The following is a 72,089-nucleotide window of genomic DNA, read 5'->3' as shown; positions in this document are numbered from 1 at the left end:
GCCTTCTCTTTTGTAATTCAGGCAATCTCCAGGTACCTCTCTTACCAAAGAAGTGTAAACAGTCATTTCAACTAAATTGTTGCCTCTTGCCTCTTCCCACAGTGAACATATTCTTTGGAAATGCAATCTTACTCCATGACAAGATGAACCTATTTGATGTCCTGAAAAGATTCAGCTTTAGCCTTCACCATCAGGAGGCATCTGTGGAATCAGCTGGATACTATTTTGCTTCCTGTGGATTACAGAGCTTCTTCTCTAGGAAATATTACTGGGAGATGGATTTAATGGACTCTCCTGACTGGGCTGTAGGAGTCTGTGAGGATGACTTTTTAACAAATACAAGGCAGCAGACTGAACCTGAGGGTGTATTCCTCCTTGTGTGTGTGAAGCAGGGTAATCAGTACAGTCTCTTCACCACCTGTCCAGTAATTAATCACTATATAGAGAAGCCAGTGGGCCAGGTTGGTGTGTTCCTTGATTGTGAGGGTGGATATGTGAGTTTCATGGATGTTGCCAAGAGTTCCCTCATATACAGTTACCCTCCTGGCACTTTCAATTACCCTGTCAGACCTTTCTTCTCTTTTGCGGCATTTTGATAGAAAGCTGTAATCCAGTACTTTAGTGCTGTTTAAGTATTTCCTAATATAATGTTACTTTTTTGTCATTAAACATTAAAATACTCTCAAATATAAAACATGTCTGACTATGTCTTCTTTTCTTTGTGTTCCTCATAGTCTACCCAGGACACTTTTTTTTTTTTAAAAAAAAAAGCAGGTTTCTCTTATTTCATTGTTTGTTTATTAGTTTTTGCATACATGTCAAGAGTATTAATTAGGAGTGAAGCTCAAGTTCAGAACTAAAGCCCTTTTAAAATATGCTCAGGACTCTCACTTGGATTTAGAATCATAAAAATATTATTTAGATGTAGGATTCTATCTTAATGGTTTCAAGCACTGATGTGTATTGTGCTGGCCAATTTTATTTTAAATTGACACAAGATAGAGTTTATGTGGGGGGAGGGATAGTTGGGTGTGGGTGGGTTGGTGTGTGTGTATGTAGCCTTGCCTGCCAGGGAACTAGCTCTGTAGACCAGGCTGTCCTCAAACTCACTGAAATCTGACTACACATCTTCACTTTTACATGTTCATTGCAACGAATCATTGGTCTGGTTCAAGATCACTGTCTTTCTGATTCATCAATATGGGATCCTCATTAGGACTCCTTTCAGTCATCCTATTGTTGCCCTGTGTTATAGAACTCCTACAGCTTTGGATCAGCAGGACTGGACAGCCTCTTCATATGTCCCAGTCCTTCACAGATGATACAGATGTTGTTATGGACCAGCTCTGAACCCTGGATCTGAGCCTGGGTCATAGCAGAGCTGGTTGGCCCACTGACTCTTCCTTATCACCACCACCAGGGTGAGCTCTCCAGCACTTCTCTGGATAGGTCTCCCAGTGCTGCCATGGGCAGATGGCAAGGTCAGCTTTCCTGATCTCATGCCCTAATCCTGGGCAGCTCATCCACACCCATGCCCCCAAAGCCAGCTCCACTATGCTGCCCAGTAGAGGCACTGGACCCACTCTCTCAAGTGCTGCAGCCTGTGAGGTGCTGGGATAGCTCTCTTGCTCTCAAACCCTGGGACTGGCTCACCAGTGCCTTCCCCATCAGGGCCAGCCCTACTGTGTTGCCCAGGAGAGGTACAGGATTTACTCTTCCAAGGGCTTTAACCAGTAGGGGGCAGAGCTAACTCTTACTGTTAGAGATAGTTTTTTGTGCACTGTGTATTCAAAAGTTGATTTCTGTACCCAGAGATCTGGTTTCAGTCCAGGCTTTGGCACTGTAGTTTCTTTTTTCTTTTATTTTTTTATATTAATCACAGGTTATTTACTTTGTATCCCAGCTGTAGTCCCCTCCCATATTCCCTTCCAGTCCCACCCTCACTACCTCATCCTCTCCCTGCCCCTTTCCAAGTCCACTAACAGGCGAGGACCTCCTCCCCTTCCATCTGACCCTAGCTTATCAAGTCTCTTCAGGACTGGCTGCAATGTCCTCTTCTGTGGCCTAGCAAGGCTGATCTTCCTTCATGAGGTGCGGGGGTGAAAGAGCTTGGTGTTGAGTTCATGTCAGAGTTCATGTTTCCCTTATTAGAAAACCCATTTGGACACTGAGCTACCATGGTCTATATTCAAGCAGGGTTCTAGATTATATCCATACAAGGTCCTTGGTTGGAGAAACAGTCTCATGAAAGACCCCTGTGCCCTGATATATTTGGTCCTTGTGGAGCTACTGTATTCTCCAGGTCTTACTAATTCCCCCTTCTTTCATATGATTCTCTGCCTGGTTTGGTTATGAGTCTTAGTATCTGCTTTGATACACTGCTAGGTAGAATCTTTGAGGGGCCCTCTGCTGTAGGCTTCTATCCTGTTACTTGTTTTCTCCTATATCGAATGTCCATCCCATTAGTCTTTCTAAGTGAGGATTGGTCATCTCACCCGGAGTCCTCTTTCTTGTTTATCTTCTTTAGGTGCATAGATTTCAATATATTTATCCTATCTTATAGGTCTATATAAGTTAGTATATACCATGTATGTCTTTCTGCTTTTGGGATACCTCACTCAGGATGATGGTTTCTAGGTCCCACCATTTGCCTGCAAATTTCATGATTTCCTCATTTTTAATTGCTGAGTATTATTCCATTGTGTAAATGTATCACAATTTCTGCATACATTCCTCATCTGAGGGACATCTGGGTTGTTTCCAGGTTCTGGCTATTACGAATAAGGCTGCTATCAACACGGTTGAGCAAATGTCATTGCTGTGCATGGACACTTGAGCATGTTTTGGATATATGCCTAGGAGTGGTATAGCTGGACCTTGAGAAATCACTATTCCTATTTGTCTGAGAAAGAGCCAGATTGATTTCCAAAGTGGTTGTACAAGTTTGCATTCCCACCAGCAATGGAGGAGGGTTCCCATTCTCCACAACCTCCCTAGCATGTGTTGTCACTTGAGTTTTTGATCTTAGCCATTTTGATGGGTTTTACGTGAAATCTCAAGGCCGTTTTGATTTGCATCTCCCTGATGCAGACCATTGAGCATTTCTTTAAGTGTTTCTCTGCCATTCTACAGTCCTCTACAGAGAGTTCTCTGTTTAACCCTGTGCCCCATTTTTTAATTTGATTACTTGATTTGTTGCTTTTTAACTTCTTGAGTTCTTTATATATACTAGATACTAGCCCTCTGTCAGATGTATGGTTGGTGAAGATCCTTTCCCAGTCTGTAGGATGTTGTTTTGTTTTGATGACAGTGTCTTTTCCTTTACAGAAGTTTTTCAGTTTCATGAGGTCCCATTTATTTATTGTTGATCTTAGAGCCTGGCACTGTAGCTTGCCTCAATGTTGTGTAAACATTGTTTTTACTAACCTTCTGATTGGTTAAAAAAGAGCTGAATAGCCAATAGTGGGGAAGGAAAGGATAAGGAGTGACTTCTGATCCCAGTGATGGGGTTCTGGGTTGGGGGGAGAGGCATCCTCAAAAGAGAGTTGCCATGAAGACACAGATGAGCAAGAAGGTGCAAGAGAGAGACTAAGATGGCAGGCAATGAGCCACACAGCTGGAAAGTAGGCCAGTGTTAGAATAGCTCAGTATATGCTCAGCTATAGTCTCTGAAGCTTATAATAAGAAATAAAAGTTTGCATGTCATTATTCAGGAGCTAGGGTGGGCATATCAACCACTTTGGAAATCAATCTGGTGCTTTCTCAGACAATTAGGAATAGTGCTTCCTCAAAATCCAGCTATACCACTCCTAGGCATATATCTAAAATATGCTCTAATACACAACAAGGACATTTGCTCAACCATGTTCATAGCAACTTTATCCATAAGATTCTGAATCTGGAAACCACCCAGATGTCCCTCAGTTGAGGAATGTATACAGAAATTGTGGTACGTTTACACAGTGGAATAATACTCAGCAATTGAGAACAAGAAAATGATGAAATTTGCAGGCAAATGGATGAAAAAAAGAAAAGATCATCCTGAGTGAGGTATCCCAGAAGCAGAAAGACACATATGGTATATACTCACTTATAAGTGGATATTAGACATATAATATAGGATAATCATACCAAAATCTGTTCACCTAAACAAGCTAAGCAAGAAGGAGGACCCTGGGTAAGATGCTCAATCCTTATTCAGAAAGGCAAACTGGTTAGACTTTGGAAGATGGAGAAAACAGGGATCAGGACAGAAGCCTACCACAGAGGGCCTCTGAAAAACTCTCCCTATCAGGGTATTAAAGCAGATGCTGAGACTTATAACCAAATTTTTGTCAGAGTACAGGGGATCTTGTAAAACAAGGGGGAGATAGAAAGACCTGGGTCGGGGGGAGGGGGGGAACTGGAGCTCCATAAGGAGAGCAACAGAACCAAAAAAAAAAAAAAATCTGGGCCCAGGGGTCTTTTTTGAGACTGATAGATACTCCAACCAAGGACCATTCATGGGAATAGCCTAGAACCCCCTGCATAGATATAGACCCTGGCAGCTCAGTGTCCAAGTGTGTTCTCTAGTAAGGGGAACAGGAGCTGTTTCTGACATGAACTCAGTGGCTGGCTCTTTGATCAATTCTCCCTGAGGGGGGTGGGCAGCTTTACCAGGCCACAGAGGAAGACAATGCAGACAGTCCTGATGAGACCTGATAGACTAGGGTCAGATGGAAGGGGATGAGGTCCTCCCCTATCAGTGGACTGGGGGAGGGACATGGGAGGAGAAAAGGGAGGGAGGGAGAGACTGGGAGGGGACTACAGTTGAGATACAAAGTGAATAAACTGTATTAAATTTTTTTAAAAAAAATAAACAAAAGAAAATTAAAATAACCCACTGCATCCTATCAGATCATCAGATGAAAGTTGGATTTTGGGAAACCCGGAAAAAAAAAAGCCTATCGATTCATGAAAACTAACCAACTCTCTATTTAATAACTACTGGGTCAAGGAAACAATAAAGAAAGAAACTGAAGGCATCCTAGAATTCAATGGAAACCAATGCAAAGCTTACTTAAAATTCTGGGACACAATGAAAGTGGCACCAAGAGAGATATTCATAGCAATAAATGCTAATGTACTCATACTATCAACTTAACAGTACACCTGAAACCTCTAGAAAAACAAAACAAAACAAAACACAAAACCCCCACACAACCAAGAGGTGTAGACAGCAAGAAATAACCAAACTAAGGCCTGAAATTAATAAAATAGAAACAAAGAGAACAACACAAAGAATCAATGAAACAAAGATTTGTCCTTTGAGAAAATCGCTAAGATTGCCAAACCTTTATACAAACTGAATTAAAAAAAAGAACAGAGAATATGTAAATTAAAAACTCAGACACAAAAAGGGGGACATAACAGCAGATGTTGAGGATATCCAAAGATTCTTTAAGTCCTACTTTAAAAACCTTTCCTTCACAGAATTCAAAAATTGAAAAGAAGTGAATAATTTTCTTGATAGGGGCCTCTTACCAAAGAGGAATGATTTAAATAGAACTTTAATACCTAAGGAAAAAAAAAACAGTGAGTAAAAGTCTTCTAACAAAAAAAATAAAAAGAAAGAAAGAAAAAGAAAGAAGGAAGGAAGGAAGAAAAAAGAAGGAAGGAAAGAAAGAAAGAAAGAAGTACAAGGCTGTATGTCTTCAGGAGAGAATTCTACCAAGCTTTCAAAGAAGAGTTAACACTAATACTTCTGAAATTATTACAGAAAGTATAAAGAAAAGGAACATTTACAATTTTATTTTATGTGGCCACAGTCACTCTGATATCTAAACCACTCAAAATTTCAACAAAGAAAGAAAAGTAAAGATCCAGCTATGCCACTAAGCATATATCCAAAAGAGGCTCAAATATACAATAAGGACATTTGCTCAACCATGTTTGTAGCAGTTTTGTTTGTAATAGCAAGAACCTGGAAACAACCCAGATGCTCCTCAGTTGAGGAATGGATACAGAAATTGTGGTACATCTACACAATGGAATATTACTCAGCAATAAAAGCAAGGAAATCATGAAATTTGCAGGTAAATGGTGGGAATAGGAAAATATCATCCTGTGTGAGGTGTCCCAGAAGTAGAAAGACACACAGTATATACTCACTCATATAGACATATAATATAGGATAAACCTACTAAAATCTGCACACCTAAAGAAACTAATCAACAGGGAGGACTCTGGCTAACATGCTCAATCACCATGCAGAAAGGCAAAGAGGATGGACATCAGAAGAAGGAGAAAAGAGGGAACAAGATAGGAGTCTGCCACAATTGGCCTCTGAAAGGCTCTGCCTTGCAGACTATAAAAGCAGAAGCTGAGACTTATGGCCAAACTTTGTATAGAATGCAGGGAATCTTGTAAAAGAAGTGGGAAATAGTAAGACCTGGAGAGGACAGGAGCTCCACAAGGAGAGCAAGAGAAGGAAATTATCTGAGTATAGGGGTCTTTCCTGAGACTGATACTCCAACCAAGTACCGTGCATGGAGATAACGTAGAACCCCTGCATAGATGTAGCCCATGGCAGTTCAGTGTCAGAGTGGGTTCCATAGTAATGGGGACAGGGACTGTCTCTGACATGAACTGATTGGCCTGCTCTTTGATCACCTCCCCCTGATGGGGGAGCAGCCTTACCAGGCCACAGAGGAAGACAATGCAGCCACTCTTGATGAGACCTAATGGACTAGGATCAGAAGAAAGGAAAAGAAGACCTACCCTTTTAGTGGACTTGGGGAGGGGCATGTGTGAAGAAGGGGAACAAAGAGAGGGATTATGGGGGGTAGAAGGGAGGGAACTCCAGGAGGGGATACAGAGTGAATAAAGTGTAATTAATAAAAATTTTAAAAAATTTGAAATAAAGAGACTAATTTCTCTTATGAACATAGAAGCAAAAATACTCAATAAAAATACTTGCAAACCAAATCCAAGAACACTTCAAATAGATCACCCACCATGATCAAGTAGACCTCATCCTGACATTCAGGGAGGGTACAACCTATGAAAATCAATCCATGTCATCCACCATATTAAACTGAAAGTAAAAAAACCCCACATGATCATCTCATTAGATGCTGAAAAAGCCTTTGACAAAAATCCAACACTACTTTGTGAGGAAAGTTTTGGAGAGTTTAATAAAAGGGACATACATAAATATAATAAGGACAATTACAGCACACTAATAACCAACAGTAAATTAAATGGAAAGAAACTCAAAGAAGTTCCACTAAAATTGGGAACAAGGCAAGGCTGTCCACTCTCTCTTTGTCTATTTAATATAGTTCTTGAAGTTCTAACTGAAGTTATAAGACAGCGGGAGTATGAGGGGATACAAATTGGAATGGAAGAAATCAGTGTGTCATAGCAAATGTTATAGTATACATGAATGACCCCAAAATTTCTACAGAGAACCCCAGCTGATAAAAACACCTTTAGTGAAGTAACTAGATACAAAGTTAACTAACATAAATCAGTAACCCTACTATACACAAGGAACAAACAAGCAGAGAAAGAAATCAGGGTACAACACTCTTCACAATAGCCATAAATAAGATGACATGTCTTGGAGTAACTCTAACCAAGCAAGTGAAAGGACTTGTATGACAAGAACTTCAAGTCTTTGGGAAGAAAGAAATTGAAGATGATATCAGAAGATTCAGAGCTCCACCATGGTCACAAATCACTAGAATCGATGCAGTTAAAATGACCATCCTACTAAAAGCAATCTATAGATTCAATACAATCTCTATCAAAATTCCAACACAATTCCTTACAGACCTTGAAAGGACAATACTCAATTTCATATGGAAAAAGAAAAAATCCAGGATAGCTAAATCAAACCAGAAAAATAAAAGAACTTCCAGAGGTATCACCATCCCTAGTTTTAGACTGTACTAAGAGCTATAGTAATAAAAACTGCATGGTATTGGCATAAAAAGTGACAGGTTGATCAATGAAATTGAATCAAAGACACAGGCATAAATCCACACACCAATGGACACCTGATTTTTGATAAAGATACCAGAAAGACACAATGGAAAAAGAAAATATCTTCAACAAATGATGCTGGTCCAAGCAGATCTAAGCATGTGGAATAATGCACATTTATGTACATCTATTGTCCTACACAAAACTCAAGTCCAAGTGGATCAAAGACTTCAAAACAAAACCTGATCCACTGAACCTGATAGAAAAGAAAGTGGGAGATAGCCTTGAACGAATTGGCAGAGGAGAGAACTCCCTGAACAGAAAGAACATCTATAGAATTGAAGACTGGTTAAAGAAAATGTGGTACATTTACACAATGGAGTTTTACTCAGCTATTTAAAAATATGACATCATGAAACCTGCAGGCAAATAGATGGAACTAGAAAAAAATTATCCTGAGTGAAGTAACCAAGACCCCAGAAAGACAAGCATGGTGTGTACTCACTTATACATGGATATTAACTGTTAAGTAAATGATAATCATGCTACAGTTCACTGACCCAGAGAGGCTAAGTAACAAGGAGGCCTCTATGGGGGATGAATGGGTCTCACTAGGAAGGGAAAATAGGATAGATTTTCAGGGTGGACTATGGTGGGTGAAGATGGTAACAGGAGGGATCAAGTTGAGTGGGAGAAGTGGAGGGAGAGATGACTGGAATTGGAGGACTTTTGGGTGATGTAGTATGATGCTAGGTTCATGGGACCCTCCTAGACCACCAGGAGACAACTCGATGCAAGAGCAAGAAAGCTCTATTACAAGAGTGATCGAACTCAGGACCCAAGTCTCACCAATGCAGCAATAGAGAAGTGGGACGTCGAGCCCTGAGTGAGCAGGGTTTCTAAAGGGAAAGACCATGAGCAGCGGGTTTCCATGACAGCAAACAGGGGGTCACAAGTTTTCATGACAGCAAGCAGGGGGGTTCATGCCTTGATGTTAGGGATCAAGTAAAAGTTAGAGGGGCAAGGTGACCTTTTCTGAGGCACAATTGCTTAAGACATATGATCACAATGGCTATTCTTTTAAAGTATATCTGAAATATTGGGGAGAATTTTCCCACCCGATTCTCAACCGATTCTCATTGATTATTGCCAGGGAGATTGTCTCTGTTTTCTATAAAGTATTTATTCTATGATATTTCCTGGAGGCTGTTCTTAGGAGAGTTAACTTTGTCCTCTGCCAAGTGTACAATCTGTGATATTTCCTGGTACCTGAATTCAGCTCCCAGTCAAGATGGCTCTTTATTTAAAAATGGAGTTATATCCAAGCTAACTATACCCAAGCTAACTTAAACTCTTCCAGTAGAAATCTCGTGCAGTGGAAAAGTGCCTGGAATTTACAAGGGTGACTCCTAGTAATGGAGAATACAAAGCCTGATCCAGCCATCTCTGTACCCAGGCAACTTCCAGTGTTGTACTGGAATGCAGTGGTACACCAATCCAGCTATCAAACCTTGAACCTACAATTCATCCTGCCTGCAATGTGTGCTGGCAGGACACACAGTAATGACACAGAACCTGAAGGAGAGGCCAACTGATGATGGCTCTAACTTGAGACCCTCTCCAGGAGAGGAATCCCATGCCTGACGCTGCAAGGATGACCAGGAACTGGAGGCTGGATAGCCCAGAGACCTAGGGCAAGGGAAAAAACCTGAATGAAATGACTCCTAATATTCTCCTATATTCATATATCAGGGCCTAGTCTAATCTGTCTCTGAGAAGGTTACTCCAGCTGCTGATCGGAGCAAACGCAGAGATTCACAGCCAAACATTTGGCAGAGAAATTGTTCAAGCCAGAGATCTCCATCTTGAGCTCCCCTCAAACTCAAGAAACCCCGTGGAAGAATAAAGAACTGCAGAGACCAGGAAGTTTGTGGATACCAGGGGAGCACAGCTCACACAATCAACAAAGCAGGGCTAGAGGGTCACAGAGTCTGAAGCAACAATCACAGAACATGCCTGGGTCTGTGCTTAGGTCTTCTGCATATATGTTAAGGTAGTCAGCTTGATGTTCTCTCTCTCTCTCTCTCTCTCTCTCTCTCTCTCTCTCTCTCTCTCTGTGTGTGTGTGTGTGTGTGTGTTGGGGGCCAGATTCCTAACACTGTGAGTGGGGTGTCTCTGACTCTTTTACTGCCTCTTAGGATCCATTCCCACTGTCTGGGTTGCCTTGCCCAGCCTTTTCTGTCTAGTCTTTCTTATTTTTTTAAAATATTTAATTTTTAAGTTTTTTATTTATTACAATTTATTCACTTTGTTTCCCAGCTGTAGCCCCCTCCCTCATCCCTTCCCAATCCTGCCCTCTCTCCCACTTCTCCTCCCATGTGCTCCTTCCCCAGTCAACTGATTGGTGAGGTCCTCCTCCCATTTCATCTGACCCTAGCCTATCAGGTCTCCTCAGGACTGCCCACACTGTCTTCCTCTTTGGGGTGGTAAAGCTGCTCACCTCTCAGGGGGAGGTGATCAAAGAGCCAGTCCAATGCGTTCATGTCAGAGAGAGAGACCCTGTTCCCAGTACTAGGGAATCCACTTGGAGACTGAGCTGCCATGGGCTACATCTAGGGGTTCTATGTTATCACCATGCATGCTCCTTGGTCAGAGTATCAGTCTCAGAAAAGACCCCAGTCTAGTCTTACTGTATCCTTTTCATGGTATTCGGTTGATATCCTTGGGAGGCGTGCTCTCTTCTGAGGAGAAAAGAAAATGTGGATGCTGGACACAACAGAAGCTGAGATGGGGACTGGGAGGATTGAATGAAGAGGGGGTTGTGGTAAGGATGGATTGCATAAGAGAATAAATTTTAAAATGTATGCGTACAGGTATTTATCAGATACAAACTCAGCAGACTGAAACAACGGTAAAATCAGAAAGGACTTGTAATCCATCATGCTCTAAATGTGGCCAAATGTAGACAGTTTGCCCACCACAATAGTGCATTTGAGAAACTTTGAACAAGAGGTAAGCCACTGAGCTCCCATGACTGTTCTTCTGTGATTTCTGTTTTAAAAACAATTTATTAACTTAAGAAAATTTCAGATCTCATATAGTGATAATGTTCACCCATGAACCCTCCTCCAATTCCCTTCCTCTTTCTCTGTGTGTCTATTCTGAAGCAGGTGTCCTTGTGCTCTGTCTCTTACAATCTTTCTGCCTCTTCTGCAAGGTTCCCTGAGTCATAGTTATGAGGGGTTATATTGAAGATGCATCAAATATGATGTTTTATAGCTGGCATGTTGCTTTTGAGGAAATGAGGGATTTGGAGATTATCTGGGATACTGGCCACAATACAAAGGCAACCCCATGAAGTTTTCTGTCTCTATTTCTAGCAGAAATGATTGCATAAGAAATACAAGACACTCTACCCCATTTGAGCTTACTATTCCTGTTTTCAGATCAAGTGAATTGCTTCTTTATATTCTCCTCAAATACCTGGTGTTAAGCAGGTAGTAATCAAATGGCATATCTGATGTCTACTGTGTTAAGCATTATAGTCTTTTCTAATACAATATCTGCAGTATGTTTTCTAAAGGGACACCCTAAGTTCTCAGGACTCTGTCTGTAGTGTCCGTGCTGTAATATTCTGTTCAGAGCCTAGGCTTCACACAAGTCAAGCTATACATAAACAGCCAAGTGGTAAATACAGTCAAATCTTGGGTATATGTTGGGACATTAAAATGTGTAACTTTGACTATGCCTTTAGGAATAAGGTGCATAAAACAGAGATAGCAGACTGGAGGGCCAAAGGGAAAGTGAAATTTTGGGAATCAGTTCCTGAAAATCTGGGATGATCAAAGAAATTTGCCTCAGCTAGACATTCCAACTCATTTCTTCCAGGGTTTTCAAATGCACATGACACTCTGGGTATTTTTCTAGTAACAGAACAAGTAGTGGTTGTCAGAAGAAGAGAGAATTTGTTTAGTGTGAGAAGGGGTTTGTGTGCTCTCAGAGACTGGAAAACTACAAAATTATGGAGAATTAATTAACATTTAATTCGAGTGTGTTGAAAATAAAATAGCTTAAGAATAAAGCAAGTGAAAGAATAGGAGAAAGTCACTTTTCTTTTTTTTTTTTTTTCAGAAAAAAATAAACCCTTGTTTTAGGATGATGAGAACCTGCTTTTTTTTCTATCTCAGATGATGAATAATTAGATTTGATTACATAAAATACGGATTCAAAGATTTCAAGGATCAATAAATCTGCCTACAGTGCATCCCTGTGCTCCGGCTTGACACCACTAATTTAAACTCACATAGATTCATAATATTTTTAGGATGCTGGAATCCAGCTCAGTGTACTGAACATACCCATGGCTCTATCATTACACTAAATCCTAATTAGTAATTCTCACCAGCATGCAAAAACAAACAAACAACAAACAAGAACCACCATGAAAGGTAGTGTTCTGGGTGGAATATATGAAGCACAGATACTCACCCATTTTTTTTTTTTAAATTTTATTTTTTCTTATCAGCTACATTTTATTAACTCTGTATCCCAGCCGTGTCCTGATCCCTCATTCCCTTTCAGCCCCTCCCTCCCTCCCTCATCTCCTCCCTGCCCCTTTCCAAGTCCACTGATAGGGGTGGACCTCCTCCCCTTTCATCTGATCCTATTTTATCAGGTATCTTCAGGACTGGCTGCAAAGCCCTCCTCTGTGGCCTAACAGGACTGCTCCTCCCTTGGGGGGGTGGGGAGGCCAAAGAGCCAGTCATTGAGTTCCTGTTAGAAATAGTCCTTGTTCCCCTCACTTTGGGAAACCAATTGGTTACTGAGCTACCACAGGCTACATCTGAGCAGAGGTTCTAGGTTATATCCATACATGGTCCTTGGTTGACAACTCAGCCATTTTTTATCCTTAATAGCATTATATTATTTAATGGCTGTAAAACATTATAGTAGGAAATACTTAAACACTAAAGTACTGGATTACAGCTTCCGAAGCTCTTGAGTAGCCAGTGGAGAAGAAATGCCTGACAGAGTAAGGGCCAAAGATTGGCACAACTTGAGACACACCCCATGGGAGAGAGCCAACCCCTGACATTATTGGTGATGCTCTGCTTTGCTTGTACACAGGGGCCCATCATAACTGTCTTGGAAGAAGTTTCATCCAGTCACTGATAGAAACAGATGGAGAGATCCACAACCAAACAATTGGCAAGACTCTGGAAGAGTCTTGTGGAAGAGTGGGAGGAAGAGTTGAGTGAGCTGGAGGGGTCAAGGACACCACAGAAAGATGTGCAAAGTCAACTAACCTTGGCCCATAGGGTCTCACAGATACTGAACCACCAATCAAAGAGCATGCATAGGATGGACGTAGGCTCCATATATATATCTCACATGTGCACCTTGTTCTTCAGGTAGGTTCCCTAATAACTAGAGTAGGAGCTATCTCTGACTCTCTTGCCTGCCTTTGGATTCCTTTCACATAAATGGGTGCCTTGTCTGGCCTCAGTAGGAGAGGATGCAGCTAGTCCTGCTGTGACTTGATGTACCAGGGTGTGATGGTGCCCATGATGGCCCTCCACCTCTCGGAAGATAATGGGATTGGGGAATGGATGTGGGTTGGACTGAGAGGAGACTGAGATGGGCTTCAACCAGGCCATAAAGTGAATAAAATAAATAAACAGGAAAATAATTAAAAAGAGCGCCTTACTTAATTTTTGGTCAATATATTTTTTACTGTTATTAAATTTAATACAATTCATTCAGTTTGTATCTCAGATATAGCCCCCTCTCTCATCCCCTCCCAGTCTCACCGTCTCTCCCTCATCTCTTCCCATGCCCCTCCCCAAGTCCACTGATAGGGGAGGTCCTCTTCCCCTTCCACCTGACCCTAGCCTATCAGGTCTCATCAGGACTGGCTGTATTTGTCTTCCTCTGAAGTCTGGTAAGGCTGCCCCCACCTCAGCGGGAAAGTGATCAAAGAGCTAGCCATTGAGTTCATATCAGAGACAGCCCCTATTCCCCTTACTAGGGTACCCACTTTGAGACTGAGCTGCCATGGGCTACATTAGAGCAGGTGTTCCAGGATATATCCATGAATGGTCCTTGGTTGGACCATTCGAAAAAGACCCCAGGGCCCAGATTTTATAGTTTTGTTTCTCTCCTTGTGGATTCCTGTGCCCACCAGGTCATTCTATCTCCCTCTTCTTTCTTAAGATTACCTGCACTCTGTCCAAAGTTTGGCTATGTGTCTCAGCAGCTGCTTCAATACCCTACTGGGTAGATTCTTTCAGAGGCCCTCTCTGGTAGGCCTGGAAAAGTTGTTCTTTAAAGGAAAAAATGAAGGAAGAAAGGAAAACAGGAAGGAAAAAAGAAAGGAGAGTATAGCTTTAATCCCAGCATTGGGAGGCAGATACAGGAAGATCTCTGTGAATTCCAGGCCACCCTTGTCTACAGAGTGAGTTCCAGGAAAGTCAGAGCTATATAAAGAAACCTTGTGTTAGCCAAAAAATATGACAAACTAAGGGAGACTTGTGGAAAAGTGGGAGGAAGGACTGAGGGAGCTAGTGGGGTCAAGCACACCACAATACCTATAGTATAAAGTAACCTGGGCACAGAGACTGAACCATCAACCAGAGGACAGGCATGGGCTGGACCTAGACCCCCTAAACATATGTAGCAGATGTTCATCTTAGTCACTATATGGGTTCCCCAACAATATGAGTAGGGTTTGTCTCTGACTTTGCTGCCTATGTCTGGATCCCTTTCTCCTAGCTGGGCTACCTTGTAAAGCCTCAGTGGGAGAGAATGTGCTTAGTCCTGCTGTGACTTGAGGTGCCAGGGTGGGTTGGTACCCATGACATATATATCCTTCTTTGAGAAGGAAAAAGGTGGAAGGATTAATGGAGAGATCGGAAAGAAAGGAGAAAGAAGGCTAAGATAAGGCTGTAAAGTGGTTAAATAAATAAATAAATAGATAAATGGAAGAAGAAAAAAAAAAAAGAAAAGAAACCCTGTCTTAAAAAGAGATGGGGGAAAAAAAAAGTCAACCATCTTTTATATTTAATAGTATGTTAATGTTTCATAGCAATAAAAGCAATAACATTACAGAGGGAAATACTTAAACAGCGCTAAAATACTGGATTACAGCTTCCTATGGTCATGTGTGTCCAGAGGTGAAGAAAGGCCTGACAGGGTAATTGAAGGTGCCAGGAGGGTAACTGAATATGAGGGAACTCTTGGCGACATTCAGTAAACTCACACATCCACCCTCACAATCAAGGAGCACACCAACCTGGCCCACTGGCTTCTCTATACAGTGATGAAATTGTGGAAAAGTGGTGAGGAGACTGTACTGATTACCCTGCTTCACACACACAAGGAGAAATACACCCTCAGTTCAGTCTGCTGGTTTCTCTTTCTCAACCAAGCATCCTGACACATCCCTACAGCCCAGTCCCAAGAATCCTTCGAATCCAGTTCCCAGGAATAGTTTCCAAAGGTGAAGCTCCATGACTCCCAGGCAGCAAAACAGTGTCCAGCAGATTCCACAGATGACTTCTGATGGCGAGGTCTAAAGCTGAATCTCCTCATGACATTAAATAGGTTTGTCTTCTCATGGAGTAAGATTGTCCTTTCAAAGGAAATGTTCACTGTGGGAAGAGCCAACAAGTCAGTTAAAACAACTGTTTACATTTCTCTGGTTGGAGAGGTAGTTAGAAACTTCCTAGATGTAAAAAGAAGGCTATGACTAGAGGGTTAAATGAGGCTCAAACACATCAACTCAAGAAATTTCACAAGTAACAGAGTTGGATCATGATGAAAATATTTCTGAAAAGTTGTTGATGCTGTAGTGGAAGGACCCTCAGGCTACTTCTGTCAAGTGACTTTGAATTACACCTAGCAAATAGAAGTTGTGTGTGTTGCAATAAGATCCACAGCAAAGGCTGTCCTCATGGGCCCCCTATTCCTAACACATAAGTGGTGACTACTTTCATATTGGTGGTTTGTTTGCATGTACTTAATCATATTTATACTCAGGAAAATCCAAACATGCATTAGAAGTGGTTTTCTGGTTGTAATTGTCTGCCTTTAAGCCCTGGCTCCTCTGTGTGTTTACAATTCACCTTTAGATCTAACAGGGGAATTTAGACACTGCCTCGTGTCCTATCTATTTGTTTTATCCTTATTGCGCATGATATGCAGTTTTGGTATACAGTAGTTTCCTGATTATTTATTTACATACTTCTTCCCAGTTTTTAATAAGCCAAGAAGGGTTAATAAGCCTTGATCACAAAGATCTTTTTTTAAATTACACTTTATTCACTTTTTATCCCCCCATAAGCCCCTCCATCCTCCTCTCCCAGCCTCACCCTCCCTCCCCCTTCTTCACACATGGTCCTCCCCAAGTCCACTGATAGGGGAGGTCCCCCTCTCCTTCCTTCTTATCTTATTCTATCAAATTTCATCAGAAGTGTGTGCTTTGTCATCTTCTGTGCCCTGGTAAGGCTGCTCCCCCCTCAGGGGGAGGTGATTAAAGAGCAGGCCAATCAGTTTATATCAGAGGTAGTCCCTCTTCCCATTACTATGTAACCCACTTGGACACTAAATTGCCATGGGCTACATCTGTGCAGGGGTTCTAGGTTATCTCCATGAATGGTATTTGGTTGGAGTATGAGTCTCTGGGAAGACCCCTGTGTTCAAATTTTCTGGTTCTGTTGCTCTCCTTGTGGAGCTCCTGTCCTGTCCAGATCTTACTCTTTCCCACTTCTTACATAAGATTCCATGCACTATGCTCAACAGTTGGCCTAAGTCTCAGCATCTGCTTTGATAGTCTGCAGGGCAGAGTCTTTCACAGGCCCTCTGTGGCGTGTTTCTAACTTTTTCCTGTTTTCTTCTTCTGGTGTCCATCCTCTTTGCCTTTCGGGATGGGGATTGGGCATTTTAGTCAGGGTCCTCTCTCTTGATTAGTTTCTTTAGATGTACAGATTTTAGTAGGTTTATCCTATATTATATGTCCATGTGAGTGAATCACTCTGGAAATCAATCTGGTGCTTTCTCAGACACCTAGGAACAGCACTTCCTCAAGAACCAGTCATACCACTCCTAGGCATATATCCTTTTCTCTGGTACTTCTTTTTTGCATAGTTTCAATTGCCTCTTACACTAGATTCTCTTGGGAATTTTTTTTTGACATTTTTCTTGTCTGTATTTTTGTTTTAGTACATTCTAATGAGACTGATTTCAAGTGCTGGTTATTGTATATTTCTACAAGAGGGAAGACTGGGGGTACTGTTAGGAGAGAAGGAAGGGGACTATTGTAAATTAAATAAATTTTTAAAAAATCAAAGAGAGAGAGAGAGAGAATTGGTACTTTATGGAAGTCTAGGGGTTAATGATTGCTGTAACCCTATGGTGTTTCCTTAATCATCTTTACAGCTCTTTTCTCTGATAGAGAAATTGGCCTAATGGCTGGTTGCATGTCCAGGTTGTATCTCTTAATATGGAATGTAGTCTGGTGCTGGTCAATGCTGGTGGATGAACATTTACAGAGTCGTTATCCTAGCAATGTCTAAGAAGCCTGGTTGTGGTATGGCTTTTCTTTAAGTTATTTTGATGTCAGTCCTCCCTCCTTGATTTATATGACATAATGACCCTGTACTGGTTGATTTTGTGTGTCAACTTGACATAAGCTAGAGTCATGAGAGTGAAAGGAGGCTTAGCTGAGAAAAGGCCTCCATGAGATCCAGCTGTAAGGCAGTTATTCAATTTGTGATCAGTGGTGGAAGGCCCAGCCCATTGTTAGTGGTGCTGTTCCTGGTCAGGTGGTCCTGGGTTCTATTTGGCTGGAAGGATCTGTTTGGAGTCTTCTACATGCAGCCATGATGTTTAAACAGCACCATTTGTTGAAGATGTCTTTTTTTTTTTCTTTTTAGTTTGTATTTTTGGCTTTTTAAAATAAAAAATCAATTGTCCATACTGTGAATTTTAAATTTGATTATCTTGATCAAAATGTCTCCTTTCATGCACATACCATTCAGTCTTTTTTTTTTTATTATTATTACTGTAACCCTGTAGTACAATTTGTCTCAAAACCAACCTGTGGAGAACCCTGGGACGCAGCTACAGACAAAGCCGGCCTGAGAGACAGTCCCAATGCTCCAGGTAACCCAGAAACCTCCTGCATGGATGCAAATGGCCTCCTGCTGAAGCAACACACCTGTGGCCAAGCTTGACCAGCTGAGTTGGATCACTAGGACTCACTGTGGTGTGGAGAGTTGCTTGTTAAGCTGCTTTGTTATGTTTTCACCTGGGGAAGTAGATTTTGAAAGAAGTTAGGCAGTTCCACACCTTTTTCTTTTTGTATTGATGTGACTTGCTTGCTTTGCCTGTAAATAATGATCCCTGGAATAAACCCTTGCTGCAGCAGCCAGACTGTGAGCCCTCTTCAGTGGATCCAGAGTGAAGTGTAATTTGTCCTCACTCCCCCCTCAGGTACTGTCTGACCCTGCAGGCAGGCTCTAGCAGATTGGTGCCTGAACAGGGACTTGGGATACAGGGAAGCAGTGAAGGACACAGCGGTGTTGACAAGCTGGATCATAAAGAGGCATGGTGAGAAAAATTGAAGAGTAAAAATGGCACAAGGCAGTAGTGTCATGTTTTTTGCATGGTCTTTAATTGGAGACAGTCTGTTTCTTTGGTTTGTGACAAAGAATGTGAAACTTTCAGTCAGAGAGAAAGAGGTAATACAAACAGGAGTCTTCCAAACAAAATAAGTTTAAACCATCGGCTCCTCCTGAAGAGTTCTATGTCCAGCTATGGCTTTCCTCACATGATCAGATAGTAGACCAGCATTTGTGTCAAAGGTAAGTCAGAATGTAGCTACATTTATTGGGGCAGATTGGAGATTGCATTGTGCATATAGGCCCCAAAGTTTAGTACAGGTAGAGAGGATGACTAGAACATTAAAAGAGACCTTGAGTAAATTGACCTTGGAGACTGGCACTGACTGGGTGATGCTCCTCCCCTTTGCCCTTTTTAGGGTTAGGAATTCCCCTTACCAGCTAGGGTTAACTGCCTTTAAGATTATATATGTGATGCCTGCCCCTATAAGACCCAATCTTAAGACTGATGCTACTGCTGAATTGGATAAAACAGGTTTTGAGAAATGTTTAAGGCTTCTGTGCAAGCAGAAAACAGCAGCTTCTCAGGGAAGAAAGCTGCAAGCCTCTATGGTCATAAAAATTGGGATTCAACAGGTAGCAAGTTGTTCTTCCCTTGAAATTACAGCTAAAGGGAATAAAAATAAGTTTTATAGTTTTGTTTGTTTGTTTTGAATATGAAGTTTACTATAGTCTATATATCTTGATGTCTGATTATTGATTACTAAATATGTTAAGAGTTTACATAATTTCTATCCTGTCTTAAAAACGAGGTTTTTAAGAATAATAAGGTTTAAAATTTTTTTTATATAAAATATTAAAACTTCCCTATTATATGTTTTTATATAAGAGCTGTTCTTGCTGGGAGCCAAAGTTTATAACATCAAAATAATACACTTGATTTTAAAAGTACTGAATTGTTTACATTGATAAAATTTGGTTTTGACTTTTAAAACTATAGTTATACTTTATGACTTCATTCCTTAAAAGGGTACTTTGAAAAACGCATTTTTTTTTATCTCGCAAAAACAGGTTCTAAAAATATGTTTAAAGCTATGAAACATTTTAAAGTTTATCAGGTATTTTAGACAATGACCTTGGCATTTTTTTCCCTTGGCATTTCAGTCTTTTATTAAGCACATAAAACTGCACTACTTAACATATTTCTCCATGAACTTTTTGCAAAATTCAGATCGCAGTGTATTATTTACAGATCTTTTGTCTTTCTTCTGATCACCTACACCTTTTGCACAGTTCTTAAAAACAGCGTCGTTGTACCACCTTCTTTTAACCTTGAAGTTGGCCTGAGGCTGGGATGGGCCAGTGAGATTAAGGAGAGGGTTTCCACTCAGAATGTTTTCCATGCGAATTCTCTCTTCCTCTGCTTTTTGTTCTTGTTCCTTCCTGGCCTGCTCTTCAGCTCTTTCCTTCTTGATTTTTTCCAGCTCTGCAAGAAGAGCGGCAGCATCATTGTCATCACTCTCCTCTTCGAAATGCTCATCTTCCTCATCCATGAGAGGATCATTGGCATTAAGGTTGGCAGCAGGAATCTGGTCTAAGCAGGGCTTCTTTGACACTGAAGAGGAAGTCGCATGTTCTCGGGTTGGATGGTCCCAATTCTTTCCCCTTGCAGCAGCTCTCTCTCTCTCTTCCAAGTCTCTCCTGAAGTCATGGTTTCGAACCTCTTCGGGGGCATCCTGTGTAGTTTGTCTGTATTTTATCTTTGTATGGGAGGGAAGGTCTCTGCTTGAATACTGCTTTGACAGCTGGCTCAAATCCCCTTCTCCTTTTCCTCTTCCACCTCTTGCAGGTTCAAAAGTTGGTCTCGCTGCTGTTGTCATCTTTTATTCTTCTGGGGTTCCGACCCAGCAACTTTGGAAGCTCACTCACGAACCATTGAGACCCTCAGCTCCCAGTGACCTTGGACATTCTGACAGGGAGCTTGGAAGAGTTTCTCAATCCTTTGGGGGAAAACAAAAGACTGTTATTTCTTTTGTTAAACCAAGCTATATTATTTGAGCCAATTATGAAAATTGCAGTTTTTACAAAGTAATGAAAAGGGTTCTGATGAAAACTTTTATATGGTCTGAAAATCAAGAAAAATGTTTGGTTAAATCAACAGATCGGAGCTGGTAAAGCCTAACCTGAAGGTATATGGAATATTATGAAAGATATAAACTGTACTTGCTTTGCTTTCTTTTTTTATATTTATGGAACAAAATTCATTTTCAAAGAACTGGGCAGTTGAAACAGGATTCAGTAATGTCTCCCGTCACTGGCATGGAAGGACTCCCACTCCCAAGAGTGTCTATGCTTTATATATCAAGTGATAGCCCATGCTGGTGAGGATGTGTGGAGAAAGGGGATCACTCCTCCATTGCTGGTAGGAATGCAAATTTTTTGACTGTAGAAATCAATCTGGATGTTTCTCAGAAAACTGGGAATAGACTTTCCTCAAGACCCAGCTATACCACTCGTGGGCACATACCCAATACATGCTCGACCATTCCACAAGGAGACTTTCTCAACTATATTCGTAGCACATTTATTCATAATTGTCAACAAATGGAAACAACATACTGTACCTCTATGCTGTTCTTAAATATCTCTAATTTCGGGTATGTTTTTAAACAGTTTAGAGCATTATTTGTTACATATTTTACATATATCCATTATTTAGAGGTGATAGTACATACAAAACAGAATGTTCCTAAAATATTTTAGAACTTAGACAAGGCAAAAAATTGAAAAGCATGTTGTGACTCTCTCTCAGTATAACAACACATTAGGTCAAATAAAGTGTAGAGAAAGATAAATGTAAAATTATCCATAACTTTAACACATATTATATCAGATAACTAAATGGGGACAGAGTCATTTTTTTTTTTTGTTAAATACAAAAATATCTCTTATAAGCAGAAATTTCAGTTCCACAATAAATTGAAATTAAGAAAACATCAAGGATTTTTCTCTTGTAAATTGTTCACTCACCCAATGAATTTTCTCTGGCTTCAGCAATGTTTGGTAGAGATGCAATAATATTCCAAAGAATTTTCTCTGGCCTCAGCAAAGTTTGGTAGTAGTGTTAGCTCAGCTCTAGGGTCAGATCCTCAATGTGTGGAGGGTAATGATCTAGGAGGGTCTGGAGCCAGAAGGTTTGGAAATACACTCTATCCAGTCTAGAGAAGAATGAACCTGGTTAAGCTCTGGAATCTCCTTTTATAGAGGCTCTGAAGACCACGCCCACTTCCTCCCCTGGTTGGTTTTACTAATGCATCCAATAGGTGAGCTCCAGTAGATTGAATCAACCCTGTTTCCAAACTCCACAAGCAAATCCCCACAACAATGTGTCCTGAGTTACTGTTTAGCTGGATGGCAGCTCACACCTTTAATCCCAGAGTCGTAGGAACTGTACTACTGAAACACAAAGATTTTTTATTTCAAGGCAGCCTAAAATATAGATTAAGAACTTTTTGTTTTTGTTTTTGTTTTTTTTTATTTAGTTTTTTAAAATTCTTTGTTAATTACACTTTATTCACTTTGTATTCCCCTTGTGGTTAGAACTTTGTTTTTTTTTTTTAAAAAGGAATTTTACAATATTTTGCTGTACCTAAATATTTCACAGTGTGCTCGTATTTTGCTTTTGATCATGTAACTGATGATGATGTCATCAACTTCTGATTTTAGCAAATACCAAAGACTTCTTTCTTCAGCTATCTTCATTCCCCCAAAAAAAAAAAAAAAAAAAGAAATCCATAAATCTCATTCTGTTTACTTTTGACTCTGTAGAGTTAGAGTGACATTGGAGTTCAAGGTTTTCTAGCTCCCCAGCTGTCTAGAGTTCATGTTAAACAGACAGAGAATTCTGTGTTAATGTTGTAGATGTGCAATAGTTAAGAACCTTCCGCATCTCAACTAGGTACTTTTGCCCATGAAAGCTGAGTTTGTATTTTTCGTGTTTTTAGGTGAAATAAAATTGCATCACTTTCCCCTTCTCTTCCCTTCTTACAGATCCTTTAAATCATCAGCCACAGAAGGTTTGGCTAGGGTTTTAGGTGGATCCTCAGCTCAACGTGGAAAACTGCCATGACATGTAAGTAATCATAAATGCTCTTTTCCCGCCAATCCTCCTATGCTTCCTTGATCTCATACTTGCAGAGACATTAACTTATCATTGATTTGGTTTACTATCAAAGTAAACAAAACAATAGGTTGCAAATCCAGTTTTAAAAATCCTAGTGAAGCTTATTTACAAATAATATAGAAAAGAAGCAATGAGCCACACAGGCAGACATTCATGGAATACCACAGCTGGACAGACTGCAAAAACCAACAGATCATGGGGATCCCAGCCCCAAGAGATACACCTATATCCTAACCCCTGCATCATTCGCTCCAGAAACATTTTGGAAGAGGGTGAAAAAGCTAGGAAGAGCCAGAATACCAGGAAGTCTTTTGTGAAACTGCCTCTTCTAGAAATGCCTGCATAAACAAGACCAGAACAATGGACATATTGATGTGGTAGTGGAAAATTTTGAAAAAGTCCCACCCCTAGACAAAGAATTAGCCTTTATCAGGGATGAGCTCCCTAACTGATCATCTAGTACAAAGTGGTCAGTTCTTGTGATGTTATTCTTGCTTGTCAACTTGACTGCATCTGGAGTTAACTAAAACCCATGAGGCTGGAATCTCTCTCTTTCTCTCTCTCTCTTTCTTTCTTTCCTTCTATCTTTCTTTCTTTTCTTTCCTTTTTTTTTGACAGGGTTTTTCAATGTAATCTTGGTTGTCCTGGACTCACTTTGGACACCAGGCTAGGCTTGAACTCACAGAGATCCACCTGCCTCTGCCTCCCTGAGTGCTAGGATTTGTAAGCATGTACCATCACACCCACCCAGCTGGAATTTTTCTTTCAAGGGTTTTTTCTTGATTGAATTATTTGAAGTAGAAAGCCCCACCCAAACCCAGATCTTTCCAGGTGTGAGGATCCACCTAAGACCCTAGCCAAACTTTCTGTGGCTGATGATTTAAAGGATCTGTAAGAAGAGAAGAGAATGGGAAAGTTTTTAGCTAAGAACACGAAAAATACAAACTCAGCCTGTGTAAAAGTACCTGGTTGAGATGCAGAAGGTTCTTAACTATTGCACATCTACAGCATTAACACAGAATTCTCTGTCTGGTCAACATGAACTAAAGACAGCTGGGAGCTAGAAAACCTTGAACTCCAGTGTCACTCTACAGAGTCAATAGTAAATAGAATGAGATTTATGGATTTCTCTTTTTCTTTTTTTAGAAAATAAAGTTGAGTGAGTAGGGAATGAAGATGCCTGGAGAAAGTAGTCTTTGGTATTTGCTAGAATTAGAAGTTAATGACATCATCATCATCTGTTACATGATCAAAAGCAAAATATAAGCACACTGTGAAATATTTAGGTACAGCAAAATATTGTAAAATTACTTTTTTAAAAAAAGCAAAGTTCTTACTCTATATTTTAGGCTGGCCTTGAACAAAAAAATCTTTTTGCTTCAGTAGCACAGTCCCTAGGACTCTGGGATTAAAGGTGTGAGCTGCCACCAGCTAAACAGTAACTCAGGAAACCTTGTTGTGGGGATTTGCTTGTGGAGACTGGAAAGAGGGTTGATTCAATCTACTGGAGCTCACCCATTGGAAGCATTAGTAAAACCAAGCAGGGGAGGAAGTGGGCGTGGTCTTCAGAGTCTCCATAAAAGGAGATTCCAGGGCCTAACCAGGTTCATTCTCCAGACTAGACAGAATGTGTTTCCAAACCTTCTGGCTCCAGACCCTGCTAGATCTATCACCTCTACACATGGAGGATCTGACCCCAGAGCTGCGCTAACATTACTGCATCTCTACCAAACATTGCTGAGGCCCAAGAAAATTCATTGTGTGAGTGAACAATTTACAAAAGAAAAATCCATGATATTTTCTTATTTTCAATTATTTACGTAACTGAAATTTCTGCTTAGAAAAGCTATTTTACTATTTAACAAAAAAAGGTGAAGGGGGCGCTCTTTGAGGCCAGGCCAGTGAGTTTGCACGGCAGACTGCAGAGGAGTCTAGAATCACAAATTCTGCTTCCAGCACTCTCCTGTCTAAGTACAATGTCACAAACAACAGCATCGCTCTGAGAACACCACGGACACCGGCCTCCCAAGATAGGATTCTGCAGGGAGCTCAGAACCTCATGGTCTTGACCAATGTGGACACTCCACTGAAAGGTGGGCTTAATACTCCACTGCACAAGAGTGACTTCTCTGGTGTGACCCCGCAGCATCAGGTTGTGCAGATTCCAAATGCGGTTCTGTCTACTCCTTTCAGGATTCCTTCTAATGGAGCTGAAGGGCTGACTTTCTGGAGTGGAACAACCCCCAAACCAGTCACTAATGCCACCCCAGACAGAACACCACTGAGAGACAAATTAAACATTAATCCAGAGGATGGAATGGCAGACTATAGTGACCCCTCTTTTGTGAAGCAGATGGAAGGAGAATCTCGTGAACATCTCCATCTAGGGTTGTTGGGCCTCCCTGTGCCTAAGAATGATTTTGAAATTGTTCTACCAGAAAATGCTGAGAAGGAGCTGGAAGAACATGAAATAGACGACACCTACATCGAAGATGCTGCTGATGTGGATGCTCAAGAGCAGGTAATACGAGATGCTGAGCATGTAAAGGAAATGAAACGAATGCACAAACCTGCTCAGAAGGATCTACCAAGACCGTCTGAAGTAAATGAAACTATTTTAAGACCTTTAAGTGTAGAAGCACCTCTAACAGATTTACAGAAAAGCGAAGAACTGATCAAAAAAGAAATGATTACGATGCTTCATTATGACCTTCTACATCACCCCTATGAGCCATCTGGAAATAAAAAGGGAAAACATGTTAGATTTGCTACCAACTATGCAGAGCACATTACCTATCTGGAGCATAGCCCTTATGAGAAATTTTCCAAAGAAGAACTGAAAAAGGCCCAGGATGTTCTGGTACAAGAGATGGAAGTGGTAAAACAAGGAATGAGTCATGGAGAACTCTCCAGTGAAGCTTACAACCAGTTGTGGGAAGAATGCTACAGTCAAGTCCTATATCTTCCTGATCAGAGCCGCTACACAAGGGCTAATCTTGCTAGCAAAAAGGACAGAATTGAATCACTTGAAAAGAGACTTGAGATAAACCGGGGTCACATGACAACAGAAGCCAAGAGAGCTGCAAAGATGGAAAAGAAGTTGAAAATTTTGCTTGGAGGTTACCAGTCTCGTGCTATGGGGCTCATGAACCAGTTGAATGACTTATGGGACCAAATTGAGCAGGCTCACTTGGAGCTACGCACTTTTGAAGAACTCAAGAAACGTGAAGACTCTGCTATTCCCCACAGGCTGGAGTGTCTAAAAGAAGATGTGCAGCGACAACAGGAACGACAGAAGGAGCTTGAGCAGAGATATGCTGATTTACTGGTGGAGAAAGACTTTACAGGCAAAGTTCTGAAGCACAATTGATGCTCTGCCACAGAAGAACTTGTTGCTGGTTTCACACTCTGCAAGGCTGAAACTGATGTTTCTCTTCATTGACAGATTTACCCAGCACCTGTGGTTTCTCAATTGTTTTCAGTGATACCGACCTTGTATGTTCTATGTTACAGACGTGGACTCCAGGATAAGTAGCGTTTATGTCATCCAGACGCTCATTCTTTGCCAGGGTCATATTTGCAAAATTACATAGTTTAAGCCTTTAATTTAACAGCCTGACTTTAAATACTACCTGTGCGCAAACCCTTGAATAAAAAGAACATGTGAAAAAAAATTGTGGGGCGCTTTCTGGCACCTTGCTGCCCCCTGAATTTTTGGCATCTGGCCTGACCTGGCTTAATGGCCTACTGCTTGGGTACAATAGTGCATTTCTGGCTGACCTGGGGCTTTCAATAAGATCATCCTCCTGAAATACCTTAAACCTTCCTCTCCTTCAGGGATTCCCAAGTAACACTTCTGAAGAACTTTCCAAACAACCATTATTATCAAATCTTGTGACACCTCTGGTGGGCCATCCTTTGATTCCTAGTTACTTATTAACCCTGCCAAAGGCAATTATATTTCTTTTACCCTGCCTATAAAATTGTATGAAAAATTTGAATAAACTGAGACCTTGATCAGAGAAACTGCCTTGGTCTTCATTTCTCACATCTCTTGTCCCTTTCCATTCCCACTCCCCCATTCAGGGTTTCTGTTGACTGACCTGTGGGATGGGTCAAAAAAAAAAAAAAAAAAAAAAGGAAAAGGGGGTTTGAGCCAGCTCTCAAATCAGTATTCAAACAGAGACCTTCCTTCCCATACAAAGATAAAATACAGACAAACTATACAGGATGTCCCCGAAGAGGTTCGAAACCATGACTTCAGGAGAGAGTTGGAAGAGAGAGAGAGAGCTGCTGCAAGAGAAAAAATAGGGATTGTCCAACCTGAGAACATATGACTTCCTCTTCAGTGTCAAAGAAGCCCTGCTTAGACCAGATTCCTGCTGCCAACCTTAATGCCAATGATCCTCTCATGGATGAGGAAGATGAGCATTTCGAAGAGGAGAGTGATGACAATGATGCTGCTGCTCTTCTTGCAGAGCTGGAAAAAATCAAGAAGGAAAGAGCTGAAGAGCAGGCCAGGAAGGAACAAGAACAAAAAGCAGAGGAAGAGAGAATTCGCATGGAAAACAGTCTGAGTGGAAACCCTCTCCTTAATCTCACTGGCCCATCCCAGCCTCAGGCCAACTTCAAGATTAAAAAAAGATGGGGCTATGAAGTCATTTTTAAGAACTGTGTAAAAGGTATAAATGATCAAAAGAAAGATAAAAGATTTGTAAATGAGGAGCCAAGATGGCGATGCCGGGGGAGCACCACGACTGAGAAGCAGGACAGCACTCTCCGTGCAGCGACCAGGAGACTGAACTCTTGGCCCTGAAACCACAGTGGTCCTGTTTCCCAGGTGAGAGGAGGCTCCCACGGCGTGGGAATCGGTCGGGTCCACTCTCCGCTGCCCAGCCAGAACCCGGAAGAGATCCCGGGTGATGCGGGCTTTGGGTCTCCGGGCTGGTGCCTTAAACCTGTGTGTCCCCATCACTTTCCCAGGCTGATCCATGGGCACAAGGGTGTCTGAGGCTGGGAGTCCCAGTCGCAGGGGGACCCCATTGGGAAGCAAGGTTGTGGGTCTGTTCCCGGGTCACCCAGTCTTTCCCCGGAAGGTCTCTGCCACCATTACAGCTGCGCTCCTGCCATGCACGGAGAGCTGTGTGCTCAGCTCAGTGGTACAGACAAGCTGCGTGCCCCAGTACAACAGGGACTGGGAACCCCTGTCCAGAGAGGACCCCACAGGGAAGGAAGAAACCATGCTGCTGGGGTCACCTAGGGAAAGTCTAGCAGCCTGCAGATCGCAAACAGGTGAGTACACCCAGCCATCACAGATCTGGGCCCAAACAGGAGCACAGAGTGATTGGAAACTCAGCTCCCACAGACTAGCGGGTGGGCGCACACTCCGCCAGCCCAGAGGCCTGCTTGGTACCAACTACACCTTACAGGCAGAACTGTGTGCCCCAAGACACCAGAGCAGTACTCACCTGCCACAGATTACCTCTTGGGTTCTGGGGCAGAGAGCTCCAACCTCAGACCTACAAAAGACTGGGAACCCTGATATCAACCCCCAGATACTGCTCCAAGGGGCAACCAGTTATCCCTAACAAAACCGACCAAACCACAGGACACACAGGTTACAGCAGCTGACCACTAAATTTATAGCAAGAAACCCAGAAGGAGGGCAGCTGTCTACAGGATGTCTCCAAGTGAGAGGAGAGCCATCTTGACTAATCAGGACCACAGTTACTACCCAGGTCTCTATGCCTGAGGTGAGCTGTAGCAACTCCTGAAAAACACCGGACATCCAGTGACTATACCCAAAAAGCTGGGAAGGCTTCCTTCAGGAAAAACCATCTTCCTGCCAAAGGGATTCTCTCCACTACAACAGTCCAGGAACAACCAGAAACTAAATTCAAACAACTAAGATAGCCCAATGGGTAGAGGACAGCGTAAAAGTTCAACCAACAAAAGCCAGAGCAATATGGCATCTCCAGAACCCAGTTATAAAGGGGCAAATAGCCCTAGACACCCCAACATAAATGAAATTCAAGGAGATGACCTAACATCTATGCTCATGAAGAAGATAACAGAGGAAACAAATAAAATACGAAAAGAATTAGAGGAAGATAAAAACAAACAGATCATGGCTATCCGTAAAGAAATGGAGGAAATTAAAGACAAGGAGATTATGGCCATCCATGAAGAAATACGGGAAGCTGCAGCCAAACAGTCTGTGGCCCTTAGAGAGGAAATGCTTAAATCACTGAATGAAATAAAAGAAACAGTGGATTGTTCAAACAAACAGCTGAAGGAATTGACGGAAAAACATGAAAATACAGTCAGACAGGGGAAAAAAAACAACAAAATAGCTCAAGACCTGAAGATAGAATTGGAAAAATTAAAAAAAAAATACAAATGGAAGAAATTGTGGAGAGAAAGAACTTAGGGAAGAAAGCAGGAACTACAGAGGTTAGCATAACCAATAGGCTACAAGAAATGGAAGAAAGAATCTCAGGTATGGAAGATACAATGGAAGAAATAGATGTATCTGTCAAACAAAATGTTAAAGCTAAAAAATTCCTGACACAGACCGTCCAAGAAATTCAAGACAACATAAAAAGACAAAACCTAAGAATAATAGGAATAGAGGAAAAAGAAGATTCCCTGCACCAAGGCCCAGAAAATATTTTCAACAAAATCATTGAAGAAAAGTTCCCCAACTTAAAGGAGAGGCCAAGAAGAATACAAGAGGCATATAGAACACCCAATAAATTAGACCAGAAAAGAAAATCCTCCCGCCACATAATAATCAAAACTGTAAGTATACAGAACAAAGAAAAAATACCAAAAGCTGCAAGAGAAAAAGGCCAAGTAACATATAATGGCGAACCCATTAGAATCACACCTGACTTTTCAACAGAGAGTATGAAAGCCAGAAGGGCCTGGACATATATCGTGCAGACCCTAAGAGAACACAGATGTCAGCCCAGGCTACTATACCTTGCAAAACTCGCAGTTCTCATAGACGGAGAAAACAAGATATTCAATGAAAAAACAAATTTCAACAATACCTACACACAAATCCAGCATTACAGAAGACACTGGAAGGGAAAATACAACCCAAGAAAACTAACTACATTCAAGAAAACACAGGAAATAAATAACCCCACTACAGTAAAACAAAAAGCAACCAAGCATACAACCTTATGACCACAGGCAACATCAAATTCAAAGGATCAAACAGGCACTGGTCATTAATCTCTCTCAATATCAATGGACTTAATTCTCCAATAAAAAGACACAGACTAACAGAATGGATGCATAAACAAAACCCAGCAATCTGTTGTATACAAGAAACACACCTAAGTCACAAAGATAGACATTACCTGAGGGTAAAGGGTTGGAAGACGGCTTTTCAAGCAAATGGATGCAAGAAGCAAGCAGGAGTAGCCATTCTAATATCTGATAAAATAAACTTTCAACCAAAATTAATCAAAAGAGACGGGGAAGTACACTTCATACTCATCAAGGGAAAATTCCACCAGGAAGACATCACAATCCTGAACATCTATGCCCCAAATTCAAGGGCACCCACATTTGTGAAAGAAACATTGATAAAACTTAAACCACACATAGACCCACACACACTAATAGTGGGAGATTTCAACACCCCACTCTCAACAAAGGAGAGATCAACAAAACAGAAATTAAACAAAGAAACAATATCTCTAATAGAGGTCATGAATCAAAAGGAACTAACAGACATTTATAGAACCTTACACCCAAACACAAAAGAATTTACGTTCTTCTCAGCACCTCATGGAACGTTCTCCAAAATAGACCACATAGTTGGTCACAAAGCAAGCCTCAACAGATACAAGAAGATTTAAATAATCCCTTGTATCCTGTCTGATCACCATGGAATAAAGCTGGACCTCAGTAACAACAGAAATAACAAAAAGCCTCCACGCACATGGAAACTGAACAACTAGCTACTAAATGACAGCTGAGTCAGGGAAGAAATAAAGAAAGAAATTAAAATCTTCCTAGAACTCAATGAAAATGAAGACACAACATACCCAAACTGGTGGGACACAATGAAGGCAGTGCTAAGAGGAAAGTTCATAGCACTAAATGCCTTCAAGAAGAAATCTGAGACAGCACATTCAAGCAACTTAATGGCTCAGTTAAAAACCCTAGAAAAAGAAGAAGCAGACACACCAAGAAGGAGCAGACGGCTGGAAACAATCAAACTCAGGGCTGAAATCAATCAATTAGATTGATTGGTACTGGCATAATAACAGAATAGTGGATCAATGGAACCGAACAGAGGACCCAGAAATAAACCCACACACTTATAGACACCTGATCTTTGACAAAGACGCCAAAACCATACAATGGAAAAAAGATAGCATCTTCAACAAATGGTGCTGGTCCAACTGGATGTGTACATGTAGAAAAATGAAAATAGATCATACTTATCACCCTGCACAAAACTGAAGTCCAAGTGGATCAAAGACCTCAACATAAAACCCGACACATTAAATCGGCTAGAAAAAAAAAGTGGGGAATACCCTAGAACTCATTGGTACAGGAGAAAACTTCCTGAACAGAACACCAACAGCACAGGCTCTAAGAGCAACAATCAATAAATGGGACCTCATGAAACTGAAAAGCTTCTGCTAAGCAAAGGAGACCATCACCAAAACAAAGTGACTGCCTACAGATTGGGAAAGAATCTTCACCAACCCTTTATCTGACAGAGGACTCATATCCAGTATATATAAAGAACTAAAGAAGCTTAAAAGCAGCAAACCAAGTAATCCAATTAAAAAATGGGGAACAGAGCTAAACAGAGAATTCTCTGTAGAGGAATACTGAATGGCAGAGAAGCACTTAAAGTAATGCTCAACCTCACTAGCTATTAGGGAAATGCAAATCAAAACAACCCTGAGATTTCACCTTACACCCATCAGAATGGCCAAGATCAAAAACTCAAGTGACAACACATGCTGGAGAGGTTGTGGAGAAAGGGGAACCCTTCTCCACTGCTGGTGGGAATGTAAACTTGTACAACTACTCTGGAAATCAATCTGGCGCTTTCTCAGACAACTAGGAAGAGCACTTCCTCAAGATCCAGCCATACCACTCCTGGGCATATATCCAAAAATGGCTCAAGTACACAAAAAGGACATTTGCTCAACCATGTTTGTAGCAGCTTTATTTGTAATAGCCAGAAGCTGGAAACAACCCAGATGCCCCTCAACTGAAGAATGGATGCAGAAATTGTGGTACATCTACACAATGGAATATTACTCAGCAGTGAAAAATAAGGAAATCATGCAATTTGCAGGTAAATTGTGGGACCTGGAAAGGATCATCCTGTGTGTGTCGTCCGAGAAGCAAAAAGACACACACGGTATATACTCACTCATATAGACATACAACATAGAATAAACCCACTAAAATCTGTGCATCTAAAGAAACTAAGCAAGAGAGAGGACCCTAACTAAAATGTCCAATCCCCATCTGGAAAGGCAAAGAGGATGGACATCAGAAGAAGAAGAAAACAGGAAACAACCTAGGAACCTACCACAGATGGCCTCTGAAAGCCTCTGCCCTACAGACTATCAAAGCAGATGCTGAGCCTGATGGGCAACTGTTGGTCAGAGTGAATGGAATTTTATGTAAGAACGGGGAAATAGTAAGAACTGGAGAGGACAGGGCCCCCACAAAGAGAGCAACAGAACAAGAAAATTTGAACACAGGGAACTTCCCAGAGACTCATACTTGGACTTCCCAGAGTCCAACCAAGGACTATTCATGGAGATAACCTAGAACCCCTGCACAGATGTAGACCATGGCAGCTCAGTCTCCTAGTGGGCTACATAGTAATGTGAAGAGGGACTGCCTCTGACATAATCTGATTGGCCTGCTCTTTGATCACTTCCCCGTGTGTGTGGGGGAGCAGCCTTATCAGGCCATAGTAGAGGACAGTGCAGACACTTTTGATGTGAACTGATGGACTAAGATCAGAAAGGAGAGGAGAACCTCCCCTATCAGTGGACTTGGAGAGTGGCATGCATGCAGAAAGGGAAGGGAGGGTGGAATCGGGAGGGGAGGAGGGAGGGGCTTATGGGTGGATGCAGAACGAATAAAGTGTAATTGAGGAAAAATTAAAGATAAATTAAGATAAATTAAAGATAAATTAAGAAAAGATAATTTAAGACTCTTAAATGACTTTCAAAAGTGGAGGAAAACATGGAGTTAGTCAATTTACATGGAGCACATTTCGCCCCTGGGGGCAATGGTCTCCTGAACCTACTCAGACCTCGGACACCACCACTGCTAGTTCTAGAACTGATGCAGGATGTTCCAAAGAGGGGGTTAAGGCTTCTCATAATATTTCGTATAAGTCCACACCTGTTTGTTTATATCCCCCATTTTTATTCATTGATAGCCAGATAGAGCCAAGTAATTGTGGTAATGATACTTGCTTTTTTGCCCAGTGCTGGAATTCTAGTAAATTTACTAGCTGGTTACTCTCATGCCTCGCTGGGTGCCTGTGCCCATTGATTCCCCTCATGCTATGACTCTCTTCAGACAGAAAAGGGATCTTGGAATTACAGCCGCCATTGTTACTGCCATCTCATTGGTGGCTGTTGGAGCTACCACCGCGGCATTAGCCAGGAGTCATACTATGCAGACTGCTCAGACCCTAAATAATCTTTTAGCCAATGTAGCTCATGCTCTAGATGTACACAAAGGAATTAATGCTCAACTAAAAGGAGACTTGATGGTGTTCAATCAGAGGATTGACCTCGTGCAGGAGCAAATTGATACCCTATGGCAAATCGCTCAACTTGGCTGTCAATGGAACTATGCTGGACTTTGTGTCACTAGCATACAATATCAGAATTTTTTCCTGTGTGGCAAATCTGTCTAAACAATTGTCTAGCTATATTTTAGGTAATTGGACCGAAGAATTCGATACTATGATGGAGCAACTGAGAGTGGCCATTGTTACGGCAAATTCTACCAGAGTGGATGCAGGACTAGCCACAGGATTATCATCATGGATTGCTACAGCCATGAATCATCTGAAGGAATGGGTGGGCATGGGAGTGTTAGCAGGCCTTCTGGTGTTGGTCTCCTTGGTTTGCCTGTGGTATATATGCAAGATTAGAGTCTCACAACAGCATAATGCAGCCATGACCATTCAGGCCTTTACAGCCATTGAAGCAGGACAGTCTCCCCAAGCATGGTTGGCTACCATAAAAAGCTAAAATGTTACGCTCAGGATGCGAGGCTAAGCACTGCACTCAGGGTCAGCTGCTTTCGACCCAGAGAAGAGCATGTCAGATTGCATGCGGGTTGATGCCCCAGGTCCTGCCTCTGAGAAAAAGGTATCGGATGGGTCTGATGCTCTTTGGGTAGATGACACCTAAATGAACATTGGTACAAAGTCCCAATTTATTTCTAATATCAGAGATCAGACCTCTACTCTTGCCTGATGCATCTAAAAAAAAGGGGGAACTGTAGAGAGCTGCGGAATGCCGCGCCTTAAAGATGGAGCTGGTTTCTGCCTTCCACCTTCCCAATGGTGAGTGCTCTCTGTCACAAACAACTCCATACTTGGCTAAGGCTGAGGATCTGGCTTGCTTCCGTGTATGTGGACCTATCTGCATTGCCCAGGAGGCACGCTGGGGTTCGCTACCCAGAGGTTATTTAAGTTGTGGGCTGGCTTTCCTCAGGGTTAGAAGATTGTTCAAGGTTCCTGAATAAACTGCATTGAGAAAAAAAAAAAAAGATTTGTAAATGATACACTGCGATTTGAATTTCAAAAAAAGTACGGAGAAACATGTTAAGTAGTGCAGTTTTATGTGCTTAATAAAAGACTGAAATGCCAAGGGAAAAAATGCCAATTTCATCATCTAAAATACCTGATAAACTTTAAAATATTTCATAGCCTTAAACATATTTTAGAACCTATTTTTGCAATACAAAAAAACCACATTTTTCAAAGTACCCTTTTAAGAAATGAAGTCATAAAGTATAACCATAATTTTAAAAGTCAAAACCAAATTTTATAAGTGCAAACATTTCAGTACTTTAAAATACAATCCCAAGTATATTATTTTGATATTATAGACTTTGGCTGCCCACAAGCAAAACTCTTAAATACAAACATATAATAGTGCAGTTTTAATATTTTATATAAACAGGATTTTAAACATTATTTTTATAAGCCTGGTTTTTAAGAAAGGACAGAAAATATGTAAAGTCTTAACATATTTAATAATCAATAATCAGACATTAAGATATATAGAACATAGTAAACTTACATATTCAAAACAAACAAAAGTATAAAACTTATTTTTATTCCCTTTAGCTGTAATTTCAAGGGAGGAACATCTTGCTACCTGTTGAATCCAATTTTAATGACCATAGAAGTTTGCAGCTTTCTTGCCTGAGAAGCTGCTGTTGTCTGCTTGCTCAGAAGCCTAAAACATTTCTTAAAACCTGTTTTATCCACTTCAGTGGTAGCATCAGTCTTAAGGTTGGGTATTATAGGGGCAGGCATCACATAGATAATCTTAAAGGGAGTTAACCCTAGCTGGTAAGGAGAATTCCTAACCCTATAAAGGACAAAGGGGAGGAGCCTCACCCAGTCAGTGCCAGTCTCCAAGGTCAATTTAGTTATGGTCTCTTTTAATGTTCTAGTTATCCTCTCTACCTGTCCTAAACTTTGGGGCCTATATGCACAATGCAACCTCCAATCTGCCCCAATAAACTTAGCTACATTTTCTCTTACCTTTGACAAAAATGCTGGTCCATTATCTGATCATGAGAGGAAAGCTATACCTGGGCAAAATGTTGCCACAACCTGGGCTGTCTCATAACAGTTTTTCCTCAGAACTGTCCCTATTATTGTACATTCTCTCAGTTACCTCAATTAAATCTTACAGCTTCATCTGTTCTATTCTTTCCTGCTTCTGTAATTTCCTTCTTATGTCTGGAGTGGAGAGGTTAATGCACGCCATAGCAACCATACCTGTATGTTCAGGTTTTTGTGGATCTACATGTGTATGTCTGTGTAAGCCTTCATTAATTCTTTCCAGAAAGGCAGCTGAAATTTTATCTGTTCTCTGTCTGACATCATATACTTTGGCCAAATTAGTGAGCCATCTTGAGGCAGCCTTGATATCTGCCAACAAAGCCTGGGGGTAAACTAGGAGACAGCTCCTTACCTGCAGCTGTGTTGTAACCCCAAATGTGCCTCTTGTAGGGAAAGCAGTTGGGACTCCTGCAATGTCTGGGACATTTTTGCACCTTTCTGAATAATATGTCTGCATTCCCCTATGGCAGACAACACTTTTAAAAGCTGCTGACAATCGTCCCCGGAAGGCTGGTGTGTCAATCAAATTACTAGAATTGTCAGAGAACTTGGCATTCTGACTTTCTTTCCATGGGAGTCCCATCCTGCAAAACAGAGTAAAAGGTGGCAAGGGAGCCAGGGCAGTGGCTCCCTCTCTGGTCTCAGAGAGCCTGTGGAAGGAGGATTGTTAGTAGGTTTCAGAAAGGATTTGACCCATGGAGGTGGATGACTCACTAGACCCTTCCAAACTACAATATATGTCACTTGGTCTGGGTGCCAATTTCCTCACATCAACTGAAAGACCATGACCTCTAGACTTTACTTCTCCAAAATGGGTCAGAACCAAATCAAAGGGGTTTGGAAGTATTCTGTCTCATATCATCAGTCAGTCAATTCATCAAAAGAATTCAGGAAAATGCAAGGAAATAAAAAGAACAATTTCTCAAACAGTAAGTCACACAGAAATGGAGCTGTCAGTCTCAGGGAACAGTGAAACTAAAAACAAGAAATCACAGCCTGTACCTGGGCTAATATCCTGGGACAAAACTGAAATCACAGAAGCAGGCAAACAGGAGACCACAAACAATTAATCACAGCAATGAAACAGAAACTCCTGGCACAATACCAAGCAAGAGACAGTTCATCACATACAGAGAACAAAAAACTGGCTTTTCCCAGACTTCTCTGCCATAGAAGTTCCAGAAGGGCTAAAACTGATCTCCACTCTAGCTTGCCTGCCACAGAAGTGCTGGAGAGACAAAAACTGAACCCAACTCTGGCTTCCCTGCCACAGAAATTCCGAAAGGGTAAAAACCTGATCCTGAATTTGGCTTCCCTGCCACAGAAGTTCTGGATGGGCAAACTGATTACTGATGAGAGGACCAGATGTCTCTGACACCCCCTTAGGCAGATGGCTGTCTGGACGTCTCACACAAGCTGTGTTCTGCCCCCTGACTGAAGGTTCACCAAGACCATGTAAGAAAAAACTTAAGACAGATAGACAGATAACACAAAACACATACCTGTGGGACTAAGCTCTCCGGGTCGGGAGTCCTACAGGTCTTGAGGCATCCGGGAAGGACAAGCCTCCAAATGTAATTCCAGGTTCACTGGACCCTCAGAGACCATCAGAAGATGACTGGATGCAATACCAAGAGAGCTTTATTATGAGAGTGGTCAAACTTGGGACCCAAGTCTCACTGATGCAGCAGTAGGGAAGTGGAACCCCAAGCTCTGAGTGAGCAGGATTTTAAAGGGAAAGTCTGTGAGCAGGGTGTTTCCATGGCAGCAAGCAGGGGGGCAGCACATGTTTCCATCACAGCAAGCAGGTGGGTACAAGTCTTGGCATAACAGAATTGGGTGAAGTTTAGCAGGGTGGGGTGACCTTCTCTAAAGTACATAATCACAGTGGGTAAAGCATATAATCATAATGGCTATTCTTCTAAACTATACCTGAAACACTGGGGAGAATTTTCCCACTCAATTCCTAACTGATTCTCATTGATTATTGCCAGGAAGTTTGTCTATATTTTCTATAAAGTATTTATTCTGTGATATTTCCTGGAGGCTGTTGTTAGAAGAGATAACTCCATTGTTTTCCAAGTGTACATTCTGTGATATTTCCTGGTACCTGAATTTTGCTCCTAGTCAAGATGGCTCTTTATTTCAAAGATGGAGTTTTACCCAGACTCAGGCTAACTCAAATTCTTCAACAGGCCTTCCAGGAAGCATTCACCTGCTCCATCTGCTTGGGCTGCCTTTCAGACCCAGACACCATAAGCTGTGGCCACAGCTTCTGTCAGGCCTGCTTCTGCCTTTCCTGGGAAGACCTGCAAGTTCCTGTCCATTGGCCCACATGTACGCATCCATCCCAGCAGAAGGACTTCAGAACCAAAGTTGTTCTGAACAAGTTGGTGTCCACACCAGACAAAACAGTCTCTTGAAGTACCTGAGCTCTGAGGAGCACAAGTGTGTGACCCACAAGGAGGCAAAGAGGATCTTCTGTGAGGAGGACAGGGTCAATTGTGTTCTGACTCCCAGGAGCACAAGGGTCATAGACACTGTCCCACTGAAGCAGCTGCTGAAGGTCAGATTGTAAGTGATGTTTCTGAGAGAACATGACAGCTGGAGAGAGGGAGCATAGCAGATTGGTGGCAACTTTTGAAGAGCTAAAGGAGAAACATTGACTATAAAATGTAAACCTCCCTTGGGAAACATAAGTGTAAAATCAATTTTAGTCTTATGATTCATTATGTTCATATTACTGAAAAGTAAAATAGTAAGCTCACATCTTAAAAAGTATTCATGACTGGAAATTGAATTAGCAAATATACATTAGAATTAGCTACAGAGAAGCATCTAGGAACCCCAATGGAATCTAAATCACCCAGATATTAGTCAAGCCTATTACTCAGTTACTTGAGTAAAGGGTCATATTGTACCGTTTATTTCTATAACCTGAAATATAAAATTTGTAGTTACCAAAGTAAAAATAAAAGAACATTGTGAGCATTCCACTCTCCCTAAACTAATTGATTTTTTTTTGCCCAAGAGTCAGTATATCATCAGTATTTACATTTTATTGTTTTTTTTTTTTTTTTTTTTTTACAGGAGAAACTTCTGAAGCAAATGGCATCTCTATGGGAATAGGTCAAGGAAAGTCAGGATCACCTCCCCCTGAGGTGGGAGCAGCCTTACCAGACCACAGAGAAAGAAAATGCAGCCACTACTGATGAGACCTGATAGACTAGGATCAGAGGGAAGGGGAGGAGAACCTCCCTTATCAGTGGACTGATGAAGGGTCTCAGGTGGAGAAGAAGGAGAACAGTGGGATTAGGAGAGGAAGAGGGAGGGAGCTATGGGGGGATACAAAGTGAATAAACTATAATTAATAAAAATAATTATAAAAAATAAAAAAATATGATCAAAAAAGAAAACAAAATCAAAATATGATCCCCCCGCCAAAAGAAAAAAAAACTACCCTTGGATCACTGTGCTATATCTTCACTATCAAAAGGTTAAAATATGCTTGGTCTTCTTTTCTAAAAGTGATCATATTGTTAATCTATAGTATAGCCTTATACTTTTATAAGCCATTAACTTTTTACATACTAAATCATACAGGTAACTGTCATGCTCTTACTTTAGTGGACTACTTTTAAGGCTCCAACTTAACAAGGATGAAACCTAAAGTCTTAATATTTAATGGTTAACAAATGCAAATCAATAGTTCAGTCATCTCATAGATGATCAAGTCCTTTAACATGTTCAAAAATACATTTACAGTCCTACAGATGCAAACATGGCCTCACTGACATCTTTAATTAACAGCTGAGGATGTTAACTGAGTCACCATACAGGAGTTGGTAAAAATAGTAAGAGAGGAGTCTTTTTGACAGGCTCATCAACAGCAAAAACTATGCTCCAGAGCATGGCTACTGCTGAGGCTGTTGGCATTCCTGCACAGAAAACAAGAGGTCTGCAATGCCCTGTCCCACTGGGGTATATCCAGAAGTCAACCCCGCCAGGCAACTGTTTCAATTGCAGCCAGGAGGGACACTAGTCCTGAGGTTGCCTCAACAAGCCACACACTGCCTGTTGGAAGACTGGCTTCTGGAAGTCAAAATGCTCCCATGCAGGCTTGTCCTCTGGGCCCAGCCGTGGAGGCTCAACCAGCATAGGAGCCACAGACACTTCCAGCCTCCAAGTTCCTTGGCCTGGCATAGGACAAATGGGTCCATGATTCATCAACCTACACCACCCTCAGCCAGCCTGGGGTAACACTGCAGGTCTGTTTGGACCACACACTGGGGTTCCATGGACATATTGCCAACTCCTGTCTTGGGAGATGTCAGATGCCTTCTCAGTTTTTTTCATATTCAGGAGACTAGGCCTTAAACCTGAGTCCTAGAGTTGCTATTATCAGGCCTAGACACAATATGCCTTGTTGCCAAACAAAAGAAACAGGCCTCAGATATAAACTTTTACCATCCCTTTAGCTAAAGGACAATAAATGTTCATAGCAGTCTCACTTAAGTCTCATGGTAAATAACTAGATAAAAAGGCCTAAGGGAAATATTGGTTGAGGGTCTAAGAAAGTGTTTTAAGGTTGGTAAATGCAATTTACAGATGTTTGAGGGTCTAAGAAAGTGTTTTGAGGTTGGTAAAAAGGTTGCAAGGTCTAAGGTGATTTAAAGTATCCTAAATGGGTAAAAACATTTCCTCCTATTGCTACACTACTGTTATGTTGACTTTCCAGGGCTTTGACTTTTATCAATAGAGCTCTGATTTTTTTTTTTTGTATGTTTTAACTGAGTCTGTATTTTTATTACAGGGCTAGATGCCCACTTTTTTTTTTTCAATGCAGTTTATTCAGAACCTTGAACAATCATCAGATCCTGGGGAAAGCCAGCCCACAGCTTAAATAGCCTCTGGGTAGCCAACCCCAGCGTGCCACGTGGGCAATGCAGATAGGTCCACATACATGGAAGAGCTCTGATTTATTAATCTAACTCTAACACAAAAACATTCCACTATACCACCTAAGATTTTAAACCTCCACAATGTGTAATCTCACTAAAGGTTAAGATCAAGTGAGGTTTTGTCCCTTCTACCTCACAAAAGGCTTCTGCCTTTTCAGAGCCCACCTTAAAGAATGCTTATGCTGTTAACACACATGTGTATGTCTACTGTCTTTTCTACAATGTGTATTTCAGTGCACATTACAGTTGTGATGCTAATATATCTAAAGCTTTATCTCCTTTGTAAAACTTTTTTTTTCAATAGTCAGTATCAATTTATTATTATTATTATTTTTTGTTTTCCTAGTTCTCTGTAGTTGGAACTAGAACTTTCATTTTTTTATTTTTTATTAATTACAGTTTATTCACTTTGTATCCCTCCATAAGCCCCTTCCTCCTCCCCTCCCAGTCCTACCCTCCCTCCCCCTTCTTAGCAAATGCCCCTCCCCAAGTCCACTGATAGGGGAGGTCCTCCTCTCCTTCCTTCTGATCTTAGTCTATCAGATCACATCAGGAATAGCTGCATTGTCATCTTCTGTGGCCTGGTAAGGCTGCTCTTCCCTCAGGGGGAGGTGATCAAAGGACAGGACTATCAGATTATGTCAGAAGCAGTCCCTCTTCCCATTACTATGTAACCCACTTGGACACTACACTGCCATGGACTACATCTGTGCAGGGGTTCTAGGTTATCTCCATGCATGGTACTTGGTTGGAGTATGAGTCTCTGGGAAGACCCCTGTGTTCAAATTTTCTGGTTCTGTTGCTCTCCTTGTGGGGTTCCTATCCTCTCCAGATCTTACTATTTCCCACTTCTTTTTTTTTTTTTCAATGCAGTTTATTCAGGAACCTTGAACAATCATCTGACCCTGGGTAAAGCCAGCCCACTTTAAATAGCCTCTGGGTAGCCAACCTCAGCATGCCACGTGGGCAATGCAGATATGTCCACATACATGGAAGCAAGCCAGATCCTCGGCCTTAGCCAAATGTGGAGTTGTTCGTGACAGAGAGCACTCACCATCGGGAAGGTGGAAGGCGGAAACCAGCTCCATCTTTCAGGCGCGGCATTACGCAGCTCTCTACAGTTCCCCCTTTTTGTTTTAGACACATCAGGCAAGAGTAGAGGTCTGATCTCTGATATTAGAAATAAATTGGGACTTTGTACTGATGTTCATTTAGGTGTCATCCACCCAAAGATCATCAGACCCGTCTGATACCTTTTTCTCAGAGGCGGGACCTGGGGCATCAACCCGCATGCAATCAGACATGCTCTTCTCTGGGTCCAAAGCGGCTGACCCTGAGTGCACTTAAGAGTAATTCTTGTAAGCTGCAGGAAATCCACCTCTCAGGTCAATTGTGCTCCAGATCAGTACTATTGCCTATCTCAGAGGGTGGGATTCCTCCCCTTTCCCTGGTTTCGGGACTTCCCTTTCCTGGCTACTTGATTGGTACATTCCTCCATACATCAGCTGATAGGTAAGTCTTCCCTTCTGGTTGGTATCAATTCCTGGCTACCGATTGCTACATTTGTACACCCAACACTAGCTTATTTTTGGATCTTCATTTCTGGCTAGCGCAAACACTTCCTACTGCTCTCACCAACCTACATCCAAACCCTTCATCTAGGGCCTTTTTCTCCCTTAATAAGATTTTCCCACTACTGGCATCATTTCTGTCTGTCTCCCTCTCACTTGTCTACAAAAATTCTAGCACTAGGGAAACTGTCTGCTACAGGCAACTGTGCCTTTGGTCTCTGGCCAATGCTGATGAGTTGTTGGAACAGATTGTACCAATCTACTGAGTCAAATCTTGCTCTTGGGACACTTGATGGGTCACTGACTCCCACCTGCCCAATGGAAATAGTTCATTTGTTCGTTCCTCCAGATTCTCCTCTGGCATCTCTTCTGGAGAATTTCAGATTTCTACACCTAGTACCTGCTTTAAGGGCCTCTAATCTTATAAACCTCTGTAACCAAACTTGACTCCAATTTCCTCAGATGACAGATCCAAGGCAAGGCCTTTTAAATTATTGCCAGTGATTGGTTGAATGGAGGTCCCCTCAGGTAAATGGAGGTTCCATGTTCAAGTCTTTTTTTTTTTTTTCAATGCAGTTTATTCAGGAACCTTGAACAATCCTCGGACCCTGGGGAAAGCCAGCCCACAGCTTAAATAGCCTCTGGGTAGCCAACCGAGGTGTGCCACGTGGGCAATGCAGATAGGTCCACATACATGGAAGCAAGCCAGATCCTCAGCCTTAGCCAAATGTGGAATTGTTCGTGACAGAGAGCACTCACCATCGGGAAGGTGGAAGGCGGAAACCAGCTCCATCTTTAAGGCATAGCATTCCGCAGCTCTCTACAGTTCCCCCCTTTTGTTTTAGACGCATCGGAGAATTCTGTTCAAGTCTTTTTGATCCAAACCTTTTGCCTCTGTTTGCTCTCCCAAATATTTTAACTGTACACCTAAAGAAAATTTCTCCATAACCTACTTAACTTTGTCTTCTGCATATATATGTGTTTCAGTATCCTACCAGACCCAGGTGTTTCCTACATTCACAACAGCACTAAAGCAGCTGCCATTGCTGTCTCAGTCTGACCTCAGAGACTTCCATCAACCTGGGCTTGCACTTCCCCCCCATCTATGGATGTTCTCATAGACCCATTGAAAATGAGACTTGTTGTTTTTAGTCTAAAAGGAGATAAAATAAGCAGAACTAGTTATTACTAAGAAAGTCTTATAAATGTAAACCCAATGAGCAAATTATAGAAATCATTAGATAAGAATTTACAGCATTAATTTTTTTTTTCTTAGAGCAGCATGTACAGAAATCAGGAAGAATAGAATTTTAAAAGCTGGGCGGGAGGGGCTAACAGGTCATGTATATTTTGAGAGGCAATGTTTATATTGTGCTGCTTGGAGTTTTGCAGGAGTTGGGGAGGAGCAAGTGCATGGCACAGCTTCTCTGTTCTAAAACCAACAAGGCAGCTTGCCATTTGCGGTGCACGGCCATAGCAGCATAGCGAGACCAGGTGCTTGCTGGTGGGATGGCTGTCCCATTCTCTGTGGACATGCATGGAATGGCTGATTGGAAGCCTGCACAACTGAAAACCGTCCTCTGCAAACCAGCCTCTTGTGGCAGGTATTCAGCTGAGAGATTTAAAATCTCACCCACAGTGCCTGAGGCAGCAGAGCAATCTAAAGCCATCTGTGAGTGCGCAGGATCCCCAGCAACTGTTTACCTAACAGCAATTGTTTAGAAGCAGGCTGTGTCTGTGTCTGAAGTGGCATTTTCAGCATCTGACATTTAGTTCTAGTTTCCCCAAGCTGATTTTGGCTCACCATGAGTGTCTGCCTTGTCTCGGATGCTCAGAGCATATGGCAGGATGCCAAGTCTGAGCAGCCAAGAGCAGAAAGACAGGTGTGCAAGGTAAGGTCAGGGCATTTGAGAGAAAGTGTAGGTTTTAAGGCATATATGATTCAGTGGGGGTTAGGGAAAGGTGGATCAGAAAAAAAATATGTTACAGGCATCATGGCCTAGAAAAGGTTCCTGGTGTGACCAGACGTAGTGATACCAGGAGAGCACTTACTGGCCCAACATTAAGACCAATGAAATGACAATGAAAGAGGTTTATTGGGTGGAGAGGAAGAGAGAGAGAGAGAGAGAGAGAGAGAGAGAGAGAGAGAGAGAGAGAGAGAGAGAGAGAGGGAAACATGATAGGGGAAAGAGGGGGGCACACTGACATAGAAAGGGGAAAGAGCAGGAGAGTGAGAGAGTAAGAGGGCAACAAAGTGACAGGTTGATGCTGTTATGCTTATATCACGAGACCCCTTCCCTCCAAAGAGACATCAGGAACACTAGTCTGATGCAAACACACAAGGGTCTTTATTGAAGCTCCAGCTTGGGCCGTCAATTGTCCCTGACACAGGAGTTCAGAAAGAGCATCCCCAAGCCTAGGAAGGGTAGAGTATTTAAAGGGAAAAACCACAAGCAGGGAATTCCAAGCCTATATGTCCCGCCTCTTTCCTAAGTTTACCTGCACTCTGGCTATGAGTCTCAGCATCTGCTTCAATACCCTACTGGGTAGAGTATTTCAGAGGCCCTCTCTGGTAGGCTAATATCTGGTTCCCTGGAAAAACTTTTTTTTTTTTTTTTTTTTTTTAAGGAAGGAACAAAGGAAGCAAGGATAACAGGAAGGAAAAAAAAAAAGGAAGAAATACCTTTAATCCCAGCATTGGGAGACAGAGATAGGAAAATCTCTGTGAATTCCAGGCCAGCCTGTCTACAGAGTGAGTTCCAGGAAAGTCAGAGCTACATAAAGAAAACCTGTCTTAGCCAAACAATATTGACACACTAGGGGAGATTTGTGGAAAAGTGGGAGGAAGAACTGAGGGTGTTAGAGGGGAAAGCACACCACAAGACTTATAGAATAAAGTAACCTGGGTACATGGGTGCTCACATAGACTGAACCACCAACCAGAGGGCATGCATGGGCCAGACGTAGACCCCCTACACATATGTAGCAGATGTTCATCTTAGTCACCATATGGGTCCCCCAACAACGTGAGTAGAGTTTGTCTCTTACTTTGATGTCTGCATCTGGATCCCTTTCTTCTAGCTAGACTACCTTGTAAGGCCTCAGTGGGAGAAGATGTGCTTAGTCCTGCTGTGACATGAGATGCCAGGGTAGGTTGGTACCCATGGGGTGTATATTCTTCTATGAGAAGGAAAATGGTGGAGGGATTAATGGAGAAATTGGGAGGAAAGGAAAAAGAAGGCTAAGATAAGGCTGTAAAGTGGTTAAATAAATAAATAGGTGAATGGAAGAAAAAATAAAAGAAACCCTGTCTTAAAAACAGATGGGGAAAAATAAACAGTCAACCATCTTTGATATTTAATAGTATTTTAATGGTTCATAGCAATAAAAGACATAACATTACAGAAGGAAATACTTAAACAGTACTAAAATACTGGATTATAGCATCCTATGAACATGTGCAGCCAAAGGAGAAAAAAAAGGCCTGACAGGGTAATTGAAGGTGCCAAGAGGGTAACTGAATATGAGGGAACTCTTGGCTACATCCAGGAAACTTACACATCTACCCTCACAATCAAGGAGCACACCAAACCGGCCCACTGGCTTCTCTATTATAGAGTGATGAAATCATGGGCAGGTGGTGAGGAGACTGTACTGATTACCCTGCTTCACACACACTAGGAGAAATTCACCCTCAGGTTCAGTCTGCTGGTTTCTCTTCCTCAACCAAGAATCCTTCGAATCCAGTTCCCAGGAATAGTTTCCAAAGGTGAAGCTCTATGATCCGTAGGCAGCAAAATAGTGTCCAGCAGATTCCACAGATGTCTTCTGATTTCAAGGTCTAAAGCTGAATCTTCTCATGACATTAAATAGGTTTGTCTTCTCATGGAGTAAGATTGTATTTTCAAAGAAAATGTTCACTGTGGGAAGAGCCAACAATTTAGTTAAAACAACTGTTTACATTTCCTGATTGGAGAGGTAGTTAGAAACTTCCTAGATGTAAAAAGAAGGCTACGACTACAGGGTTAAATGTGGCACAAACACATAAAACTCAAGAAATTCCACAAGCAACAGAGTTGGATCATGATGAAAATATTTCGGAAAAGTTGTAGATGCTGTAGTGGGAGGAACCTCAGGCTACTTCTGTCAAGTGACTTTGAATTACACCTGGCAAATAGAAGTTGTGTGTGTTGCAGAAAGTTCCAGGACAAAGGCTGTCCTCATGGGCACCCTATTCCTAACACATGAGTAGTGACTACTTTCTTATTGGTGGTTTGCTTTACATGTTCCTAATCATATTTATACTCAGGAAAAGCTAAGCATGCATTAGAAGTGGTTCCCTGGTTGTTTTTGTCTGTCCTTAAGCCCTGGCTCCTCTGATACCCTTGCCCTGTGTGGTAACAGTTCACCTTTAGATCTAACAGGGGAATTTAGACACTACCTCATGTCCTATCTATTTGTTTTATCTTTATTGCTCATGATATGGACTTATGTGTGTACAATAGTTTCCTGATTATTTACTTACATCTTTTGAAGCAGAGTCTTGGTATTTATTCTTGACTGGTATGGAACTCACTGTGTTACATGCTGGCTTCAAACTTATGAGCAATCCTCTTAGATCCATACTTTAAATTTCATTTTAATTAATTACAGTTTATTCACTTTGTATCCCAGTTGTAGCCACCTTCCCAATCCTCTCCCAATCCCACCTTCTTTCCCTCTTCTTCTCCTATGCTCCTCTCCTAGTCCAATGATAGAGGTGGTTCCTCCTCCCCTTCCACCTGACCCTAGTCTATCAGGTCTCATCAGGATTGGCTGCATTGTCTTTCTCTGAGGTCTGGTAAGGCTGCTCCCTGCTCAGGGGAGGTGCTCAAAGAGCCAACCCATGAGTTCATGTCAGAGACAGTCCCTGTTCCTATTATTGGAGAACCCTCTTGGACACTGAGCTGCCATGGACTACATCTGTGCAGGAGTTCTGTGCAAGGACCATGCATGGTCCTTGTGTGGAGTATCAGTCTCAGAATAAAACCTATGGGCACAGATTTCTTGGTTCTGTAGCTCTCCGTATAGAGCTCCCTATATCCTGTGTATGTTAATCTATGGATTTAAAAATTCAACTGCTTAAATATTCCATGAAAATCAATTATATATTTTCATTACTGTGTACACTTAATATGACTTAGATTGTCCTGATTCAATTTAACAATCCTTATCTCTCAAGGAACAAATGATACTATATTTTCACACCTGGATCACATAGAACACTATATTCATATTCATTTATGTTCGTTTTAAAATGATGATGTGATAAAATATGATTACAAATGTGGTTCTTTCTAGGAAGGTAAAATAATCATGTATGTTAAGGTTATTTCTTCGTTGAAGAGCACCTCTGGTCATTTCAGCAGTGCTGACACTCACCGTGGTAGCAGTTGGACCTCTCAGTCAGTCCAGTCATGGGCAGGGCACCGAGATCTGGTTTCAAAGGCTAGGGTGTTCAGAGCTGCACTGACTCATTCCTGCAAGGAGAAGAAGATCTTGATCTGCTAAAGACACCATCACAGTGATTAGGAGAAATGCTCACTCCAAGTTCAGACAATGACCCAGGAGTTAAATCCCTTCCCACACAAGCCTGACAACTTGAGTCCAATCCCTGGAACCCATGGTGAAAGGAAAGGACTGACTCCTGAAAGTTGTTCTCTGACCTCCACACGTGTACGATGGCACATATACATGCATGCACAAATGTAAAACAAACCAAATTAGTACAAGTAAACAGTTGACTGAAAATATTTCATATAAGAATTTTCTGATATCATAGTGACCCCAAGATCAGGAGACAGTTTAGTTTCCTCCTAGATACTTTTTGGAGCCCTTCTGCTACCAATTCTTGATGAAATCAGACAGTGAGCGCAATATTGGAGAAGAACATGCATAGGGATTGTACATTGTTTTACAACCCACAGCTGTCTACAAACAATACTTTCCTTGAGCCTGTCCACAAAGCACAGGCATGATTTTACTAAGAATAGTTTAAAACTGTGACCTCACCCCTGAATGACACCTCATGCCTATAATTCCAGAATTTGGGGTTTTGAGACTTCAGGGTTACTGTGAGTTTCAGGCCATCATTTACCTCCAAAGAAATCCATACATCAAAGCTTCATCTTCCAAAGAACACACAAAAATACATTTTCTAAAGAGAAGATATTAACTATAAATTTTTTTAAAACTGTACATAATTTTCAAGTAGAGGAAAGAAATAATGAATGTTTGGTAACAGGAATACCTGAATTTGGGATTTTAGAGAAGCAAGCTACAAAAGCAAAAAATGAGGAGATATTCAATGGGGAATCCACTGACACAGTGTCAAAAGCTTGCTCTTTTAAGGTTATAACAGAACATAGTGTCTCCAGATTATCCCTAATATCCGCTGACAATAAGTGCATGGACTGTGGACAGCTATCTTAGATGTAACAGTCAGAGTGGGGGCCTCAGATAACAAAGCCCTTTCATGTAGTCCTCCATGCTCACCTGGAGCAGCACCGCATATGCCTCCTGGGACATTGTCTTCAGCTCCCAATACATTTCTATTAGTTGACTCCTCTTTTGGGCCATCAAGGCATCACCTTTCCAGAGTTTCTCTAAAAGAGCTTGGCCTTCATTTTCCATACACTCTATATGTTGTTCTTCTTCTCCACATAGAACTGTATGGAATTTCCCATACTCTGTCTTGATCATTTCTTTCCAAAGAATCACATAGTCCTGAAGAAAAAGGGTCATTCTAGATCACATTTACAGAGTATTTTATCCTCTCCACTGAGTCCTTCTATGTTGAAAGTTGACTAGAGGATCCTGTCAGTGTGCTCCACACACTGATTTACTGTCCCCACTCTTCAGAAATAGAAATTCTTTGACTTTGTCCATTTATTATTCATTAATAGCACAAGCTAAAAAGTTTATCCTTTTTTCTATTCATATTCATCTACTAAAAGATATCCTGACCTACCCGAAGAAAAAATTTTAATTGATAATTAGTATGTTAATGTAAATATGAAAGTCAGCACACAGTAATTAGAATTCATGCTACACTCACTGTGGTGAACTATCAGCCAATTGCCAATCAGCCATAAATTTTCTGCCATACAACCAGGCCATTTGTTTTCTATAAAAAGTTGTATTTTTGAGGCCAGCAGAAATAGATTTCCTAGCGTCATATCCCATGCCTCATTTTACAATTCTGAACGACAAGGTTGCAGTTTATCTGCCTCTGGCTAATTTAAGCATCAGTCCCAGACCCACCATCCACTGAGTTGTCATTCTTTTTTCTGCTTCTAGATTCTTCTGATTTTCTTTCACCTTTTTCCATAGAGATGCAATTTGCATCAGAAGTTTGAACTGTAAAAAACAATAAATATAAATACTGATGATGTACTGAGTTTTCGGCAAAAATACAATTAGTTTAGGAAGAGTAGAGCTTACAATGTCCTTTTGTTGTTACTCTCACAGCTACAAATTTTATATTTCAGATCATAGAAATAAAGAATACAATATGACCCTTTATTCAAGTAACTGAGTAATAGGTTTGACAAATGTCTGGGTGATTTGGATTCTATTGGGATTCCCAGATGCTTTTCTCTAGCTAATTCCAAAGTACTTTTGCTAATTCATTTTCCAGTCCTGCATACTTTATTTTATTATTTTTTTTTTACACTTTATTCACTTTGTATCCCCCCATAAGGCCCTCCCTCCTCCCCTCCTAACCCCTACCTCCCTCCCCCTTCTTCATGCATGCCCCTCCCCAAGTCCACTGATAGGGGAGGTCCTCTTCTCCTTCCATCTGATCTTAGTCTATCAGATCGCATCAGGAGTGGCTGCATTGTCATCTTCTGTGGCCTGGTAAGACTGCTCTCCCCTCAGGGAGAGGTGATCAAAGAGCAGGCCTATCAGATTGTGTCGGAGGCAGTCCTTCTCCCCATTACTATGTAACCCACGTACACACTAAACTGCCGTGGATTACATCTGCGCAGGGGTTCTAGGTTATCCCCATGCCTGGTACTTGGTTGGAGTATGGGTCTCTGGGAAGACCCCTGTGTTCAAATATTCTAGTTCTGTTGCTCTCCTTGTGGGGTTCCTGTCCTTTCCATAACCTACTATTTCCCACTTCTTAAATAGGATTCCATGCACTCTGCCCAACATTTGGCCATAAAGTCACAGTGTCTGCTTTGATAGTCTGCAGGGCAGAGTCTTTCAGAGGCCCTCTGTGGCAGGTTCCTAGGTTGTTTCCTGCTTTCTTCTTCTTCTGATGTCCATCCTCTTTGCCTTTTGGGATGGGGATTGAACGTTATAGTCAGGGTCCTCTCTCTTGCTTAGTTTCTTTAGATGCACAGATTTTAGGTTTATCCTATAAGTCTATATGAGTGAGTATATTCCTTGTGTATCTTTCTGCTTCTGGGACAGCTCATTCAGGATGATCCTTTCCAGGTCCCACCATTTACCTGCAAATTGCATGATTTCCTTATTTTTCATTGCAGAGTAATACTCCATTGTGTAGATGTACCACAATTTCTGCATCCACTCTTCAGTTGAGGGGCATCTTGGCTGTTTCCAGCTTCTGGCTATTATAAATAAGGCTGATACAAACATGGTTGAGCAAATGTCCTTATTGTGTACTTGAGCCTCTTTTGGACATATGCCTAGGAGTGGTATGGCAGGATCTTGAGGAAGCACTATTCCTAGTTGTCTGAGATAGCGCCAAATTGATTTCCAGAGTGGTTGTACAAGTTTACATTCCAACCAGCACTGGAGGAGGGTTCCCCTTACTCCATAACCTCTCCAACATGTATTGTCACTTGAGTTTTTGATCTTGGCCATTCTGATGGGTATAAGGTGAAATCTCAGGGTTGTTTTGATTTGCATTTCCCTAGTGGATAATGAGGTTGAGCATTTCTTTAAGTGCTTCTCTGCCATTCGATATTCCTCTACAGAGAATTCTCTGTTTAGCTCTGTTCCCCATTTTTTAATTGGATTACTTGGTTTGCTGCTTTTCAGCTTCTTTAGTTCTTTATATATACTGGATATTAGCCCTCTGTCAGATAAAGGTTAAGTGAAGATTCTTTCCCAATCTGTAGGCAGTCGTTTTGATGACAGTGTCCTTTGCTTTACAGAAGCTTTTCAGTTTCATGAGGTCCCATTCATTGATTGTTGCTCTTAGAGCCTGTGCTGTTGGTGTTCTGTTCAGGAAGTTGTTCCCTGTGCCAAAGAGTTCTAGGTTATTCCCCACTTATTTTTCTAGCCGATTTAATGTGTCGGGTTTTATGTTGAGGTCTTTGATCCACTTGGACTTCAGTTTTGTGCAGGGTGATAAGTGTGGATCTATTTTCAGTTTTCTACATGTACACATCCAGTTGGACCAGCACCATTTGTTGAAGATGCTATCTTTTTTCCACTGTATAATTTTGGCATCTTTGTCAAAGATCAGGTGTCCATAAGTGTGTGGGTTTATTTCTGGGACTTCTGTTTGGTTCCATTGATCCACCAATCTGTTTCTATGCCAGTACCATGCAGTTTTAAAAACTGTTGCTCTATAGTACAGCTTAAGACCAGGGATAGAGATACCTCCAGAAGATCTTTTATTGTAGAGGATTGTTTTAGCAATTCTGGGTTTCTTGTTATTCCATATGAAGTTAAGAATTTTTCTTTCCAGGTCTGTAAAGAATTGTGTTGGCAATTTGATGGGAATTGCATTAAATCTGTAGATTGCTTTTGGTAAGATGGCCATTTTTACTATGTTAATCCTGCCAAGCCACGAGCATGGGAGATCTTTCCATCTTCTCATATCTTCTTCTCATTCTTTATTCAGAGACTTGAAATTTTTTTCATACAATCTTTGACTTGCTTGTTTAGGGTTACACCAAGGTACTTTATGTCATTTGTGGCTATTGTGAAGATTGTTGTTTCCCTAATTTCTTTCTCAGCCCTTTTGTCTTTTGTATACAGGAGGGCTACTCATTTTTTTTTTGAGTTAATTTTGTATCTGGCCACTTTGCAGATGGTATTTATCAGCTGTAGGAGTTCCCTGGTAGAATTTTTGGGGTCACTCATGTATAGTATCATATCATCTGCAAATAGTGATAATTTGACTTCTTCCTTTCCAATCTGTATCCCCTTGATCTCCTTCAACTGTCTTACTGCTCTAGCAAGGACTTCCAGAACTATTTTGAAGAGATATGGAGAGAGTGGGTAGCCTTGTCTTGTCCCTGATTTCAGTGGGATTGCTTTAAGTTTCTCTCTGTTCAGTTTGATGTTGGCTATAGGCTTGCTGTATATCGCCTTTACTATGTTTAGATATGTGCCTTGTATCCCTGATCACTCCAATACTTTAAACATGAATGGATGTTGGATTTTGTTAAATGCTTTTTCAGCATCTAGGGAGATTATCATGTGTTTTTTTTTTTCTTTCAGTTTGTTAATATGATAGATCACATTGATGGATTTCCGTATATTGAACCACCCCTGCATACCTGGGATGAAGACTACTTGGTCATAGTGGATAATATCTTTGATGTGTTCCTGTATTCAGTTTGCAAATATTTTGTTGAGTATTTTTGCATCAATGTTCATAAGGGAGATTGGCCTGAAATTCTCTTTCTTTGTTGAGTCTTTGTGAGGTTTAGGTACCAAGGTGACTGTGGCTTCATAGAATGAGTTTGGTAATATTCCTTCTGTTTCGATTTTGTGGAATAGTTTGAAGAGAATTGGTGTTAGCTCTTCTTTGAAAGTCTGGTAGAATACTGTGCTAAAGCCATCTGGTCCTGGGCTCTTTTTGGATGGGAGTCTTCTGATGACCGCTTCTATTTCCTTGGGGGATATAGGACTATTTAATTGATTTACCTGGTCCCGATTCAGCTTTGGTAAGTCAAATCGATCAAGAAAATTTTTCCATTTCATTTAGATTTTCAAATTTTGTGACATATAGACTTTTGAAGTAAGTCCTAATGATTGTTTGGATTTCCTCAGTGTCTGTGGTTATGTCCCCCTTTTCATTTCTATTTTGCTGATTTGGGAGGTGTCTCTCTGCCTTTTAGTTAGCTTGGCTAAGGGTTTGTTGATCTTGTTGATTTTCTCAAAGAACCAGCTCTTGGTTTCATTGATTCTTTGAATTCTTTTATTTGTTTCTAATTGATTGATTTCAGCCCTGGGTTTGAATATTTCTAGCCATCTACTCCTTTATTGTGTGCCTGCTTCTTCTTTTTCTAGGGTTTTTAAGTGTGCCATTAAGTTGCTTGAATGAGCTGTCTCAAATTTCTTCTTGAAGGCACTTAGTGCTATGAACTTTCCTCTTAGCACTGCTTTCATTGTGTCCCACAAGTTTGGGTATGTTGTGTCTTCATTTTCATTGAGTTCTAGGAAGACTTTAATTTCTTTCTTTATTTCTTCCCTGACCCAGCTGTCATTTAGTAACAAGTTGTTCAGTTTCCATGTATATGTAGGCTTTTTGCTATTTCTGTTGTTGTTGAGGTCCACCTTTATTCCATGGTGATCAGAGAGGATACAAGGGATTATTTCAATCTCCTTGTATCTGTTGAGCCTTGCTTTGTGACCAACTATATGGTCTATTTTGGAGAAGGTTCCATGAGGTGCTGAGAAGAAGGTCAGTTCTTTTGTGTTTGGGTTTAAGGTTCTATAAATGTCTGTTAGGTCCATTTGATTCATGACCTCTATTAGAGATATTGTTTCTTTGTTTAATTTCTGTTTTGTTGATCTCTCCTTTGTTGAGAGTGGGGTGTTGAAGTCTCCCACTATTAGTGTGTGTGGGTCTATGTGTGGTTTAAGTTTTATCAATGTTTCTTTCACAAATGTGGGTGCCCTTGAATTTGGGGCATAGATGTTCAGGATTGTGATGTCTTCCTGGTGGAATTTTCCCTTGATGAGTATGAAGTGTACTTCCCCGTCTCTTTTTATTAATTTTGGTTGAAAGTCTATTTTATTAGATATTAGGATGGCTACTCTTGCTTGCTTCTTGGGTCCATTTGCTTGGAAAGTCATCTTCCAACCCTTTACCCTCAGGTAATGTCTATCTTTGTGCCTTAGGTGTGTTTCTTGTATGCAACAAATTGCTGGGTTTTGTTTACGTATCCATTTTGTTAGTCTGTGTCTTTTTATTGGAGAGTTGAGTCCATTGACATTGAGAGAGATTAATGACCAGTGGCTGTTAGATCCTTTGATTTTGATGTTGGCTGTGGTCATCAGGTTGTGTGTTTGGTTGCTTTTTGTTTTACTGTAATGAGGTTAATTATTTCCTATGTTTTTTTGAAAGTAGCTAATTTTCTTTTGTTGTATTTTCCCTTTTAGTGTCTTCTGTAATGCTGGATTTGTGTGTAGGTATTGTTGAAATTTGTTTTTGTCATTGAATATCTTGTTTTCTCCGTCTATGAGGACTGAGTGCTTTGCGGGGTATAGTAGCCTGGGCTGACATCTGTGTTCTCTTAGGGTCTGCATGATATATGTCCAGGCCCTTCTGGCTTTTGTACTCTCTGTTGAAAAGTCAGGTGTGATTCTAATAGGTTTGCCATTATATGTTACTTGGCCTTTTCCCCTTGCAGCTTTTAGTATTTTTTCTTTGTTCTGTATACTTACTGTTTTGATTATTATGTGGAGGGAGGATTTTCTTTTCTGGTCAAATTTGTTGGGTGTTCTGTAGGCCTCATGTATTCTTATTGGCCTCTCCTTCAACTTGGGAAAATTTTCTTCAATGATTTTGGTGAAAATATTTTCTGGGCCTTGGAGAAGGGAATCTTCCTTTTCCTCTATTCCTATCATTCTTAGGTTTTGTCTTTTCATATTGTTTTGGATTATTTGGACAGTCTGTGTCAGGAATTTTTTGGATTTAACATTTTCTTTGACAGATACAGCGATTTCTTCCATTGTATCTTCTACACCTGAGATTCTTTCTTCCATCTCTTGTAGTCTGTTGGTTATGTTTACCTCTGTAGTTCCTGTTTTCTTCCATAAATTCTTTCTCTCCATTATTTCTTCCATTTGTGTTTTCTTTAATTTTTCCAGTTCTATCTTCAGATGTTGAGTTGTTTTTTTACTTCCTTCACCTGTCTGATTGTATTTTCCTGTTTTTCTTTTAGTTCCTTCAGCTCTGTATCGTTTCTTTCTTTCAGTGATTTAATTATTTCTTCTTTGAAGGCCGCAAACTCTTTGGCTGCATCTTCCCGTATTTCTTCATGGATAGCCATAATCTGCTTGTCTTAACTTCCTCCATTTCTTTATGGATAGTCATGATCTGTTTGGTTTTATCTTCCTCTAATTCTGTATGTATTTTATTTGTCTCCTCTATTATCCTCTTCATCAGCATAGATGTAAAGTCATCTTCTTGATTTTCTATTATGCTAGGTTGTCCAGGGCTGCTTGCCCCTGGATGGCTGGGTTCTGGAGATGCCATATTGCTCTGTCTTTTGTTGGTTGGACTTTTACGCTGACCTCTACCCATTGGGCTGTTTTAGGTGTTGGCTATTAGTTTCTGTGCTTCCTGGAGTCCTGAGGTAGGGAGAATCCCCTTGGCCGGAAGATGATTTTTCCTGAAGGAGGCCTCCTCTGCTTTTTGGGTATCGTCACTGTATGGCCAGTGTTTCTCAGGAATTTCCACTGCTCACCTCAGGTGTATAGACCTGAGTAGTAGCTGTGGTCTTTGATAGCTAGGGGGGTTCTCCTCTCACCGGTAGAAGTTCTCAAGACAGTTGCCCCGCTGGGGTTCTCGTTCTGAATTTAGTGAGCTGTTGTTGTTGTTACACTGTTTTCCAGGTACAGCCCTCTTGAAAATCCTGCTGATTCCCTAGCTGTGGGGTTTTCTCCCAACAGGGAAACTCAGTCTGGTATGCTGGGGCACACAGTTCTTTTCAGGAAGGTGAGAGGAGCACCCAGCGAGTCTCTGGGCCAGGGGCTGAGTGCTCGGCTCTGGGCCTGGAGAATGTGCGCCTAGGTTGAGTTGGCGCCTGGGGGCACTGCTCTGGTCTGGATGTTGTGCATGCCTCTCTAGGCTGGCAACTCAGGGCTCCCCTCTGGTCAGGAGGCTGGGCGCCTCACTTTGAGCCAGAAGCTGTGTGTCCCTGTCTGGGATGGCAGCTGCGGGCGCCACTTTGTTGCAGAGGGTCTATGCTCTCATCTGGGCTGGCAGTGTGTGTCTCCTTCTGGGCCAGATTGGGGACAGCTGTTCTGTCTGGGATGGCGAGTAGAACTGGTAGGCACAGACTCATTTGGCTCTGCCTTTCTGGCCTTTGGGAGTCTGGGCATCTGCCTAAACTGGGAAATTTCCAGAGACCTTTTCGGGGTGGGGGTGTCAGCTGAGTGCTCTGAGATCAGACCAGCCGATTCCCTTCCTGTGGGTTTGCACCCGACAGTGAAACTCAGTCTCTGGTGCCCTGTGGCCCATAGTTCTACCTGAGGCAGCGAATCAGGTGTGCAGGCAGGTCTCTGTGCCGGAGCCTGGGTCCCCGGCTCTGGCTCTGGGCTGGCTCCTGGTGCACCTGCGGAACCAGAGTCTTTTCCAGGGGATGTCTGGGTGACCTAAGGTGGGTCCCAATTGTTTCCTACACCATGGGGTTATCACAGTTCAGTCTGGGATCATGGCCAGAGCACACTAGCCTGTGGCTCTGGGCTGGCAACCAAGCGTTTGGTGAAACTGTGATCTCTTCTGCATTTAGCCGGGTGAGTTAAAAGCTGATTGAATCCCCCACCATGGGGTATTCTCTCACCTGGGAAACACAATCACTCGTGTTTTATGGCCGCGAGTTCCGATTGCTGGTCACTGTGCCGATTCTGCTGTGCTGCTGGTCAGAATGAGTCCTCCCAGCGCCGCCATCTTGCCCCGCCCTCCTCTGGATACTTTTTAAGATGTGTTTACTATTTTACTTTTCAGTGATATCACCATAATGAATCATAAAACTAAAAATGATTTTACACTTATCATGTTTCAAAAGGGAAGTTTAGATTTCATAGTCACTCTTTCTCCTGTAGCTCTTCAAAAATTGCCACCAATCAGAACACAATGGTTCTGACATCATCAGGACAGGCATCTTCCTGTGCTCTGCTAAGCTTCCTCTCTCCAGCTATCATGTTTCTTCAGAAACATCACTTACAATTTGGCCTTCAGAAGCTGCTTCAGTGGGACAGTGTCTGTGACCCTTGTGCTCCTGGGAGTCAGAACACAATTGATAGGGGAGGACCCTGTTCTCCTCACAGAAGATGCTCTTAGCCTCCTTGTGGGTCAAACAATTGTGCTTCTCAGAGCTCATGTATTTCATGAGACTATCCTATCTGGCCAGCCTCTTCAGAACAAAGTTGGTTCTGAAGAAAATTATCACCATAAGGGAAACTTCAGGTTAAGAAGGAGCCCACTGGAGTTAGCTCATAATCTGCCAAGAGGACGTTCTGGAAATCATTGCCCTTTTTAGACCAGAATGAAGAGAACAATGAAGGCCATCATGTTATACATTTAAATGTATATGTGAACAGAACCTTGTAGAAAATGTAACCATTCTCTGAGTGGAAAACCATGCCTACTAACTGATAGATATTTTTTTATTTTAACAAAATATTTCTTCACAAAAATAAAATGAATCAAGGAAAAAATGTTAACATTGGGAAAATGTGTCAGTGTATTTTAGTATGTTAAATCAAAAGAATAAAGTAAATAAACTAAAGTTTATAAACTGAAACTTAATATTATTTTAATAACAATATGTGCTAGTAGGATAGAAAGTTTTCTTTACATAAACATGAGAATTCCATTAGAAACTCTTAAGAATAATTCATAGGAATTTTTTTTGTCCTTTCAGGCTTCTGCAATGTGGACGGCAAAGTTGAGACCAACCGGAAGACTCAAGGGAGAGTTTTGTGGCAAGTTAGTGCCAATAGTCATGATAGGGCAAGTGAAGAAACAGGTGGATTAGAAAACACACTGTATTTATGCTCCATGAACATTTCAAATTTTGTTGTAAATCACAGAAACTGTTCAGAAGTGAAGCCTGAGGAGGTGAATGGATATCAAAATACGTCTTTCTTCGGTGCCTCATGAAACATGTACTGTCATGTAGTAGGGAAATCTCTCAGATGTCCTGAGCAGTTAGGTCAACATTCCAAGACTCAAACTGGGTGGCAGAATTTTGAATATAGTGGAGAAGGGAAAGATGCAAAACTATTGAAAAAAATTACTCCATCTAAGAGACTTCAAATGGGACTGACTTCCTGTAAGCATAATGAATATGAACAAATTTCTGTTAAATCAAATGTCACGACTAAGGGAGGGAAGGCAACTTTCAATGAAAAGTGTAACCCCACTAAACACCAAGCAACATTATCAGGGAGCAAATCTTGTACATGCCTTGAAAGAAGGAAAACATTTACTAGCCACTTAGACCTTAGAATTAATCAGAGGACACATAACTGGATAAAAGCCCATGTGTGCATTAAGTGTGAGAAACTCTTTAGCATTAAATCTTCCTTTAGTATTCATCAGAGAATTCACACAGGAGTAAAGCCCTAAAGATGCAGTGAATGTGATAAAATCTTTAGGCAAAAGTCAGCCCTCATTGTACATGAGAGGACTCATACTGGGGAGAAACCCTTTGAATGTTGTGAGTGCAGTAAAGCCTTCCAACATAAGAGGTACCTCAAAATGCACCAGAGAACTCACACTGGTGAGAAACCGTATGAATGTAAAGACTGTGGAAGAGCCTTTCTGAAGAGGTCATACCTCAAAAATGTATCAGGAAACTCACAAGAATGATAAACCATATGAATGTGGAAAACCTTTTTATAACAGGTCATACTTCAACTTGCATCATAGAACTCACACTGGTGAGAAGCCCTATGCATGCAATGAGTATGGAAAAGCCTTTTACCAGAAGTCAGACCTCAGGAGGCATCAGAGGATCCCCAACAGGGAGAGATTACATGAATATAAGGAGCATGGAAGAGCCTTTCAAAATAAGTCATACCTCAAAACTCATCAATGAATGTAAAGGGTGTAGAAAAGCATTTCAAAAAAGTCATATCTCAACAAGCATCAGATAAGTCATGCAAGCGAGAAGCACTATGAATGCAATAAATGTGGGAAAATGTTTCAGTGGAAGTTAGTCCTCAATAAGCATCATAGAATTCACACAGGTGAAAAGCCCTATGAATGCATTCAGTGTGGGAAAATGTTTGGCTATAAATCATCCCTTATTGTACATGAGTTGATTCATTCTGGCGAGAAACCCTATGAGTGTAATGTATGTAGAAAAACCTTTTCCCAGAAATCAAACCTAAGTCGGCATCAAAAAACTCACAGGCATGGGGAGCTATGATGATGATGGGTACAGAAAGACATTTGCCTGACATTTAGGCCTCAGAATGCACCACGTACTCAAAGAATCCACTTAAGTGTGAGTAGTATAGGTGTTCTTTCTATAAAACAAATCTCAGTTTACAGGAGAGAATGCACCCGGGGTTGAGAAAGTTTAGAAATTATTGAATGGATATGAAGGAAGTTTCACCAGAACTTGCACTTAAGCAGTTGTAAGGAAACTCACACAGGAGAGAATTTTTATAAATGTAATACATGTGGAAAAATGTTTTACTAGAGGTCAAAACTCAGTGTGCATCTAAGTATTTATGTAGGAGAAACATGAATCTCAAGAATATAAGAGTTGTAACCATGTGTTTTCTTTGATATAGCTGAGATAACTCATATTGAAGAGAATATCAATGCCATGAATGTGGAAAATACTTCTATAACATAATTTAGAAACAAATTGTGAATATGATTAATGTTGGTATCACTTTGACATCATTCATGCCTTAATATTCATGAGAAAGTAGCCAATGGAAAAAAACCTCTTCAAGAAATATAATCACTAGAAAACTGCCTGGATCCAACCAAGGACCATGTATGGATATAACCTAGAACCCCTGCTTAGATGTAGCCCATGGCTGCTCAGTATCCAAGTGGCTTCCCTAGTAAGGGGAACAGGGACTGCCTGGGACATGAACTCTATGGTTAGCTCTTTGACCTCCCAAGTCCCTGTGGGAGGTGCAACCTTGTTAGGCCACAGAGGAGGACATTTCAGCCAGCCCTGGTGAGACCTGATAAGCTAGGGTCAGATGGTAGGGGAGGAGGACCTCAGCTATAAGTGGACTTAGAGAGGGGCAAGGAGGAGATGAGGGAGGGAGGGTGGAATTGGGAGGGATTAAGGGAGAGGGCTATAGCTGGGACACAAAGTAAATAAACTAATTAATAGAAAAAATAAATATATTCATAAAAATAAACAAAAATAAAAAAAATAAAAAAGAGAAAACTGCCAGGAAGTCAGAGCTTGTTAAATATGAGATTATCCTGTGAGGAGAATCTCTGTGAATGGAGTCGTTGTGGTGACTTTCCAGCAAAAGTGTCCCCAGCATGCATCAGAGAACTCACTTGAGAAAGGAAAGCCTCTAATATTGAAAACCCATTAACCACCTATCACATCTCAGCAGTGATCAGACAGCACAGTCTAAGAGAAGTCTTACAGTGTGGAAGAACATCATTAGAAATCAGCCTCCACGGTATCCCAGGAGCAGAAAGACACACATGGTGTATACTTACTTATATAGTCTTATAAGATAGGATAAAACATCCTAAAATATGTGCACCTAAAGAAGATAAACAAGAAAGAGGACCCGGGGTAAGGTGATCAATCCTCACTTAGAAAGACAAATGGGATGGACATGTGAAGTAGGAAAAAACAAGTAACAGGACAAGAGCCTATTATAGAGGGTCTCTGAAAGACTCTACCTAGCAGCATATCAAAGCAGATGCTGAGACTCATAACCAAACATTCAGGACAGTGCAGAGGGAGTTAATATGACATGATAAAAGGGGAAGTTAATATGACAAGGAGGGGACAGGAACTTCACAAGGACCAACTATATCAGGGCATGGGGGTCCTCTCTGAGACTGTTTCTACAACCAAGGACCATGTATGGATATAACCTAGAACCCCTGCTCTGATGTAGCCCATGGTAGCTCAGAATCCAAGTGGGTTTCCCTGGTAAGGGGAACAGGAACTATTTCTGACATGAACACAATGACTGGCTCTTTACCTCCCCCAGCCACCCCCTCTCCTCGAGGAAGGAACAGCTTTGCTTGGCCACAGAGGACATTGAAGCCAGTCTTGAAGATACCTGATAAGCAAGGGTCAGATGGAAAGGGAGGAAGACCTCCCTTAGCAGTGGACTTAGAAAGAGGCAGAGAGGAGATGAGGGAGGGAGGGTGGGATTAGGAGGGGAGGAGGGAGGGTTCTATGGCTGGGATGCAAGTAAATAACCTGTGATTAATATTTAAAAAAACAAACATTAATTAAAAAAAAAGAAATCAGCCTCCACTTGTTGCCATCACAAGTTAAGTGAGCTACTCTTAGCTTAGTGCTTCTAGACTTGGCAACCTGAAGAACAGCAGGCAGCTTTTTCCAGTTACTGTGTCATGTTAGAGTGAGGTGCACATGACCTTGCAAAAGTTGGTTGGAGATATTTCCTGGGATTTAAGATTTGTTTGAAGAAAACAGATCTTTCTCCTTTATTTCTCTGTCACATATCTGGTACATTAGTGAGAAATAAATGTCTGTAATGTTTAGTCTTCTCAACTGTGATCTCTCCTCATTGTATTGCTAACAGTTCATTATTGGCAAGTCACTTTATGAATATAGGGAATCTTTCTGAGAGATGTTACGTAGCCTTTTATACTTCATACAGCACCTTCATACAGAAGAGAAGCCTGCCTTTTCATTTTCCATTTCCAGGTTAATTCCAGAAGAATCAAGTGTGGAAAAACCCACAGTGAATCTTTTTTTGTGAATGCTTTTTATCATGCAGGTATAGCTCATTGCAGAAAAAAGTAGATAATTGTCAGATATTTTCATAGTTTTCCAATTTTATACAAAATTGTAATAAACAGAGATGTACCAACTCATGTATCCTGCATATGGACAGAGGTAATGTTAAACATAACTTTAACAACAAATATTTGAGTCTTCACCAGACATGAAGCCTGAGTAGTGATACAGTCTGTGCTGGTATATTTGACTAAGCTTGGAGACATTCTTGTTTACCTAATTGGATGTTGGTAGCTGCTGAGTGTCCGCTCCTGGGTAGAGGCCAGGGATCTGATACATTGCTATTGAAGCAGTGACCAGCCCCCTCAGTACTTGGATTAATGAATAGGTGTTTCATGTTAGAAATTTCTCATAATTGGATCCCTTAATGGTGATGAGACAATACATACAGCAAATACGAAAAATGCTGTGAGAAATTAGTGTGCTCTGCCATTTTCAGTTGCTGTAATAAAATACTTGATGTTTAGAACTTTTATCAAGAAATTAAATTCATTTGATGACAGCCTTTTAGGTTAAAAATGCAAGAGCATGGAATTGAAAAGCGTCTGTAAAACAAAGGACACAGTCATCAAAACAAAGCGACTGCCTACAGATTGGGAAAGAGTCATCACCAACCCTTTATCTGATAGAGGACTCATATCCAGTATATATAAAGAACTAAAGAAGCTGAAAAGCAGCAAACCAAGTAATCCACTTAAAAAATGGGGAACAGAGCTAAACAGAGAATTCTCGACAGAGGAATATCGAATGGCAGAGAAGCACTTAAAGAAATGCTCAACCTCATTAGCCATTAGGGAAATGCAAATCAAAACAACCCTGAGATTTCACCTTACAACCATGAGAATGGCCAAGATCAAAAATTCAAGTGACAACACATGCTGGAGAGGTTGTGGAGAAAGGGGAACCCTTCTCCACTGCTGGTGGGAATGTAAACTTGTACAACTACTCTGGAAATCAATCTGGCACTTTCTCAGACAACTAGGAATAGCGCTTCCTCAAGATCCAGCCATACCACTCCTAGGCATATACCCTAAATAGGCTCAAGTACACAAAAAAGACATTTGCTCAACCATGTTTGTAGCAGCTTTATTTATAATAGCCAGAAGCTGGAAACAACCCAGATGCCCCTCAACTGAAGAATGGATGCAGAAATTGTGGTACATCTATACAATGGAATATTACTCAGCAATGAAAAATAAGGAAATCATGCAATTTGCAGGTAAATGGTGGGACCTGGAAAGGATCATCCTGAGCTGTCCCAGAAGCAAAAAGACACACACGGTATATATTCACTCATATAAACATACAACATAGAATAAACCCACTAAAATCTGTACATCTAAACAAACTAAGCAAAAGAGAGGACCCTAACTAAAATGCTCAGTCCCTATCCTGAAAGGCAAAGAGGATGGACATCAGAAGAAAAAGAAAATAGGAAACAAACTAGGAACCTGTTACAGAGGGCCTCTGAAAGCCAGAAGTAACAAACAGGAAACAACCTTGGAACCTGCCACAGAGGGCCTCTGAAAGCCTCTGCCGTGCAGACTATCAAAGCAAATGCTGAGCCTGATGGCCAACTGACGGGTAGAGTGAATGGAATTTTAGGTAAGAAGTGGGAAATAGCAAGAGGTGGAAAGGACAGGAATTCCACAAGGAGAGCAACAAAACAAGAAAATTTGAACACAGGGAACTTCCCAGAGATTCATACTCCAACCAAAGAGTATTCATAGAGATAACCTAGAACCCTGACAATGCAGCCACTTCTGATGAGAACTGATAGACTAAGATCAGAAAGAAGGAGAGGAGGACCTCCCCTATCAGTGGACTTGGAGGGGGGAGGGTAGGACCGGGAGAGGAGGAGGGAAGGGCTTACGGGGGGATACAAAATGAATAAAGTGTAATTAATATAAAAAATGCAAGAGCAGGTAGTTTCATCATTTTAGCATCTACTGTAGATGTACTTGGTTGTTTTACAATATATTGGAGAATCACAAAGGGATCAAGCAAAGTAAAGAGAGACAACAAATGTGCTTTGGCATTGCACTAAAAACAATACAAACTGATGGGACTAACTATGAGATTATCACAATCTCTTTTGTGGCATTTCCCCTTGATCCAGTCACTATGTCCTCCCCTCATCACAATATAGTTAGTAGAGATTCACTCACCTTTCAGCATTACTGCACCATGGGCCAAGTTGTACTCAGCACGTCAGCACGCCAACCTTTGAAAGGAATTTCACATTCATACCATTGCCAACTCATATCATTTTGAGTATGAAACATAGAATTATACCATGCTTGTTTTTTTACTAACGTATATAAAATTTTAATTTACCTAAGCATTTTTGTTGTTATTTTGAGCCAGGGTTTCTTTATTATGTAGCTCTTTCTGCCCTGGATCTTGCTATGCAGACCAACCTGACCTTGAAACTTTGAATGTTGACCATGCTAACCTTGAACTCACATATCTGCTTTTCTCCTTTTCCCAAGTCTAGGATTAAAGGTATGTGCCACCATTTCTTAGGCATTCTTTATTTTCATTACCCAATCTTAAGTAAAACACTTTTCCCCCTAATGTCTTCAGTGTTTGCAGTGATACCCAGTAATCTAAAGAAAGTTTTTTTTTTTTTTTGTAAAAATGTACATTCATAGCACAGTACTTTGAAGAGATTTACCCTGAATTACCTCAAATATCTATGATCAATGGTAATATTTTATTCCATTTAGTTAATGCAGGTTCTGGAAGAATTTTCTCTGTGTTGAAATTGGTAGCTGCCTAAGTGTGTATATGCATGCCAAAGGATGTAGAACTAGTTATTCTCTATAACTGAATCTCTAGCTATTGAGTACTAGGTACATGTCCACTAACAACTACTCAATAAGTTAAACTTTATGTTGCTCTTCATTTAAAGGCTGATGTTTCTTCAATGAAAAATGTTTTTTTCATGCTCTTTAGCCCAGGTTTATACAGGGTTATATTCAGGTAATTGTTATTATATAAAATACATGCCTGGTTGCCAGTTCCTAAATGAATGGTTTGATGCTGTTTCTTTCTGGCCCATAGGTTTGAACTGGCCAGAATTGTCCATTTCTGCTAAGGTTGCCAGCTGTGTTTAGTTCTCCATTTAGTGCTAAATTAAACCTTTGGCCTTTATGCTTTATTGCTGTTCAGTCTTAATGCAGTATGCTAGAATAAGCAAGATTTGCTAGCCCTTTTTTTTTTTTTTGTTTTTGTTTTTGTTTTTTTTTTTTTTTTTTTTTTTTGCTAGCCCTTTTATGTATTGTATCTGATTGAAAGTTTCTCTTTGATTTTTAGTTCAGAAAGATAGTTGAAGTTAGGCTAATGACTGCAGTTAGTTATAAGAATAAATTTATTGTTTTGAGGGACATAGTGAGCAGTTTATTGTAAAATACAAAGCAGCAGTGATTTCTGCAAGTTAGCTTCCACAAGTGACTGGACTTCCTCATCAACACCAAGCTATGAGCAGAAGGACAGCTGTGGAGACACTAAAATCTCTTTCTCTTGATAATTTCTGGTTTCCAGCTGACTGGGTGAGTTTCTTCTGTGCTGGTCTCATCCTCTCTGTAAACTTTAATGGTTCTATCAGCTTCAGCTGTCAATAACCTGCTTTCTGACTGGTCAAACGCACAAGCAAATATTCTTGACTCACTGTCTAAAGACCAAAGTTGCACAGCTGCATGAACTCGCTGAAAATTGTAGCCAGTTCTCCAATCCCAAAGGTGCATAGTGCTGCTGTCAGCTCCAGATACAAGGAGTGCTGAAGCACTCCTTCAGCATCGACTGCCAGTGTGTTAATAATAGCATTATGACCAGACAGGTTCTGAATGAAGCCTCCATCAGGGAGTTTCCACTGCTTTATGTTATCTGGAGATCCCGATGCAAAAGTGTAATGTCTCGGATGTAAAACCACAGCCCTGACTGACTTCTTATGGTTTGTCAATGTCACTCTTGTCTTTCCAGCCACCAGATCCCATAGTCGTATTGTGGTATCGTGACTTCCGGTAATAACCTGTGGCTCTGCAGCTTGGCACCTCACGGCAGCAACTGCATTTGTGTGTCCAGACAAAGTGTGTACACTGGCTTTAGTTCTCACATCCCAGATCCGTGCAGTGCAGTCTCGACTACACGTCACCAGGACATCGACGGTTGGGTGCAGGTCCAGAGCGTACACTGCACTCAGGTGGCCATGGTAGTGCCGAATAACCTTGTTATACTCAAGGTCCCAGCGCTTCACTTGCTTGTCTTCTCCACAGGAGAACACGTAAGGGCTCCGTGTGCTCACGACCACTCCCCGCACTGTGCTGATGTGGCCCGTCAATGACAGCTTTAACTTGCCACTGGCCAAGTCCCACATCTTTATAGTCCTGTCAGCGGATCCAGTCACAAACCACTGATTTCCAGGTTCTACAGCAATACATCGAACCCAGCCAAGATGGCCACTGATAACCCTGTAGAGCTTCCACGGCGGGTGCCACTGTGGTTTGGGCATTGTGAGGGCCTTTTTAGCCATTAGCGCAGAGTTCTTGGTGTTGCCAGTCTCCATAAGCCTGGAATTCATTGCTGTGGGCTGGGAACGCTGAGAAGACCCTGGATGTCGGTACTCATTTCCAGCAGGGGCAGCTCGATTTGCATCAACTCTGGCCTGAGATGGCAACGCCACAGCTAAGGACTCTGCAGCTGACTGACTTGGCATTCTCTGGATCTTAGTAATAGCAGTCAAGGCATCTCCAGGTCCTGGTGGATACGCATGTGTACCTGTCACCAAATATTCCACATTTTGTCCTTGATTGGCAGGATACTGCTTATGAGGTTATGAGTCAGCTGCAATCTGAGGTCCTTTCTCCTTGAGGTTCTCTTTTGAAGTAAGCATATGCAGCACAGGACCGTACTCGTTACAAAGCTTGATTGCCATTTTGCGCTTGTGACTCTCTTCATCCAAAGGCACAGGTTTTCCGTTATCGGCTACAAACATGTCATGGGTCCTCTTCAATGACCTGAACACCAGTGTGTGGGCAGAATGCTTCTGTACCTCCTCCACCATGTCGCCGCCATTTAGTTTATTCCTCCAGCCGCAAGGAAACTTGAATGTTTGCCGCAAAATTCGCCGCCGCTATTCCACAGCTCTTTCCAGAGATAAGAAGAAATTTTAAATAGTCTTTTGTTTATGGTTTTAAAGTTAAGCCTAGGATGGGTAATTATGAAATTTCCCAATGTAAATCTATTTTGGAAAATTATGGTTTTAAACCACTTAACTAAGGAATAAGCCAGAATTAGAGATTAATTCTGTTTTATAGGATGCAAATTAAAACAGATAATTAAGAGAGAGATGAAGAATAATTCAGATATGCTGGCCCTCAAGCTTGTCAGAGGTATGATGAAGATGGCATTTTAATATACATATAAGCTTATTATGACAGAGTCCCGAAATCCTGGCTGTAGCTTCCCCGAGGTCTCCAAGAAGATTTGGGTACAATGCGACTCTGGATTATGGTATGCTAGCCACTGGGAAAAACTGCCCCAACTGGCCCACTGCTAAGGCCCAGCCTAAACTGTGGACACCTGCAGAGCCAATGTTTCCCATTTCTTTTTTTTTTTTTTTTCAATGCAGTTTATTCAGGAACATTGAACAATGCTCGGACCCCGGGGAAAGCCAGCCCACAGTTTAAATAGCCTCTGGGTAGCCAACCCAGGCGTGCCACGGGGGCAATGCAGATAGGTCCACATACATGGAAGCAAGCCAGATCCTCGGCCTTAGCCAAATGTGGAGTTGTTCGTGACAGAGAGCACTCACCATCGGGAAGGTGGAAGGTGGAAACCAGCTCCATCTTTAAGGCATAGCATTCCGCAGCTCTCTACAGTTCCCCCTTTTTGTTTTAGACGCATCAGGCAAGAGTAGAGGTCTGATCTCTGATATTAGAAATAACTTGGGACTTTGTACCGATGTTCATTTAGGTGTCATCCACCCAAAGAGCATCAGACCCGTCCGATACCTTTTTCTCAGAGGCGGGACCTGGGGCATCATGTTTCCCATTTCTAAGGGAGAGGTGAGGCCATTCTCTCATTTCTTTCTCCACAGAAAGAGTCTCTCATCCTCTGTGCCTGATGGCTGGATTGCCATGCTCATAATGCCACAAGCCCACAGGAGCCAGGGACAGTTGTCTAGGATGATGGACTGACTAGTTGTCACTGTCATTTTGATTGGCACATGGATTGGTACATTTATTTAACTTATAATTTGTCCTTCTCAGGTCTCTGATCACATTGACATTTAGGCTAAGCTAATGGTAGCTTTGCAGCTAAGGAGCAGAGTTAGATCCACTGTTAGCTCGTTGGTCAGTTTATTAGCTAGTTAGAATTACTAGGTACTAGATCTTTTATTTATAAAAGCAAGCTGATTTGCCTTACTCACAAACTTTATGTTAGTTGCTTATGTCTTATAGTGGTAAATAGCTGGACAGAAAGATAATGGAGCTTATGTAGGGTCTGAAGATATAGGATTTTATGTTGTGAGAACCTAGAAGGAGAATGTTGTTTGGTCTGGAAAAATGTTTCATGGTTGATAAATGCAAGAAAGAGTAGAAGGTTTAAATAGATGTTTTAAGGTATATGAACAAAAATTGTAATGATACAGAAAAATGATTTGAGGCATATTAAAAATGGAAAGTATTTTATATTTCTCCCCCTTTCTGCTATTGTTTTTTTTTTCTTTTTTTTTTATTTATTTCTTTTTCTTTTTTTTTTGTTTTTTTTTTCTTTTTTTTTCTGCTATTGTTGTGCTTGTGTTGTTATGAGATTTCAGAAGTCCAGAGTTTTGACATTGATCAATACAGTTCTGATATTTTGATAGAATACTGACTATTTATTATCCAGTCACAACCTTGAGATTTTAATTACCTTGTGGTTGTTTTCTGGAGACAGATTTAGAGGTGCATTTCATCATGGTAAACACATCTATACAATGTGTATATCTGACTCAAAAGCCAGAGCTTTTGATATGGTATTTTTTAATACCTGCCATCTTTTAGGTAGACTTTGATACATGATTTAGAAATATTTTAAATCCATTTTTTCTGGTTGCTTTGTTAAGGAAAGTCCAAGCATTCAGAGTTCAGTACTAAAGCCACTAATGTTTTTTTTTTTTTTTTTTTTTTTTTTTTTGCCTAACTTTCCAGTGTAACATGGAGATGGGGACTAAAAGTAAATGCTAAGAAGAACTGACAAAGAGTTGGGAAGCTCTATTGGTGGCTGATTACCAACAGCTGTGCCCTCAGAAAAGGTGTTAGAGTATCAGAACATGGACACAATTTAATTGATCATAAAGGTTACAAAACAAACAGCTAAGAGAACTGATGCTCATTTCATAGAATATAGTTTTACCTGTTACTCTCAGAATGTTATGTAAATTAAAAATTCATATGAATTTCAGGAAACCAAAAAGTCATGAGACCTGGACTTGGCATAGCTCGAATGGACCACAGATGAGTTTTTTTCCCTGGTTTTGGGATTTCTTGTTTTTCCTATTTCTCACACAAAATTTAACTTCTGTTTCTAGTCTCATTTTGTCTCAGCACATTTTTGCCTGGTTGAGACTACAAGCTGAGATCGGAACTTGCTGGAAGTTGACATGAGTACTCACTGCTCTACAGATGGACCACCTAACCAGACGCTACTGAGGACAGCCCCATTGCCCAGACTTTGGCTGGTATTTCAGCCTTCCTAGCCCCTCATACCAATGGTCCTATTGTCAGCGCTGCAGCAGTTTCAGAAGACAACTGAAAATTGACTGTCTATGGACTACTGGCTATGGATGACTGAAGGTGCCCGGATTCTCTTGAACCGGCCACTGTCATCACTAACATGGAGCCACGGGTAATTACCATGGCATCATGGTAATATTTAGATAAAAATAGACACACTGATCAAGAGAACCAAACTGAACATCCATACATAAATTCATATGCCTATGGACACCTGATTTTTTTTTTTTGTTTTAAAAAAGCTAAAAGAACATACTTAAAAAAATAGGCAACTTCAAGAAATGGTGTTGGTCAAACTGGATAGCTGCATGTACAAGACTCCTAATAGCTGGAGAGGACGGGAACCCCGCAAAGAGAGCAACAGAACCAGAAAATTTGAACACAGGGAACTTCCCAGAGACTCATACTCCAACCAAGGACTATTCCTGGAGATAACCTAGAAGCCCTGCACAGATGTAACCCATGGCAGTTCAGTGTCCAAGTAGGTTCCATAGTAATGGGAAGAGGGACTGCCTCTGACCTAATCTGATTGGTCTGCTCTTTAATCACCTCCCCATGAGGGGAGAGCAGCCTTTCCAGGCCACAGAAGATGACAATGCAGACACTCCTGATGAGATCTGATAGAGTAAGATCAGAAGGAAGGAGAGGAGGACCTCCCCTATCAATAGACTTGGGGAGGGGCTTGTGTGAAGGAGGGAGAGGGAGGGTGGGACAGGGAGGGGAGGAGGGAGGGGCTTATGGGGATACATAGTGAATAAAGTGTAATTAATAAAATAAAATAAAAATTAAGAAAAGACTCCCAATAGATCCTTTCATCCAAATGGAAGCCAGAACCAAGGATGGGACCAAACCAGCCCAAGGATGGGACCACTCACAATGGGCTGGACACTCAACCACTGATCATTATTTGAGTGAATGACTTACAGCTGGATCTCATGAAGGCATTTCCTTAACTGAGGATCCTTTCTCATTGATGAGTCTAGCTTGTGTCAAGTTGATACACAAAATCAACCAGTACAGGGACATTACCTTACACAAAGCAGAAATTTACTGAGAGAGGACTGCCACCAAGATAACTCAAAGAAAAGCTGTACCACAACCAGGCTTATTAGACATTGCTAGGATAATGATTCTGTAAATGTTCATTCACCAGAATTGATGACCACCAGACTACATTCCATATTATGAGATAAAACCTGGACTCGCAACCAGCCATTAGGCCAAATTCTCTATCAGAGAAAAGAACTGTAAAGACAGACTAAGGAAACACCATAGGGTGATGATAATCACTAAGCCCTAGACTGCCATAAAGTGCCAATTCTCTCTCTCTTTCTGGCTTTTTGAAAATTTATTCAATTAACATAAATAGTCCCCTCTCTTCTCCCCTCCCAGTCCCACCCTTCTTTCCTCCTCTACATATCCTCTTCCCCTCCCCCTCCATAAGGAGAGCCCCCTCTTCCACCTATCTATCCCATCACATCAAGTCCTATCAGGACTGAGATTTAACTCTACTCTGATGACCTGGCAAGGCAGCCAGGCCAGGGACTAGTGACTGAAAAGTGTGTAAGAGAGTCCTTGTCAGAGACAGCCCCCACTTCCCTTACTAGGGAACCGGCATGAAGACCAAGCTTTCCATCATGCACATAAGTGTAGAGGGCCTAGGTCCAGGCCATACATGGTCTTTGGTGATAGAGAGCCAATTTTCTTCTAAAGCAATGCATAGCTCTGCCAGGTGGACAACTAACCCTGTGTAACAACTACTGTAAAAGAACACCATTGTGCCTAAAGAATGATTCTGGCATTGACTTTGCCATGTAAATCTTGCATACACCCTCGTGGCCAGACTTGCAGTCTCTTGTCTCTGTCTGAACTGATAAAATGTAACCTGGTCATGGGCCCTCCTCCCCTTCCATCTAACCCTAGCCTATGAGGTCTCCTCAGGATTGTATGAATTGTCTTCCTCTGTGGTCTGATAAGTCTGCTCCTCCCCTCAGGGGGAGTTGATCAAAGAGTTAGCAACTGAGTTCATGTCAGAGACAGCCTCTGTTCTCCTTACTAGGAAGCCCATTTGGAGACTGAGCTGCCATGGGCTACATCTGTGCAGGGGTTCTAGGTTATCTCCAGGAATAGTCCTTGGTTGGAGTATGAGTCTCTGGGAAGTTCCCTGTGTTCAAATTTTCAGGTTCTGTTGCTCTCCTTGTGGA

The 72,089-nt window shown here is 41.3% G+C and overlaps 3 protein-coding genes and 2 pseudogenes across 3 annotated transcripts; 3 read left to right on the top strand and 2 right to left on the bottom strand.

Annotated features, from left to right (window-relative positions):
• Positions 1-19,777: 19,777 nt before the first annotated feature.
• On the bottom strand, positions 19,778-20,476 carry LOC132654890 (spliceosome-associated protein CWC15 homolog). The gene has a single exon (XM_060386166.1). The coding sequence runs from the start codon at positions 20,465-20,467 to the stop codon at positions 19,778-19,780; it is 690 nt and encodes a 229-aa protein (XP_060242149.1). The 5' UTR covers positions 20,468-20,476.
• Positions 20,477-22,712: 2,236 nt separating this feature from the next.
• On the top strand, positions 22,713-37,028 carry LOC132654808 (spliceosome-associated protein CWC15 homolog; annotated as a pseudogene).
• LOC110541118 (cell division cycle 5-like protein) lies at positions 24,398-26,176 on the top strand. Its single transcript, XM_060386081.1, is given in 3 exon segments — positions 24,398-24,401; positions 24,663-26,106; positions 26,108-26,176. Coding segments are annotated over 3 exon segments (1,470 nt in total). The 3' UTR covers positions 26,130-26,176.
• Positions 37,029-37,988: 960 nt separating the features above from the next.
• LOC110541116 (zinc finger protein ZFP2-like) lies at positions 37,989-59,581 on the top strand (annotated as a pseudogene).
• A 6,032-nt stretch (positions 59,582-65,613) lies between these two features.
• LOC110541121 (pleiotropic regulator 1-like) lies at positions 65,614-67,169 on the bottom strand. Its single transcript, XM_060386165.1, is given in 2 exon segments — positions 65,614-65,889; positions 65,892-67,169. Coding segments are annotated over 2 exon segments (1,554 nt in total).
• Between the last annotated feature and the right edge of the window lie 4,920 nt (positions 67,170-72,089).

The sequence above is a fragment of the Meriones unguiculatus genome, chromosome 6 (assembly GCF_030254825.1).
Source record: "Meriones unguiculatus strain TT.TT164.6M chromosome 6, Bangor_MerUng_6.1, whole genome shotgun sequence".
NCBI lineage: Eukaryota > Metazoa > Chordata > Mammalia > Rodentia > Muridae > Meriones > Meriones unguiculatus.
This window is presented reverse-complemented; position numbering and strand designations above follow the sequence as displayed.

What these genes read in the sequence shown, in the direction of transcription:
- LOC132654890 (XM_060386166.1), bottom strand. Translation starts at nt 20,467, where the DNA reads ATGACAACAGCAGCGAGACCAACTTTTGAACCTGCAAGAGGTGGAAGA.